At 40.9% G+C, this 72,089-nt stretch overlaps 1 protein-coding gene across 1 annotated transcript; it reads left to right on the top strand.

Annotated features, from left to right (window-relative positions):
• The first annotated feature begins 17,687 nt into the window (after window positions 1–17,687).
• On the top strand, window positions 17,688–70,090 carry LOC106582302 (ras-related protein Ral-B). The gene is made up of 5 exons (XM_014165252.2): window positions 17,688–17,878; window positions 66,830–67,050; window positions 67,418–67,626; window positions 67,965–68,142; window positions 68,337–70,090. The coding sequence occupies exons 2-5, from the start codon at window positions 66,937–66,939 to the stop codon at window positions 68,460–68,462; spliced, it is 627 nt and encodes a 208-aa protein (XP_014020727.1). The 5' UTR covers window positions 17,688–17,878; window positions 66,830–66,936; the 3' UTR covers window positions 68,463–70,090.
• Window positions 70,091–72,089: the final 1,999 nt, after the last annotated feature.

The raw sequence follows: 72,089 nt of genomic DNA, 5'->3' as shown, positions 1-72,089 counted from the left end.
AGACCTCATTTGGCTGGAGTGTGTCAGCAGTTCCTGCAAGAGGAAGGCATTGATGCTATGGACTGGCCCGCCCGTTCCCCAGACCTGAATCCAATTGAGCACATCTGGGACATCATGTCTCGCTTCATCCACCAACGCCACGTTGCACCACAGACTGTCCAGGAGTTGGCAGATGCTTTAGTCCAGGTCTGGGAGGAGATCCCTCAGGAGACCATCCGCCACCTCATCAGGAGCATACCCAGGCATTGTAGGGAGGTCATACAGGCACGTGGAGGCCACACACAGTACTGAGCCTCATTTTGACTTGTTTTAAGGACATTACATCAAAGTTGGATCAGCCTGTAGTGTGGTTTTCCACTTTAATTTTGAGTGTTACTCCAAATCCAGACCTCCATGGGTTGATAAATTGGATTTCCGTTGATTATTTTTGTGTGATTTTGTTGTCAGCACATTCAACTATGTAAAGAAAAAAGTATTTAATAAGATTATTTCATTCATTCTGATCTAGGATGTGTTATTTTAGTGTTCCCTTTATTTTTTTGATCAGTGTGTATATATATATGGATCTATGCCATTCACTTTGAACTGGACTGTGTTTACAGCATGAGTTGTCATGAGTAGATGCTCTTGTTTTGAGATCAAAGCGAGAGCTACATGTAGCCACGTGTGCACATTTGTTCATATTTTATTTTATTTTACATTTATTTAACTAGGCAAGTCAGTTAAGAACACATTATTATTTTCAATGACGGCCTAGGAATAGTGGGTTAATACCTTGTTCAGTGGCAGAACAACAGATTTTTACCTTGTCAGTTTGGGGATTGCGATCTTGCAACCTTTCGGTTACAAGTCCAATGCTCTAAACACTAGGCTACCTGTCGCCCCATTATTTCAGAGTAAGTGAGCTATTAGCCCAGTTATAGGTAATTTCTAGTCAAAGAGCATTTTTTATGTCTTAAATTGTTGTATTTTGAGACAGGTTTGAATAAGCTAAGTAGCCAATAGGCAGAGGGTAGCAAAATTAGTCTGATTCTCAGTAATAATGGTATGGGAATAATAATGAAGTGGTTTCTTGGATCAAACAACACATTTTCAATCACCTTGTCTGAAGGACAAGTGGATAAACATCTTATTGTCAAGCCCTGCATATTTTTTCCGCAGAGTGAAGGAAAAGCAGCCAACAAGTGCTCAACCTATGTGGGAACTCCTTCAAGACTATTGGAAAAGCATTCCAGGTGAAGCTAGTTGAGAGAATGCTAAGAGTGCGCAAAGCTGTCAGCAAGGCAAAGGGTGGCTACTTTGAAGAACCTCAAATACAAAATATATTTTGATTTGTTTAACACTTTCTTGGTTACTACGTGATTCCATATGTGTTATTTCATAGTTTTGATGTCTTCACTATTATTCTACAATGTAGAAAATAGTAAAAATAAAGAAAAACCCTGGAATGAGTAGGTGTCCAAATAATTTGACTGGTACTGTATATATACAGTTCAAGTCGGAAGTTTACATACACTTAGGTTGGAGTCATTAAAACTAGTTTTTCAACAACTCCACAAATTTCTTGTTAACAAACTATAGTTTTGGCAAGTCAATTAGGACCTCTACTTTGTGCATGACACAAGTCATTTTTCCAAAAATCGTTTACAGACAGATTATTTCACTTATAATTCACTGTATCACAATTCCAGTGGGTCAGAAGTTTACATACACTAAGTTGACTGTGCTTTTAAACAGCTTGGAAAATTCCAGAAAATGACGTCATGGCTTTAGATAGGCTAATTAACATCATTTATGTCAATTGGAGGTGTACCTGTGGACGTATTTCAAGGCCTTCCTTCAAACTCAGTGCCTCTTTGCTTGACATCATGGGAAAAATCAAAATCAAAAGAAATCAACCAAGACCTCAGAAAAAAAACTGTAGACCTCCACAAGTCTGGTTCATCCTTGGGAGCAATTTCCAAACGCTTGAAGGTACCACGTTCATCTGTACAAACAATAGTACGCAAGAATAAACAAAATGGGACCACGCAGCCATCATACCGCTCAGGAAGGAGACGCGTTCTGTCTCCTAGAGATGAACGTACTTTGGTGCGAAAAGTGCAAATCAATTCCAGAACAACAAAGGACCTTGTGAAGATGCTGGAGGAAACAGTTACAAAAGTATCTATATCCACAGTAAAACGAGTCCTATATCGACATAACCTGAAAGGCCACTCAGCAAGGAAGAAGCCACTGCTCCAAAACCGCCATAAAAAAGCCAAACTACAGTTTGCAACTGCACTTGGGGACAAAGATCGTACTTTTTGGAGAAATGTTCTCTGGTCTGATGAAACAAAAATAGAACTGTTTGGCCATAATGACCATCATTATGTATGGAGGAAAAAGGGGGAGGTTTGCATGCCAAAGAACACCATCCCAACCGTGAAGCACGGGGGTGACAGTATCATGTTGTGGGGGTGCTTTGCTGCAGGAGGGACTGGTGCACTTCACAAAATAGATGGCATCATGAGGTAGGAATGTTTTGTGGATATATTGAAGCAACATCTCAAGACATCAGTCAGGAAGTTAAAGTTGTGGCAAAATGGCTTAATAAGGACAACAAAGTCAAGGTATTGGAGTGGCCATCACAAAGCCCTGACATCAATCCTATAGAAAATGTGTGGGCAGAACTGATAACGTGTGTGTGAGCTAGGAGGCCTACAAACCTGACTCAGTTACACCATCTCTGTCATGGAGGAATGGGGCAAAATTCACCCAATGTATTGTGGGAAGCTTGATGAAGGCTACCTGAAACGTTTGACCCAAGTTAACCTCTAGGGGACACCTTCAAGATATCAATCCCATTAGCGGGATTCTTTGACAACATCCGGCGAAATGTAACATTAAACATTCTTGAAAATACAAGTGTCTTACACCATTCAAAAGATTAGAATCTTGGTAATCAAACTCCGTTGTCCGATTTAAAATGGCTAATACAGAGAAAAAATGGCATGCTTTTCTTTGAGAAGAGCGATTAACAACAACAAACTTTTCCCGCCATGACAGGTATGACACATTCACATCCGACGGTGAAAATATGACTTACATTCTGAAATCTTGCTCTTATTTCTCATCCTGGGGGTCCCAGTGATCAAATGAAGTGCCGTTTTCTTTGATAAAATCCATTTTGATAGCCTAACACGAAACAGTTTGTAAACCGCTTGTGTCGTGAATTCCGTGTCTATCAACTTTGACGAAGCATTCGATGTAATTACTCACACTAAACATACGTTTATCTAGTCACGGTTGGTTTCATTGCAATCCTCTGGATGTTTGTAACACAGCCAAACTTGATGGTTCTGTTTGTGGGGCATATTGACCGAAAGGAACTGATTTGAAGACAACGAGCAATGACATCATTGCACACCAATAATATTAGTGATGTTTCGTTGATTGACTGTATTTCTGTCCAATGGCCACTGATCTTCTTGAAATCTAGCTTGGTAGATAGCCAATGAGCTGAGGTAAACGCCAGTATGTGATGGTTATGGGTTGGAACACCAGCCCTTGTCAGTAAATGCACGCGTAACGAACTTCATTCGCCATTGAAGATCAGACTTGTTGAAGGCACACGCCATTACGCACAGTTGTATTTTGTGAAGAGTAGTTTCAGGGATTGTATAGAAAACATTATGGCGAATAAATCTGCAAAAGTCGAAGGCTAAGTATACAAATTTGCAAAACATTTTAGAAGAAATAGATAGTGAGACAGAATATTTACTTGACGATGAATCTTTGAGTGACCATAGCTTTGATTCGGAGGCTGAGGAAATGTTGCAAGGAGAGGACATTCTTCTGGACTGGTAAGTGCTAATGCCGTTGTTTGAAATATAAATAATTTGATATTTTTTGGCAAAATATATTTTTTTGTGGAATTTATAAAAATATAATCAGTAATGAAATGTGATGAAATGTGTAACACACTATGTATTGCCAAAGTACACATTGGCAATACATAGTGTGTGTATGACCCATAACCTGTGTGTTTGTTTGGGTGGATGTGTGTATGTATGTATTACATTTTTTCTAAAAATGGAATGGAGTAGAACAGCAAACACACACATTGCCACTGTTGGGGGGAGGGCAGGCAGGCCCACAACAATGGCCGTAGTTGAATGGAACAGCACTTCACCATAGTGACTGTGACATAGTGACTCTGCTTTTATAATACATATCTGTTTATTTTACGTGATGATACAAGGCTCATATATCACAAATATTTTTGGACCAATATTTTTTGCACTTTTTTATTAAAAAATTTTGTTTGTTGGAATTGCATTTTGTTACTTTGTATATAGTTATTTGCACAAAAAATGTACCTTTTTTTGAGAAATATTTTTTGACCAATATTTTTTGCACTTTTTTATCAAAAAATGTGTTTGTTGGAATTGCATTTTGTTACTTTGTATATAGTTATTTGCACTAAAAATGTACCTTTTTTTGACCAATAATTTCTGACCAATATTTTTTGCACTTTTTTATTAAAAAAATGTGTTTGTTGGAATTGCATTTTGTTACTTTGTATATAGTTATTTGCACTAAAAATGTGCCTTTTTTTGACAAATATTTTCTGACAAATATTTTTTGCAATTTTTTATAAAAAAAATGTGTTTGTTGGAATTGCATTTTGTTATGTTTTTATATAGTTATTTGCATAAAAATTTATAAAAAATATAAAAAAAACTGCTGCATTTTTATAAAGTGTTTTTTTTTGTGTTAGAATTACATATTGTTATGTTGTATATAGTTATTGGCATAAAAATGTATCACTTCACCAATTCGGTCACTTGGATACATGTGGGCAACTTGTGTGGGACACCTGGGTGACTTCATGCTAAATGTCATGTAGCTCACTCATTCCTGAAGTTATCAGTCTGAAACTTTTCACAACTACAGTTGCCCTCTTGTGTTCTCCAACTAAATTGTCCCCAGCATCCTATCTGACTGTTTGGCATTTGTTGTACATTGAAAGATGATGCTACAACAATCACAAAACATATGCTATTTCTTTCTCTTTTCTTCTACCAGATCTATTGTGTTATATTCTCCTACATTCAAATTAACATTGCCACAAACTTCAGAATATTTCCATTCAAATGATACCAAGAATATGCATATCCTTGCTTCTGGGCCTGAGCTACAGGCAGTTAGATTAGGGTATGTCTTCAGGCGGAAATTGAGAAGAAGGGGGGGATAGCCTCAAGAGGAATGTGATGAAAGAAATAAAAGCTGAAATAAATAATTTTCTCTACTGTTATTCTGACATTTCACATTCTTAAAATAAAGTGGTGATCCTAACTGACCTAAGACAGGGAATTTTTACTAGGATTAAATGTCAGGAATTGTGAAAACTGAGTTTAACTGTATTTGGCTAAGGTGTATGTAAACTTCCGACTTCAACTGTATATTTGTACGGTTCCCCTTTCCCATTTCGTATCATAAAGTGTAATGGATCTATAGTATTGTTCAGTTGGGGGCGGTAATGCAACATATTAGAAGACAACCGCAGTTGAACCTCACGAAGTAGAAGTTTAATTACAACAAGAAATCTTATGATATATCTCTGACTATCTCTGGATAGTGTCAATACAATACTGAGATATTCACAATGAGGCCAGGGCAATGAAACACAGTACAATACAGTAAATGCTACTATTAAACTGTAAGAAAATGATTTCTACTGTATTTTACTGTAATTACAAGGGATTATACCAAGCAGGTTAGCTGTAGGCATTTGCATATTAATTGATACTAGGTGTTTTATATCACTTGCACTTCTAGAGGCCTAAACAAAGGCTTCCCAACTGGATGTGATTATTTTATTTTTATTGATGCAGTTCACAGCAGCACTGACAGATGTGTTGACATGACAACTGCGTCTGAGTTTTGAACAACCCTTCCCCCCCTTTTGTTCCATGCTGGCTGAAGACCTAGCTAGCCATTAACTAGCTAATACCAGACACAGATGAAAGGGGAAACATATAAGTATGTTTGCCATAGATGAAGTGTAACTTTTAATTACGTTTGCTGACACCCTACAGTCAAATTTTGGCACCAGTAGAGTAGCTATCTAGCTATATAAACTACGACCCCTCTGCAAACATGCCTTCTCTGATGTTGCTTACAAGGCAGTACTTATTTAAGTTAGGTAATATAATATCATGTTACCATTGGTGTATTAAAATAAGAGTTAGTGTGATGTTACCCTATCCCCTTAAAAATCCCACCTTCAGAATCCAAGTGTTTGACATGGGGGACGGGATCAGTAACTTTATGATTAAACTTTATCTGGTTTCATCCAAATATTATCCAATTTCAAGAAAAACATGATTTTGACTGTTCATGATCTTTTGTGAACATCTTCTTCGGCGGTGAAGTTTAACGGCGGTCGTCATACTATATTTATGGTGCCACCATCTGTACAGGGGGGAAAAAGGAAACTCCTTAAGGTAAATAAGGAAATGCCATACAAAAAAATGACTTAACAAACCTATATCACACTCCCTCATTTCTTCAATAGCTCCCTCCCCACGCTCTGGGGCCTGAGAGGGTATCACTGCTCGTGACAGAGCCTCATGTAATCCCTTCCTTAAGAAATATTTTAGCCCCAGGAACCGCTCTGCCGCATCCACAATAATGTCCATCTTCATGGACTTTCCCTCCACTTTAGCATGACATTGATCACCATTACTATAAAAATCACAAAGTCCACCTTCTTTACACGTAACCTCCCTGGATCCTGCTGGTGGGAAGCAAATTCTGCAGCCTGCATTGAAGGCCTTCCCAACACCATGGAGTCCTCAAGAGTACATTTCGTTCCCTCCACCCTTTTGACAGCTTTTGCAAATGAAATGCTCTGGATGGCCCTTCTGCTTCTTCTTCTTTGGTATTATGGCAGTCCGCAAACAAATGTTGTAGGTGCATGCCATCACTTACTGTATTGGCTGTGTATCAACCTACTCTTTTGCCTGGACTGCCCTGACTTTGGCAAACTCTGTTAGGGATCTACTACCACACATCACTTAAAGCTGTAATGTAACTTTTTGGTCAACCTGACCAAACTTACATAGAAATGTGGGTTACAGATCTGTCATTCGCAATGAAAGCAAGTCTAAGAAGTGGCAGATCTGTTTTATGTGTGCTATTTCTATACTTCCCGTTCTAAAGTTTAGTTTTTGTGTAATTTACTTTTGGTTTTCTACACCAGCTTCAAACAGCTGAAAATACAATATATTTCACAGCGGTTTAGACGGTGCAATGATACTCTACAGTATACTTTCTTGTTTTATCATAGATACTGAAATATAATTTTTCCAACCAGGAAATGGTGAAGTGATTTCTGCATAGTGAATCTTTAAATTGGTACACGACTTTCGCTAACGGGTGAAACAAATATAGCCACTTACTAGGCATGCCTTACGATATGTTAATAAGACAGCAATTCTTTCTCCTCCCACAATATTTCTCCACAATGCACCATCATTTACAGTATGCTGCAGTAAATATATAGCAAAACAGAAATACAATAATTTATTGTTGAATTGTATTGAAAATAAAATCAGTAATTGCTAATAGTGAATATTTAATTATATATTACAGTAGCAGTTCCACGGTTGTGGGTTTGATTCCCACGGAGGACCAGTACGAAAAAAGTACAACAATTATTTTATAAAGTCAGACAGTTCCCAATGCGCTGGGCATCGTTCCCACTTAGACCATTACAATAGTCCCCCAGTTCAGTCAATAGCTTCTCTGAGCTACTTAATGTCTCCAGCTCTATAGTGCCCTCTAGCTCTGAGGAGGAAGGGAAGCATTTGTTTTTGAATGGCCATAGATTGCTGTCCAGGCTGTTTCTGATGGTGATGCTGGGAGTCAGGGCAGTGCTGGTGGTGGTGGTCACAACAGGCTGGTAGCTGGGGCCTAGGCCAGCACAGCAGTGGTAGATCCTGTGGGGTGTTGGATTGAAGCTGGGTAGCACGGCTAGCTTTACCCAGGACCGGGTGGTGAAGCTGTACTTGTGGTGAAAAAGCATCTGCTAAATGGCATACATTATATTATTATATCATATATTTAGTATAACTTGCTTCAGCAAGCACACTCTAGATCTTTGTTTCATGAGCTGAAATAAAAGATCCCAGAAATGTTCCATACTCACAAAAAGCTTCTTTCTCTCATATTTTGTGCACAAATTTGTTTACATCCCTGTTAGTGAGCATTTATCTTTTGCCAAGATAATCCATCCACCTGACAGGTGTGGCATATCAGGAAGCTGATTAAAACAGGCCACTCTAAAATGTGTAGTTTTGTCACACAGCACAATGCCACAGATGTTTCAAGTTTTGAGAGATCGTGCAATTGGCATGCAGACTGCAGGAATGGCCACCAGAGCGGTTGCCAGAGAATTGAATGTTAATTTCTCTACCATAAGCCACCTCCTACGTCATTTTAGAGAATTTGGCAGTACTTCAAAATGGCCTCACAACCGCTGAACATGTGTAACCACGCCAGACCAGGACCTCCACATCTGGCTTCTGCACCTGCGGGATCGTCTGAGACCAGCCACCCAGACAGCTGATGAAACTGTGATTTTGCACAAGCAAAGAATTTCTGTACAAACTGTCAGAAACCGTCTCAGGGAAGCTCATCTGCATGGTTGTCGTCCTCACCAGGGTCTTGACCTGACTGCAATTCGGCGTCGTAACCGACTTCAGTGGGCAAATGCTCACCTGCGATTGCCAATGGCATGCTGGAGAAGTGTGCTCTTCATATCAACTGTACTGGCTAGATGGCAGACAGTGTTAGGGGTGTGTACGGGGGCGAAGTCAGGTGCAGAAGATCAGAGTGTAGTAAACAGGCACACTTTAATTCCGGTCCAAAAAACAACAGCACATAAAAACATAAACGTGCCAAAAACACGGAATATAACAAAAGTATGGCGCCTGACAATATCCACATAACAATAAACAATTACACACAAAGACATGGAGTGGAACAGAGGACTAAATACATGCAGTGTGATTATGGAATGAAAACCAGGTGTGAATGGAACAAGACAAAACAAATGGACATATGAGAAATGGAGCAGTGATGGCTTGAAAACCGGTGACGTTGATCGCCGAACGCCGCCCGAACAAGGAGAGGAGCCGACTTCGGCGGAAGTTGTGACAGACAGTGTATATGGTGTCGTGTGGGTGAGAGGTTTGCTGATGTCAACGTTGTAAACAGACTGCCCCATGGTGGTGGTGGAGTTATGGTATGGGCAGGAATAAGCTGAGTGGCCTACCAGCTTAGAGGGGCCTGACTTGTATAACACATCCACAGGACGGACAGAGAGGAAGGAAGGAAAAACAAACAATGGTGTTGTTTACATGGACGATACATTGGAAATAATATAAGACAAGTACTGGAAACAATAGAACACAATGAAAAATCTGGGAAACCAGGCCTGCTATTCATAGCTGACTTTGAAAAGGCCTTTGATAAAGTACGACTGGAGTTTATATATAAATGCCTGGAACATTTCAATTTTGGAGAATCTCATAAAATGGGTTAAAGTCATGTATAGTAACCCTAGGTGTAAAATAGTAAATAATGGCTACTTCTCTTAAAACAAGGTTGTCCACTATCGGCATGTCTATTTATTATGGCCATCGAAATATTAGCTATTAAAATCAGATCCAACAATAATATCAAGGGGTTAGAAATCCATGGCTTAAAAACAGGTGTCATTGTACGGTGATGATTCATGTTTTTTATTAAATCCACAATTTGGATCCCTCCACAGCCTCATAGAGGATCTAGATACTTTTTCTAACCTCTCTGGATTACAACCAAATTATGATATTACGTATTGAATCACAAAAAATACAACTTTTACATTACCGTGTAGTTTACCAATAAAATCATCTGATGATGTGGACATACTCGGTATACATATCCCTAAATAAATAAAATATCTCATTCCAATACATTTTAATAGAAAGTTAGCAAAAATAGATAAGATCTTGCTGCCATGGAAAGGAAAATGCCTTTCTATTTGTGGAAATAACAGCCTGATTAACTCAGATTACACCTAGCAAACAGTTATTTAAATTATATGAGAAAAAACGATTCCATTTTATTTGGAACGGCAAGCTAGACAAAATTCAACGGGCATGTTTATATCATGAATATTAATTCGGGGGGCAAAAATGATTAAATATTTAAGCATTAGACCTCTCTTCAGTCATTCAAAAGTTATACTTAAATCCAAACTGATTCCCTAGCAAATTAATAAGAATCTCGCTCCATGTTCAAGAATGGCCTTTTTCCCTTTATTTAGATTACAACCTTGCACTTTCAGTTATTTGAAAAGGAAATCTCCCAAATATCGCTATTTTTAAAACAAGCCATAGAAAGTTGGTTGCAATTTAATTTAATCCACCAGAAAAAAAACAGAACAAATAATACAACAAATATTGTGGTTAAACTCAAATATACTACATAAAAATAAAATTAAAATAAAAAAAATAAAAAAATGAATAATCTTTGTAAATGATATCATAAATAGAACTGGTGGAGTTATGTCACACATGCAGCTAACAAAAATATGTGGACATTTCTGCTCTACCCAAAATTACAACCAACTAATTGCAGCATTACCGCAAAAATGGAAGAGGAATGTGGAAGGGGGAAAGTAAGGAACTTGTCTGTCGGCCCTGTATTAAAGACCATAATTGGTTAAAGAAAATTGTGATAAATAAAAAAGCACACCAGTTTCATTTAAGGGACAAAAAAATTACAGCTGTGCAATATAGATTGTAAAATAGTTGGGAAGAGATTTTCGACGTACTGATTCCATGGCACATGGTTTATGAACTGATACACAAAATGACGCCTGATTCAGAACATATAATTTTTCATTTTACATGATTATACAAAATTCTTGCAACCAATAGAATGTTATATGGGGGATATAACCTTCCCAGCTCTGCAGATTTTGCAACAAAGAGACAGAATCATTAGATCATTTGTTTTGGTACTGTCCATATGTAGCTTGTTTTTGGTTACAGGTCCAGGAATGGCTGAAGAATTGGAACATTTACCTGGAGCTAACTGCAGATAGCACTACTGGGTGATCTAAAAAGTCATAATCATTCAATCAATAATATAATAGTACTTTTATCAAAAATGTTTGTTCTTAATTTACAATCTGAAATTATGAGAATGGAAAGGTTCAGAACTTTTGTGAAACATCACAGCACAGTTTAAAAATATATGACAAATAGAAATCCAATATGGATGGTGTTAAGTGATATATGGGAGGGGTTGGATGGAGCTGAAGGTTGGGAATAATAACAACTAATAACAACAACATAACTAATGTATAACATACTGTGCCTATAAAACTTATATAGGTTCAGAACTTCTGTGAAAGAAATAGATGGGAGAGGTTGAGGTTAGTGGAGTAAAAACAAACAAAATATAACTATTGTAAAATATTCTGTTCCCGTAAAATGTATATAGTATGTACAGTGAGGGAAAAAAGTATTTGATCCCCTGCTGATTTTGTACGTTTGCCCACTGACAAAGAAATGATCAGTCTATAATTTTAATGGTAGGTTTATTTGAACAGTGAGAGGCATGTCAAAAATGTCGGCTGTCATTGGGCTGTGACTCTCTTTAGGAAAAATGGTCACTGACTGATAACTGGGGATGAAGAAGACACAACGGAAGTTGTGTATCAGCCACTAGCCACTACTGTATGCATGTCATTGCTGACTAATGATGAAAAAGGTACAGCAGTCACACTTCTGTAAGCCATTTATTATGGGGTTCTGATGTCATTTTCAGAGGGGAATGGAAAAGTTCCCTGGATTATGAACGGCTACTCTGTCGTTAGGTGTGATAAATCCGGTGTGAAGAGACACCTGATATCAGAGACACCTGATATCAGAGACAATGCACTGCAGCCCCAAACAACACCATTGGTCAGGACACAAATAGTCGGCCACCCCCACACTCCATTTTGTCGCCAAAGTATGGCAGTCCTACACAGACACAGTTGCCAGGGCAGCATTTGTTGTTGCTGCTGAAGTATGCTTGTGTCCTTTGGGTGCTTACCTTGACAGCACCCAACTCTGAATTGACCATGGAGCACCTGACTGAGTGGGGAAGTCAGTGGGGAAACCCACCCTCTGCAGGCAATTAAAACATATCAAGGTATCATTTATAACTCCTCTCACTCCTCTTGTGACTCCATACGGGCTTGAGCCTAGCTCTGTTTTGTTGTCTTGCCAAGTCGTATGTTATTCTCAGGCCAAACATAGACAGCACAAACAGATCTGGGACCAACTGAAATCAAGTATGTTTCCATAGTTAGCTGCCCAATAAGACCTTTTCAGTGGTAATTTTTTGCCATGTATCATAGACTTATAAGATAAAACGGGCACCAAAGAATAGTTGATTTTCCAAATTACAATGGACAAACCACTTAGGGTGATTCCTCACGAAACTAGAACAAAACAGGACCATGATTTTTGTAATTTTCACTCAATTGAATCCATAGAAGGGTCTTTTGGAGGAAGGATTGTTGACATATTTGACATTTGTACCTTAAAGCAATTGAGAAATAATTCATTGAAGTTGGACATTTTGGCCTTATCCTGTCCTCCTTTAAGACTCCATAATGTTTCATCTGTATGTGCTACAAAGGACAAATTGGTGTCATATGAAGCTTTACTGCTTGCTCTGTAATATGAGTAGTATTTTGATTTCAATACCAATTTTCTTACATTATTATATACATATTGAAAAATATAAACATGAATATTGAAAATATATTTGTATATATTGTTGAAACTAATATACTCTACTGCCATATCAAAGTTCCAGAGTGGGATCTTTGCTAGTTTTTGAGTTATGATCCCATTTGTAAACATTACAAATGCAGTTAATGTAAAAGTGCATTAAAATTGGTCACCCTCTGCTGGTTTATATTTTTCTATATATGTCAGAAGATTGTTATTGAAAGCAAAATACTACTCATATTACCGAGCAAGCAGTAAAGCTTCATATGACATCAATTTTTCCTTGGTAGGACATATGCTGCGTTTAGATGGTACGAGGTAGACGGTAGGCAGCAAACCAGATGTCATTATTTTGAATGAGAGCATCACGGTCATTGTTGCCAACTAATTCTCAGGGGAAGTTGCTAGAGGCAGGTGGATTTGTTGCTAAAAGTTGCTAAATGACGTTGTGATGTCATTGGGTGATGATGTCATTACGTAATAACGTAAAACTGCATCATTACGTAGAATACACAATAACGTTACTCAAATTGACTGGCCATCTCAGCGAAAAATATGATTTGACAATTGTTAGTTTAGATTTGTTTTTTCTATTATCATATATTTTTATTTGGAAAAGTAATATAAACACAACACATTTTATATGATCAGATGTTTTTAAACACAACACATTGAATTATTAAACAATTACACATTATTGAACAATTACATTTTATTTATTTTCTTTTCAACTAGTAAACCTACACATTCTGAACAATTGTAGTTTTAAGCAGTGTATTGGTAGTTAACATGCTACCTAACTGATCAACAATTATAGGTACAAGCTAATAACAAGCTATATATGCTATCTTATTGAACAAGCAACTTAACTCAAATAATGATGTGTGCGCTAGGCATCTCTCTCCAGTTCTCTCCAGGTTGTTGTGCTGCTTGGCTGGCTAGCTGCTCAATGGTTTCCTCCAGATATTGCCACTGTTCTCGCACACAAGGCAGTACACACTGCCACCACCGCACCAGGTGTATGGAGTTGAGAGTGTGCAGTGACATTCTATTTCTTAACTTTGACTTGACCACACTCATTTGGCTGAACAGCCGTTCAACCTCCGCATTTGAGTGTGGCAAGAAGAGTGCCTGTGTGAAGGCCTGCCCTATACAAGAAAGGCTACGGATATTTACACTTAACAAAAATATAAACGCAACATGCAACAATTTCAAAGATGTTACTGAGTTACAGTTTATATAAGGAAATCAGTCAATTTTAATAAACCCATTAGGCCCTAATCTATGGATTTCACATGACTGGGAATACAGATATGCATCTGTTGGTTACAGATACCTTTTTTTATGTAGGGGCGTAAATCAGAAAACCAGTCGGTATCTGATGTGACCACTATTTGCCTTATGCAATGCGACATCTCCTTCACATAGAGTTGATCAGACTGTTGATTTTGGCCTGTGGAATGTTGTCCCACTCCTCTTCAATGGCTGTGTGATGTTGCTGGATATTGGCGGGAACTGGAACAGGCTGTAGTCCAGAGCATCCCAAACATGCTCAATGTTCTTATGGAAGAACTGGGACATTTTCAGCTTCCAGGAATTGTGTACAGATCCTTGCGACATGGGGCTGTGCATTATCATGTTGAAACATGAGGCGATAGCGGTGCATGAATAGAATGATTATCGGCCTCAGGATCTCATCAAGGTATCTCTCTCTGTTCATTAAAATTGCCATCAATAAAATGCAATTGTGTTCGTTCTCCGTAGTTTATGCCTGACCGTACCATTACACCACCACCATGTGGCACTCTGACCAAAAGGACATGGCAAAATGTTCAACCGTTTAAGGTTTAAGACTTGCTGCCACTCCAATCTGTCCAGCTTATATGGTGCACTACAATCACATAGGAGTTAAATTGGTGCAGCATTCTCACTCACGAGTGCAACAAATATAGCCTCTTACAAGGCAGGCCTTAAAATATGTTAATGAGCCAGAAACAACACTACCATGCACACAGTAGTGGTCAAAAGGTTTTTGGTACTCCAACAATATGGTACGGTACTGTATTCTGTGGGTTGGAATTATAGTACAATTTGAAATGTAGCAATTACTTTCCCTGCCCACAACATTTTCACACAATGTACCAGAATTATAGTATGCTGCAGTAAAATGTTTCAGAGTATTTTATAGTTGATAATACCCAAAATGACTGTATAATTTACATGTTTTCCAACACAGTGTACATTTCCCTACTAAATCAGTACTATAACCTAGTCAGTAAAATCTCAAGATGAAGGACAGGCTACTTACTGTACACATCTCCTTTGCCAACAGGCTACTACATTATAGTAAGTGCATTTTACCGAAGTGAAACCCAGAAACTTTTCACAGATCAAGATGAGATCAAGAGATGATTTGCATTGCCTACTCATTACATTGCAATCATTTTTGCTTTATAATGTCGTCATATATTATGATTTTAAAATAGCTTACTAAACAACACAATTTCAATAGCCTAATAAAAACATATTACATTTTATTTTTATTTTAGGCTACATTTTACATAGCCTAGGCTACTGTAACGTCTGCTTCCAACTCACACTCTCAAACACATAGATCCCCTGAACGCAGCTCACTCTCCAGATCCCAATCACCTGAATTCTGATCACCTGTTCACATACCTGTATGTCATTATCACACACTATTTAGTTCAGTTCTTTGCACCCCATTACTGTGAGGCATGGCTTGTTTTGTGGCACACTGCTTTTGGAGTGCTGGGTTTCCCCTGATGTTCTCCTCCCCTGATGTTCTCCTCCCCTGATGTTCTCCTCCCCTGATGTTCTCCTCCCCTGATGTGCTCCTCCCCTGATGTGCTCCTCCCGTGTATGATAGTTTTGGCCTGCCTCACTAACGACACCTATTCCCTGCCTGTACTTTAGCCTATTGGATTTCCAGTTATCTACCTATTGCCTGATATCCGGGACTACGTTACTAGCCTTTTCCCTGCCTGTACTGTTGCCCTTTTGGACCCCCTGTGTATGACCTTCTGCCTGCTCCTGGACCCAGCTACCTGCCTCCTCCTGTGGTCCTTTACAATAAAAACCTGCTGCGCTTGAAACCAGCTCTCTGTCTCCCCTCGTGTTCATTACAGCTACACAGCTCAAGCTGAACCCACTTACTGCATCGTTGAATAACCTATACATTAATACTTTAGTTTTAAGTTAGATAATAGAGAGCATACTTACGGATTTGATACTTGATATCCCATCTGTTCCTCTTCGTTAGGTTTTGCTGCTCTTCTGTGATCATCCAGGCTTTTAGAACATTTCAGAAGAAGGGGCATGTTGTAGTTTGAGCAGGAAGGGTGGGTGTCTCTCAATTGAAAATGAGAAACCATTGCTCAACACTGAAAAGCATGTGATAGCCTACAATTTACAGTTGCATATAGTCAAATGGACATGTTGCCTGTAAGTGTAATTCACTTTATTACTATATAGGCTATAGAAAAATATGTCCATGACATAAAAGGAAAAAGACAACATAGGCTTTTAGCCAATCCATCTGGACTTTAAACACTTTAAACACTTTGAGAAGCGTGATTATTTACGATACTGAAATATTCCATTCATCATCGGCCTTGACCCTATAAAAAGAACTATATGACAATTATGCTACTCTGATTCATCTTCCTTATCAAATCATCAGTCAATCAAATTTCAGTCGAATATCTTCTGTCATTGTAAAACTATCAAAAATAAATATTTCTAAAATAATTTGTGAAATCTTATCTGTCATCTCCATAACTTGAATTCAAATCAAATTTGATTAGTCACATGCGCCGAATACAACAGTGAAATGCATACTTACAAGCCCCTAACCAACAATGCAGTTTATTTTGCCGCTATAATTTGTGTAAATATGCCAATTAGAGACAAAGTGCTGCTTAATGCAATGTTAAATAATTATAACACATTATTTTCTTGGAGTGATAGAGTGTGATAATTATTTTTTATTATTCCCCATAATAGGTCATGGCATTTTTGTCTAATTTCCTTTGACATGTCAGTCTATTCTACTCTAAGATTCTATTCTATTCTAATATTCTATTCTAAGATTCTATTCTAAGATTCGATCCTATTCTATTCTTATCAACAGGTGGCACTATAATACAAATGTATAGGCCTAGGCCAGGGCTCTCCAACTCTCCTTCAAAACCTAAAGGAGGGTAGCTCTCCAGAAACAGGGTTGGAGAGCCCTTGCCTAGGCAATCTCAGCAGATACATCTACACATCTTATTCAATCATCTACCATATGTAATCCATAAAGAAAGACAGACAAAATATAACCGATCATTTTTGAAGACACAAAAATATATGCAGAATTATTTATACACACAAACAAAGATAACTAATATCAATATTCATACAACAGAGTGCTGTGTGACAATTCAAACGCTTTCAAACACAACACTCACTTCCATAAAATAGATAGATTGGTGAAATTACATTTTTAACCCATAGCCTTGACCCATCCATGTCACGCCCGATCAGAGATAACCGTACTACTTCAAGTAATTAGGGAAGGAAGGATGTATCTAACCTATTGAAACGGGCCCATTTGGAGAACGCCAGCGCCTGGGAGCTAGTTTCCAATAATTACCACAGCCACAAAATTGGGTATATCGTAAAAATTCCAGAAAACTAAAAAACAAATGTCTCAATTTAAGGTTAGGGTTAGGCTTAAGTTTAGCAGTGTAGTTAAGGTTAGGGTTAGGTTTAAAATCTAATTTTAAGAAGATAAATTGTGAAAATAGGCGGGGTTTATGACTTTGTGACTGTGGTAACTACTGACGATGATAGGCTCTCGACATCATATCCTGTCGGGTTTCTTCCTCCGTGCACGTCCGGAAGGTGGGGTTTTGTGTTGTAGCGGACAGTTAGTCGTTCTGTGTTAAATCAGTGGTATTTAGCAGCCCTATGCCTCGGTATGCACCATTAACGCGCTTATCAAGATAGCAGCAAGAAAGGAGAGAGGTCAAAATCCTGCTTTGGTAAGCTTTCATAAATATCTCATAAATATAAATTTATTACAGAATATTTATTTAGCTATAGGCTTTGGCTACTTCTCTCTACTTACAGAGTGAGAGGGAAGGAAGGGAGGGAGGGAAGGAAAGAAAGAAGATCTGCCTAGATTGAAATCTGAAAATCTTTTGATTTACAGACTATATAATACATGTCCGTATTTGTGACTGCTCTTTGAAACGAAGAAAATACAATAATTAAAAATAGTGGTAGGGCCTTTCCCAGTTGCACTGATCCAGCTGAAAGCACACTCCCCGAGGCAGGCGGTAACGGATATGTGGCACGAGTATAATAGACGTCCTTTGGAGACAGTCAAAATGTCCTTGTATTTTGATACATTGTTGCAGTCGGCGGTATTATGGACTAAAGCGAACAATATTGCTATAATATTGCTCTTGTAACAAGGCCTAAACAACGATCATTGATGGGTAGGCTACTCTATCACTGCAATATTTTCTTATGTTTATTTTTTTGTCTGGTAGTCAGCTGTTTTAATAACCTCAACTAACAAATTATATTAATCATAGTCTACAAATGTTATGTTGATTGATGCTTTCCCAGTGACGCTCTCAGTGGCCAATACAGCCTTCATCCTGTAGAGGTCACTGATATATTTTCCTTTATATAGCCTACGGTAACAGATGCAGTAGGCCTATTAACTAGGCTACACATTAGATACAGTAACAGTGTGTTTGGCAATTCTATCTCTGATGACTTCCCCAGTTCATTCTTCATCTCTCCTAGGGTCTACCATGGATGATTTTAACTGACCATGCTGTAGGTAAACACTGTTAACACTTATTTAGGAAAATTCTGACTTCATCTACCCGAGAATCTGTAGAAGTGGACACTTCACAGCTTGTTCCTTATTTGCCTTATGCACGTAAATGCTGTGCTGCCGACATGGTTTGTATCATGTATACATTGATATTACCCATGTCTAATGAGGTGGACACACCCAAGGTAGCTCACATGCATGTGTGTTTAGTGAAATCTGACCAGTCAGCAAAACTCCATTTTGCTCGTCTTGTCTGTACGTTAGGACACACCTATTAATCATGGCTTAGTATCTTGGCTCTCTGAAAAGGAATGATGTGTACTGCCTGGTCAAAATATGTCACCAGGTCAACAGAGCAAGGCTACTTAGGCCCTTTAAGTAATGGCATTTTAATTTGGTACTGAAACCGAGGCAGAGTATTTATGGTCCTAATGGTGAATTATGTTAGGTGTTAAAAGTATGTAGGCTAATAATAACACAGATCCTTCCTGGGTATACTCAACAACAATCATGTCATGTAACCTTTAGGAAGTTTAGAAATTACTTCAATATAGCTTTTTTGTTGTGTTTTGATCAGTGCATGCCTGTTATTTTGCAGCTGCTTGTTACTGTTGTTGTTAGGATTACACCTTTACATGTGGCCTTTATCACATGACATGACAGTCTGAGGGACCGTATGGTGTGGAACACCACACCAGGGTGTGAGAGGGGCACACACACACATATATATATATATATATAACACACACACACACACACACACACACACACACACACACACACACACACACACACCATGATATGGTAATATAAGACGCTGAGCTGTGTAATAGTAACATTACCATACGTGGCTCAAGGTGGAGAAAGTCCTAGTTTAATTTGGTCCCTGAAGGAATACAGCCTGGAAAAACCCAGACATTTTTACTAGGTCTGTTCTCTCATGTGCTAGTGCCACATTGGACTCTGGAGCGCAGCAACCTTAAAGGATACTCCACCCCAAAAACTATATATGTATATATATAAAATCAAGTTTTCAAGATATGTAACTTTTAAAATACAGAAATCATCCCCATGTGATGCGTTTTGCTGACACTATTGCATTTTTTTGTGGTGACTCGCGGAACTCTGGAGATCCTCAAGGTACCCCTGGAGTTACTAAAGAAACCATTGCTAAGCTGAGGCATGGCTTTACGATAGATCTTTTTTGGCTGCCCGTTAGAGTTAATGTAATTCCTGTTCATCTGTTCTGTTGTATTGTCATCACATGTTTAAGTTATGAAGATGAGTCTGTGATGGTAGGAGTGCAATTTTTGGAGAAATTGGACCCCTGCCTTTCAGCCAGCTGATCCATTTTTGGTTTCAGGGTTGGAATTCAGTGCAGTGTAATCGGAGAAGGTAACCCGAAATGGTCCTGTGATAATTGTTTGTGTTTCTGCTGGTCAGAGGGAGCTGGCGCTCTGCGCCAAGCGAATGGAGACGGGATGTGACTTGTTTTGCTCTCAAGAAAAGGGCGCCATTTAAAGGAGTGATTACTGGGGTAGTGGTAAATGTGAAAGCGGACCAACTGAAGGGGAAGATTCCCTGTGTTTGTGATGCTCGTCGTTTGGTGCGACGCAGACAGGGTGTCGTGAGTGGTGAAACAGAAGAGTCAATGTCTGTTCTTTTGAGTTTTGATGTTGGTTCTTTGCCTGACAAAGTGATGTTAGGATATTTCAGCTATCCTGTACGAGCTTTTGTGCCGAACACATTGTTGTTACAGGTGTCAAGCTTATGTGCATGTGACAGCAGTCTGTAGGAAGGAGGTTCCTAGATGTGAAAAAATAAATAATAATAAATCAATATTGATCAGTATAAGGGAGTTATACTCCAGTCTAGTTGGTGGTGGTAATGCAACATTTAATATATTGGATGCCAACCGCCGTTAAACCTCATCGAAGAAGAAGAACATCTTAAGGTTGAACACTGACAGTTTTGTAGCTTCAATGAGGCACGAGTTCCTCAAGAGCCTATGCAAATCTCAAATATGGAATATTTACCACTATTACTCTATGTAATCAGCAATATGAATATTATATTAGAATATGTAATATGCATAAATATTCAAGGTACATTTTTAATTAGCAGTGTACAAACTTAACATGATGAACGGGAATTACATTAATGCTAACGGGTGAACAGAAATAACTATCTCAAAGCCACGCCTCAAATAAGCCACACCGCAAATATGAAAGGCTGCCACCTCTACAATATATTATTAAAAAGGTAAAACATTTAATCCTTACAATCACATAAAGGTTCCGGTATGAATCTTTACACAGGCGTTCCTCAAATACCTTTTTCAGAGGGATTCCTCGAGGAACCTTCTCAACTGGAAAGGTTCCGCTGGTGTGGTATTTAAGCTTTGACCAATCCCCAAGGTTTATAAGACCCTGGGTTTAATAATAATTAGGCAAAGACTCATCTTATGCAAAAGGTCCGTACAGTTTATTCAGAGAATGTTCTAAAGTCAAAAAAGGCAAAGACATGTCTTTTTATAACTCTCACCCCCACCTATGCCCACACAGACAAACAAACAGTAGGTGGGATGTATCTTTCCCCACAGTCCACATTCCTTGTTTATCACTACCAGGCTGGCAGTTCTATCCTCCCGAGATTAGAGGGACCTTGACAGGACTCCCTTTCCTGTCGTAAGTTTCTTAGAGTTCCAACCAGGTCAGGTCATGTATAGTTTAATTGTCTTCTGTATTTTCTTAGACACACACACATATTTCTCTCCCTTACTGGTCTCGAACAAACCTTATTGGACTTAAGTTTAACACTCTAATTATTCATTATACATGTTACATAATCTAATAATTACTAATAGTTATGTTTGTCTAATTATTCATAATACATGTAACATAATCTAATAATTACGTTTCAGGGTGGAATTCTTTAGTCATTACCTTAAACATATAAATTCCCTTATCACAACCCAAAAGGTCCTTATAGGCACCTCCTTCGGGCTCCCGAGTAGCGCAGTGGTGTAAGACACTGCATCTCAGTGCAAGAGGTGTCACTGCAGTACCTGGTTCAAATCCAGGCTGCATCACTTCCGGCCGTGATTGGGTGGCACACAATTGGCCCAGCATTGTCCGGGTTTGGCCGGGGTAGACCGTCATTATAAATAACAATTTGTTCTTAACTGACTTGCCTAGAAAAATCCAAAGTAATAGTGTAGGAAATAAAGGAATCACAATGAAATTAATGAAATCAGAATTGTATCTGGCTAGATATTGCATATGTAAACAGGCCTACACTGAACACATATAAACTCAACATTCAACATTTTTGCCAATTGCACGCTCCCTCAAAACTTGAGACATCTGTGGCATTGTGTTGTGTGACAAAATTGCACATTTTAGGGGCCTTTTATTGTCCCCAGCACCTGTCCCCGGCACCTGTGTAATGATCCTGTTTAATCAGCTACTTGATATGCCACACCTGTCAGGTGGATGGATTATCTTGGCAAAGGAGAAATGCTCACTAACTGGGATGTAAACAAATTTGTGCACAACATTTGAGAGAAATAAGCTTTTTATTCATATGGAACATTTCTGGGATCTTTTATGTCAGCTCATGAAACATGGGATCAATACTTTATATGTTGCGTTTTATATTTTTGTTCAGTATATTAGTACAGGTGGTGTCGTCTTGCGCTTTCCCTTCCTTGTGTTCTCTATGTTTCAGAAAGCACTCAAAATAAGGTTGCATTCTGAGCATTCATCTATCTTTGAAGGCGGAGTGTAGAGGCTGCACTATCAGATCCTCATTTAGGTCCTCTTAACAAGATAACACATCTTTTTACAGCAGGTGTCATGTCTAGTCTTAATTCACATCTTTTGGAGTAACTTCAGACAACCAGTCTGACAAGGCATTCACATTCTCATTCCCACAGCTGGTGTGTTCGTGCTAGGTTTGTTTGTCCCTACCTGAATAAACAGTTTTGTTTACGTCCCATTAAAGTTAAAGGATTATGAATGTCTTATGACAAGGATTATGAATTGGTAATGGCCTTGGGTATGCATGGTTGTCAGAAAGGAATTACTTTTTCAGAAGAGAAACTGTCAAGAATTTGGACTTGACATTCTGCTGCTGTTCTGCTGCTGTTCTATCTCAGAGAAGCCGCTTTATTTCACTGACTGCTTGTGAAGGACTGGCTGCATCTCTGTTTTTAAGAGGTGGAGAAAGGTCCTGAGAATGGGACTCGACTGGTCCTGAATTCCTTCTCTCCCCCTGACCCCAAGGCACTAACTCAGTTACTGGATGTTTATTTTCACCATCTCTGAGCTGTCTCTTTCGTTTAGAATGTTACTTTCTAATGTAATCCCTATGGTTACTTTCTGTTAAAGCAGAAAGAATATGAGTATTATCTGATATACAAGTAGCAGGAGAGCCAAAACGATACGTTTCCTCCAGGGTGCTTTCTTTCCAGTTTAACCTAACCATGGTTCAGTTAGCTCCGATTCGAGACCAGGAACCTCATGCCCTTTTAACAATCTTCCTAGAGACCTTAGATGGCTTACTCTGGCCTGTTTTCCAAAAAATAATTCAGAATGTAATGTCATCTGAGTTAGAAGACCATCTGCTAATGGTCTAGGCATTGAAGGTTGGGTTATACTGGCACCGATATACAGGTATTTTATGACATCTTGGGATGAGCTCCATTTTTCAGAGACTGATTCAGAAAGAGACCGTTCATTATGCCATCAATCTACTGCTCTGGTCGGAGGGAATGCTGCATATTCTCTCTGCAGGAGTGTCAGCTCCTATCAGTGACCTGGTGATTAATGCCCTGTTGGCTGCCCCTTGTGCCTACTAGAGAGAGGAGAGATAGGGGTCTTGTGGGTACCATCTACACCTGGGTGCAAATACTATTTGAAATTCAAAATACTTTAGCTGTGCTCGATTGGGCTTGAGCTTGGCGAAATGTAACCAAACCCCGCCCGCCTGGTACTCCAGGTAGACTAAAGCAAATGCTCAGTGTTTTTTAATGATTTCAAATATAAATTGACCCCAGGTCTGGGTCTTAGTTGGTACTAGAGGTCCACCTATTATGATTTTTCAACGCCGATACCGATTATTAGAGGACCAAAAAAAGCTGATACCAATTAATCGGCCGATGATTGATTTAATTTATTTATTTGTAATAATGGCAATTACAACAATACTGAATAAAAACTTTTATTTTAACTTAATATAATACATCAATAAAATGAATTTAGCCTCAAATAAATAATGAATCATGTTCAATTTGGTTTAAACAATGTAAAATCAAAGTGTTGGAGAAGAAAGTAAAAGTGCAATATGTGCCATGTAAAAAAGCTAACGTTTAAGTTCCTTGCTCAGAACATGAGAACATATGAAAGCTGGTGGTTCCTTTTTAACATGAGTCTTCAATATTCCCAGGTAAGAAGTTTTAGGTTGTAGTTATTATAGGACTATTTCTCTCTCAACCATTTGTATTTCATATACCTTTGACTATTGGATGTTCTTATAGGCACTATAGTATTGCCAGTGTAACAGTATAGCTTCCGTTCCTCTCCTCGCTCCTACCTGGGCTCGAACCAGGGACACATCGACAACAGCCACCCTCGAAGCATCGTTACCCATCGTTCCACAAAAGCCGCGGCCCTTGCAGAGAAAGGGGAACAATTACTTCAAGGTCTCAGAGCGAGAGACATCACCGACTGAAACGCTATTAGCGCTCACCCCGCTAACTAGCTAGCAATTTCATATCGGTTACACCAGCCTAATCTCGGGAGTTGATAGGCTTGAAGTCATAAACAGCTCAATGCTTGAAGCACAGCTAAGAGCTGCTGGCAAATGCACGAAAGTGCTGTTTGAATGAATGCTTATGAGCCTGCTGCTGCCTACCACCGCTCAGTCAGACTGCTCTATCAATTATCAAATCATAGACTTAATTATAACATAATAACACACAGAAATACAAGTCTTAGGTCATTAATATGGTCAAATCCGGAAACGATCATTTAGAAAACAAAACGTTTATTCTTTCAGTGAAATATGGAACCGTTAGGTATTTTATCTAACGGGTGGCAACCCTAAGTCTAAATATTGCTGTTTCATTGCACAACCTTCAATGTTATGTCATAATTATGTACAATTCTGGCAAATTAATTACGGTCTTTGTTAGGCAGAAATGGTCTTCACATAGTTCGCAACAAGCCAGGTGGCCCAAACTGCTGCATATACCCTGACTCTGCTTGCACGGAATGCAAGAGAAGTGACACAATTTCCCTAGTTAAAAGAAATCCATGTTAGCAGGCAATATTAACTAAATATGCAGGTTTAAAAATATATACTTGTGTATTGATTTTAAAGAAAGGCATTGATGTTTATGGTTAGGTACACATTGGTGCAACGACAGTGCTTTTTTTGCGAATGCGCTTGTTAAATCACCTGTTTGGTGAAGTAGGATGTGATTCGATTAGAAATTAACAGGCACCGCATCGATTATATGCAACGCAGGACAAGCTAGGTAAACTAGTAATATCATCAACCATGTGTAGTTAACTAATGATGATGTTAAGATAAGTTTAATGCTAGCTAGCAACTTCCCTTGGCTCCTTGCTGCACTCGCGTAACAGGTAGTCAGCCTGCCACGCAGTCTCCTCGTGGAGTGCAATGTTATGAAAACTTGAAGTCAACCCTAATTAATCGGCCATTCCGATTAATCGGTCGACCTCTAGTTGGTACCAGCCCTTCACTCTCTCTGCCGCATAAACATGTCTACTAGCAGAGCCTCTCTAGGGAGGCTGGGCTGAGGCAGACTCTCCTCTCCCCATAATGTACCCCTGTCTGTCACCTAGTCAGCTCCTCCACCTCTCCTCCAGCTCTGCTCAAATTCACCTAGAGCCCAGACCAATCATGGTCGACTGACTTTGATAAGGAAAAAGTAGGCCTACATGAGGAAAAAGGGTTCTTCTAAATTGTCTTTTTGGCCCTGCTTAACTTATCCGCCAGCTACTTTGTAGTTGTTGTATCCATCTTGCCTTCTTTCCCCCTCTCCCTTCTCTCCTTCATTTCATATCTTTCTCTCTCTCTGGGTGAAGCTGAGAATCTCTTTACAAAATGCTTGTTTTCAATTCAATTTCAGTTTTAGGGCTTTATTGGCATGGGAAACGTATGTTTACATTGCCAAAGCAAGTCAAATAGATAAAACAAAAGTGAAATAAATAAACAAACAATTAGCAGTAAACATTACTTACAAAAGTTCCAAAATAATAAAGACATTTCAAATGTCATGTCTGTGTATATATACAGTGTTTTAATGATGTGCATATAGTTAAAGTAAGAAAGGGAAAATAAATAAACAAATATAGGTTGTATTTACAATGGTGTTTGTTCTTCACTGGTTGCCCTTTTCTTGTGGCAACAGTTCTCACATCTTGCTGCTGTGATGGCACACTGTGGTATTTCACCCAATAGATATGGGAGTTTATCAAAATTTGATTTGTTTTCAAATTCTTTGTGGGTCTGTGTAATCTGAGGGAAATATGTGTCTCTAATATGGTCATACATTGGGCAGGAGGTTAGGAAGTGCAGCTCAGTTTCCACCTCATTTTGTGGGCAGTGTGCACATAGCCTGTCTTCTCTTGAGAGCCAGGTCTGCCTTCGGCGGCCTAGATCTTCTGCACAGATTCTGTCAGACCTGGGCCCTGACAGTAAATCTCAGTAAGACAAAAATAATGGTGTTCCAAAAAAGGTCCAGTTCCTAGGACTACGAATACAAATTCCATCTAGACACCGTTGCCCTAGAGCACACAACACTGTGAATGATCTGAGAGACAAGGCAAGAAGGGCCTTCTATGCCAATTAAAGGAACATAAAATTCGACATACCAATTAGGATCTGGCTAAAAATACTTGAATCAGTTATAGAACCCATTGCCCTTTATGGTTGTGAGGTCTGGGGTCCACTCACCAACGTTTGTACAAGGAGGATATTTTTGCAGAATCCTGCATGCAGAGTCTCAATTTGGTGTTTGTCCCATTTTGTGAATTCTTGGTTGGTGAGCGGACCCCAGACCTCACAACCATAAAGGGAAATGGGTTCTATAACTGATTCAAGTATTTTTAGCCAGATCCTAATTGGTATGTCGAATTTTATGTTCCTTTTGATGGCATAGAAGGCTCTTCTTGCCTTGTCTCTCAGATCATTCACAGCGTTGTGTGCTCTAGGGCAACGGTGTCTAGATGGAATTTGTATTCATGGGCCTAGGAACTGGACCTTTTTTGGAACAACATTATTTTTGTCTTACTGAGATTTACTGTCAGGGCCCAGGTCTGACAGAATCTGTGCAGAAGGTCTAGGTGCTGCTGTAGGCCCTCCTTGGTTGGGGACAGAAGCACCAGATCATCATCAAACAGTAGACATTTGACTTCAGATTCTAGTAGGGTGAGGCCGGGTGCTGCAGACTGTTCTAGTGCCCTCACCTATTCATTGATATGTATGTTGAAGAGGGTGGGGCTTAAGCTGCATCCCTGTCTCACCCACCGGCCCCGTGGAAAGAAATGTCTGGGGGGTTATTGCCAATTTTAACCGCACACTTGTTGTTTGTGTACATGGATTTCATAATGTCGTATATTTTTCCCCCAACACCACTTTCCATCAATTTGTATAGAAGGCCCTCGTGCCAAATTGAGTCGAAAGCTTTTTTGAAATCAACAAAGCATGAGAAGACTTTGCCTTTTCTTTGGTTTGTTTGTTTGTTTGTTTGTCGATTAGGGTGTGCAGGGTGAATACGTGGTCTGTTGTACAGTCATTTGGTAAAAAGCCAATTTGACATTTGCTCAGTACATTGTTTTCGCTGAGGAAATGTATGAGTCTGTTGTTAATGATAATACAGAGGATTTTCATAAGGTTGCTGTTGACGCAATTCAATTTCAACACTTTATTGGCATGGGAAACATATGTTTACATTGCCAAAGCAAGTGAAATACATAAACAATAAAAATGGACAGTAAACGCTACACTCACAAAAGTTCCAAAGGAATAGAGACATTTCAAATGTCATATGTCTATATACATATTATGTCTCTCTCTCTCATTTTCTTTCTTTCCTTCCTTCCACGTATATCTCTCTGACTGAAGCCGGGATGTATTCACAAAATGCTTGTTTTCTCACTGCGTGTCCCATCAAGCCCTAGGAGGTGGCTGGTCCCCCTGAGCCAGTGCTCCTAACACAGGACGTTAAGACTAAGCATAGGCTCACTACCATGGGAACAGGGTTCGACAAGAATCAGACGTGTCCTCCTTAGCCCTAAATGGTATGGAATCCAATGTTTGGAGTCTGTTTTTAACCTTTTTTGTGATTATTTTCATTTTAACACCAAGCAAAATTACTAAAAAGCAAACGGGGCTGTATTTTGAAGTAGGTTGTTGCAGAACCGTCGTTGTGAAACAAGGCTAGCTGTAGCTCTACCATGCTACACTCTAATTTCTCAATGAACAACAATGTCCCATGGTCTCAAAGCCTAGGCCCACCTTTACATTTTAGTCATTTAGCATAGGCTGTTATCCAGAGTGACTTACAGTCATGAGTGCATACATTTCCATACTGGTCCACCATGGGAATCGAACCACAACCCTGGTGTTGCAAGCACCATGCTCTACTAAGTGAGCCACACGGGAGCCATGCCTCTGTCCTCTGCCATCAGTCTGTCCCTGACTGTGTGCTTTGTTGAGGTAGGCCTCAATCACATTTGTACAGTGAGGGAAAAAAGTATTTGATCCCCTGCTGATTTTGTAAGTTTTCCCACTGACAAAGAAATGTTCAGTCTATAATTTTAATGGTAGGTTTATTTGGACAGTGAGAGACAGAATAACCACAAAAAAATCCAGAAAAACACATGTCAAAAATGTTATAAATTGATTTGCATTTTAATGAGGGAAATAAATATTTGACTCCCTCTCAATCAGAAAGATTTCTGGCTCCCAGGCGTCTTTTATACAGGTAACGAGCTGAGATTAGGAGCACACTCTTAAAGGGAGTGCTCCTAATCTCAGCTTGTTACCTGTATAAAAGACACCTGTCCACAGAAGCAATCAATCAATCAGATTCCAAACTCTCCACCATGGCCAAGACCAAAGAGCTCTCCAAGGATGTCAGGGACAAGATTGTAGACCTACACAAAGCTGGAATGGGCTACAAGACCATCGCCAAGCAGCTTGGTGAGAAGGTGACAACAGTTTTTGCGATTATTCGCAAATGGAAGAAACACAAAAGAACTGTCAATCTCCCTCGGCCTGGGGCTCCATGCAACATCTCACCTCGTGGAGTTGCAATGATCATGAGAACGGTGAGGAATCAGCCAAGAACTACACGGGAGGATCTTGTCAATGATCTTAAGGCAGCTGGGACCATAGTCACCAAGAAAACAATTGGTAACACACTACGCCGTGAAGGACTGAAATCCTGCAGCGCCTGCAAGGTCCCCCTGCTCAAGAAAGCACATATACATGCCTGTCTGAAGTTTGCCAATGAACATCTGAATGATTCAGAGGACAACTGGGTGAAAGTGTTGTGGTCAGATGAGACCAAAATGGAGCTCTTTGGCATCAACTCAACTCGCTGTGTTTGGAGGAGGAGGAATGCTGCCTATGACCCCCAAGAACACCATACCCACCGTCAAACATGGAGGTGGAAACATTATGCTTTGGGGGTGTTTTTCTGCTAAGGGGACAGGACAACTTCACCGCATCAAAGGGACGATGGACGGGGCCATGTACCGTCAAATCTTGGGTGAGAACCTCCTTCCCTCAGCCAGGGCATTGAAAATGGCTCGTGGATTGATATTCCAGCATGACAATGACCCAAAACACACGGCCAAGGCAACAAAGGAGTAGCTCAAGAAGAAGCACATTAAGGTCCTGGAGTGGCCTAGCCAGTCTCCAGACCTTAATCCCATAGAAAGTCTGTGGAGGGAGCTGAAGGTTCGAGTTGCCAAACGTCAGCCTCGAAACCTTAATGACTTGGAGAAGATCTGCAAAGAGGAGTGGGACAAAATCCCCCCTGAGATGTGTGCAAACCTGGTGGCCAACTACAAGAAAAGTCTGACCTCTGTGATTGCCAACAAGGGTTTTGCCACCAAGTACGAAGTCATGTTTTGCAGAGGGGTCAAATACTTATTTCCCTCATTAAAATGCAAATCAATTTATAACATTTTTTATATGTGTTTTTCTGGATTTTTTTTAATGTTATTCTGTCTCTCACTGTTCAAATGAACCTACCATTAAAATTATAGACTGATCATTTCTTTGTCAGTGGGCAAACATACAAAATCAGCAGGGGATCAAATACTTTTTTTCCCTCACTGTATGTTAGACTGTCTCTCTTTGTGCCTGCTTTGTATGGTAGTGTCTCTGTGCCTGCCTGTGCTCTATTGAGGTAGTTGGCCTGAATCCCATTTGACTGACTCTGGCTGTGTATCAATGTCTCTGTGCCTGCTTGTGCCGGGGGACGCTGCTCGTGTGCCTCTCAGGCTGATTACAGTACATGCCACTGCAGATGTGTGACATTCTCCCGGTCATGTCGAGCGCCAGCAGCCCCTCTCTATCTTGGTAATGGAACAGTGGTTTATGGTGCCAGAGCTGCACTAGCAGCGTGTTATAAAGCAGTAGTGGGAGATAGAGAGACAGGGGTCTGGAGTCTGCTCAGTGCTATGAGAGCCCAGACAGAGAGACAGGGGTCTGGAGTCTGCTCAGTGCTATGAGAGCCCCGGCTGTGTCAGTGGGATGTGGGCCTGATATGTCTGTTTCCATCACCATTGCTCTCACTGGGATAGTTTGATTTTAAGCCACTATGGCCACATAGCATCTGAGTGAGTGGGATGTGTGGGATAGATTTGAGTGTCACAATCAGATGTGGTCAGAGAGAGAACTGGCATTCATAAAAGGATGCTTCCCCTGTAGATCTTGTAGCACCATAAGGAAATGTAACTTTGTATGTCCTCAGACTTCTAGGACCTATGAGATTAGTCATGTATAACTTACACTACTAACGGAATTATTTATATGTTACAGTATTCTTGTAATAAGATTTATATTGGAAAAACATCCAGCGCCTTGAATGTACGTCTTGGAGAGCATAAATTCACTATTAGATGTCAATATATCACCCTTCGCCAGTTGCGAGACACTTTATAGAACAAAATCATTCTATTAATTAATTGCGTTGCATCAGGATCGAAAAAGTTCAACCACCACGTAGAGGAGGTGACTATGACAACAAATTACTCCAAAGAGAAGCCATATGGATATACACTACCATTCAAAAGTTTGCGGTCCCTTAGAAATGTCCTTGTTTTTGAAAGAAATGTCCTTGTTTTTGAAAGAAAAGCAAAAACATTTGTCAATTTTTAAAATAACATCAAATTGATCAGAAATACAGTGTAGACATTGTTAATGTTGTAAATGACTATTGTAGCTGGAAACGGCAGATTTTTATGGAATATCTACATAGGCGTACAGAGGCCCATTATCAGCAACCATCACTCCTGTGTTCCAATTGCACGTTGTGTTAGCTAATCCAAGTTTATCATTTTAAAAGCCTAATTGATCATTAGAAAACCCATTTGCAATAATGTTAGCACAGCTGAAAACTGTTGTCCTGATTAACGAAGCAATACAACTGGCCTTCTTTAGACTAGTTGAGTATCTGGAGCAACAGCATTTGTGGGTTCGATTACAGGCTCAAAATGGCCAGAAACAAAGTACTTTCTTCTGAAACTCATCAGTCTATTCTTGTTCTGAGAAGGCTATTCCATGCGAGAAATCGCCAAGAAACTGAAGATCTCGTACAACGCTGTGTACTATTCCCTTCACAGAACAGTGCAAACTGTCTCTGACCAGAATAGAAAGAGGGGAGGCCCCGGTGCACAACTGAGCAAGAGGACAATTACATTAGTGTCTAGTTTGAGGAACAAATCAAAATCAAATTTATTTATATAGCCCTTCTTACATCAGCTGATATCTCAAAGTGCTGTACAGAAACCCAGCCTAAAACCCCAAACAGCAAGCAATGCAGGTAGAAGCACGGTGGCTAGGAAAAACTCCCTAGAAAGGCCAAAACCTAGGAAGAAACCTAGAGAGGAACCAGGCTATGAAGGGTGGCCAGTCCTCTTCTGGCTGTGCCGGGTGGAGATTATAACAGCACATGGCCTAGATGTTCAAATGTTCATAAATGACCAGCATGGTCAAATAATAATAATCATAGTAGTCGTCAAGGGTGCAACAAGTCAGTAACACAAGAGTAAGTGTCAGTTGGCTTTTTCATAGCCGATCTTTGAAGGTATCTCTACCGCTCCTGCTGTCTCTAGAGAGTTGAAAACAGCAGGTCTGGGACAGGTAGCACGTCCGGTGAATAGGTCAGGGTTCCAGCAGGTCTGGGACAGCAGGTCTGGGACAGGTAGCACGTCCGGTGAATAGGTCAGGGTTCCAGCAGGTCTGGGACAGCAGGTCTGGGACAGGTAGCACGTCCGGTGAATAGGTCAGGGTTCCAGCAGGTCTGGGACAGCAGGTCTGGGACAGGTAGCATGTCCGGTGAACAGGTCAGGGTTCCATAGCTGCAGGCAGAACAGTTGGAACTGGAGCACGGCCAGGTTAACTGGGGACAGCAAGGAGTCATCAAGCCAGGTAGTCCTGAGGCATGGTCCTAGGGCTCAGGTCCTCCGAGAGAGAGAAAGAAAGAAAGAAAGAGAGAAAGAGAGAATTAGAGAGAGCATATTTAAATTCACACAGGACACCGGAAAAGACAAGAAATACTCCAGATGTGACAGACTGACCCTGGCCCCCCGACACATAAACTACTGCAGCATAAATACCGGAGGCTGAGACAGGAGGGGTCAGGAGACACTGTGGCCCCATCCGATGAAACCCCCGGACAGGGCCAAACAGGTAGGATATAACCCCACCCACTTTGCCAAATCACAGCCTCCACACCACTGGAGGGATATCTCCAACCACCAACATACCATCCCGGGACAAGGCCGAGTATAGCCCACAAAGATCTCCGCCACGGCACAGCCCAAGGGGGGCACCAACCCAGACAGGAAGACCACGTCAGTGACTCAACCCACTCAAGTGACGCACCCCTCCCAGGGACGGCATGGAAGAACACCAGCAAGCCAGTGACTCAGCCCCCGTAATAGGGGTAGAGGCAGAGAATCCCAGTGGAAAGAGGGGAAACCGGCCAGGCAGAGACAGCAAGGGCGGTTCGTTGCTCCAGCCTTTCCGTTCACCTTCACACCCCTGGGCCAGACTACACTTAATCATAGGACCTACTGAAGAGATGTGTCTTCAGTAAAGACTTAAAGGTTGAGACTGAGCCTGCGTTTCTCACATGGGTAGGCAGACTATTCCATAAAAATGGAGCTCTATAGGAGAAAGCCCTGCCTCCAGCTGTTTGCTTAGAAATTCTAGGAACAATTAGGAGGCCCGCGTCTTGTGACCGTAGCGTACGTGTAGGTATGTACGGCAGGACCAAATCGGAAAGATAGGTAGGAGCAAGCCCATGTAATGCTTTGTAGGTTAGCAGTAAAACCTTGACGCCTCACAAGTCCTCAACTGGCAGCTTCATTAAATATTACCCTCAAAACACCAGTCTCAATGTCAACAGTGAAGAGGCGACTCCGGGACGCTGGCCTTCTAGGCATAGTTGCAAAGAAAAAGCCATGTCTCAGACTGGCCAATAAAAATAAGAGATTGGTAAAAGAACACAGACACTGGACAGAGGAACTCTGTCTTTTCTTTTTATTGGCCAGTCTGAGATATGGCTTTTTTATTGCAACTCTGCCTAGAAGGCCAGCTTTCCGGAGTCGCCTCTTCACTGTTGACGTTGAGACTGCTTTTTTGCGGGTACTATTAAATTAATAAACTTTCTCCCCAATTTCGTGGTATTCAATTGGTAGTTACAGTCTTGTGTCATCGCTGCAACTCCCTTATGGACTCGGGAGAGGCGAAGGCCGAGAGCCGTGCATCCTCCGAAACACGACCTAGCCAAGCCGCACTGCTTCTTGACACAATGCCCACTTAACCCGGAAGCCAGCCCCACCAATGTGTCGGAGGAAACACTGTACACCTGGCGACCGTGTCAGCGTGCACTGCGCCCGGCCCGCCACAGTAGTCAATAGTGCGCGATGGGACAAGGACATCCCTGCCGGCCAAACCCTCCCCTAACCCGGATGATGCTGGGCCAATTGTGCGCCGCCCCACGGGTCTCCTGGTCGGAGCCTGGACTCAAACTCAGAATCGCTAGTGGCACAGCTAGCACTGCGATGCAGTGCCTTAGACCATTGTGCCACTTGAGAGGCCCCTGTGACCCCAAACCTTTGAACGGTAGTGTATACATTAAATTCTGTATCTCCACAGTGTTTAACCTCTTACATCTAGACGTTCCGCTAGCGGAACACCTGCTCCAATATCCAATGATAGGCGTGGCGCGAATTCCAAATTCCTCAAAAATACAAAAACTTCAATTTTTCAAACATATGACTATTTCACAGCATTTTAACCTGTTGGGGATAGGGGGCAGTATTTGCACGGCTGGATAAAAAACGTACCTGATTTAATCTGGTTACTACTCCTGCCCAGTAACTAGAATATGCATATAATTATTGGCTTTGGATAGAAAACACCCTAAAGTTTCTAAAACTGTTTGAATGGTGTCTGTGAGTATAACAGAACTCCTATGGCAGGCCAAAACCTGAGAAGATTTCAAGCAGGAAGTGGCCTGCCTGAGAAGTAGTGTTTCATCTTGGCTCTTTTTATTGAAGACTCAGGATCTGTGCAATAACGTGACACTTCCTACGTCTTCCATAGGGTCTCAGAGCCCGGGAAAACGTTGAACGATATCGAGGCAGGCTCTGGCTGAAACACTTTATCGCTTTTGGCAAGTGGCCACTCAGAGTACTATGGGCTTAGGCGCGTGCCCGCTTCGACCGAATGGTTTCTTTTCCTTTGTCTGTTTATCTAAACGCAGATTCCCGGTCGGAATATTATCGCTTTTTTATGAGAAAAATGGCATAAAAATTGATTTTAAACAGCGGTTGACATGCTTCGAAGTACGGTAATGGAATATTTAGAATTCTTTTGTCACGAATTGCGCCATGCTCGTCACCCTTATTTAGCCTTTAGGATAGTGTCTAGAACGCACGAACAAAACGCCGCTGTTTGGATATAACAATGGATTATTTTGGACCAAACCAACATTTGTTATTGAAGTAGAAGTCCTGGGAGTGCATTCTGACGAAGACAACAAAGGTAAGAACATTTTTCTTATAGTAAATCTGACTTTGATGAGTGCTAAACCTGCTGGGTGTCTAAATAGCTAGCCCTGTGATGCCGGGCTATCTACTGAGAATATTGCAAAATGTGCTTTCACCGAAAAGCTATTTTAAAATCGGACATATCGAGTGCATAGAGGAGTTCTGTATCTATAATTCTTAAAATAATTGTTTGAAATCGGACAGTGTGGTTAGATAAAGGAGAGTCTTGTCTTTAACCTCTATGGGCTAGGTGGGACGCTTGCGTCCCACCTACTCAACAGCCAGTTGAATCCTGTGGCGCGTTATTCAAATCCTTAGATATGCTATTACTTCAATTTTTCAAAAATATGACTATTTTACACCATTTTAAAGATAAGACTCTCGTTAATCTAACCACACTGTCCGATTTCAAAAAGGCTTTACAACGAAAGCAAAACATTAGATTATGTCAGCAGAGTACCCAGCCAGAAATAATCAGACACCCATTTTTCAAGCTAGCATATAATGTCACATAAACCCAAACCACAGCTAAATGTAGCACTAACCTTTGATGATCTTCATCAGATGACAACCCTAGGACATTATGTTATACAATACATGCATGTTTTGTTCAATCAAGTTCATATTTATATCAAAAACCAGCTTTTTACATTAGCATGTGACTAGCATGTGACTAGCATTCCCACCGAACACTGTCGGTGAATTTACTAAATTACTCACGATAAACGTTCACAAAAAGCATAACAATTATTTTAAGAATTATAGATACAGAACTCCTCTATGCACTCGATATGTCCGATTTTAAAATAGCTTTTCGGTGAAAACACATTTTACAATATTCTAAGTACATAGCCCAGCAATCACGGGCTAGCTATTTAGACACCCGGCAAGTTTAGCCTTCACCAAAATCAGATTTACTATAACAAAAATGTTGTTACCTTTGTTGTCTTCGTCAGAATGCACTCCCAGGACTGCTACTTCAATAACAAATGTTGGTTTGGTCCCAAATAATCCATCGTTATATCCGAATAGCGGCGTTTTGTTCGTGCGTCCCAGACACTATCCGAAATGGTAAATCAGGGTCGTGCGCATGGCACAATTCGTGACAAAAAAATTCTAAATATTCCATTACCGTACTTCGAAGCATGTCAACCGCTGTTTAAAATCAATTTTTATGCAATTTATCTCGTAAAAAAGCGATAATATTCCGACCGGGAATCTCCTTTTCGGCAAACAGAGGAAAAATCACAAAGACGGGGGCGGCCAGGGCACACGCCTAAGCCCACAGTCCCTTGATCGGCCACTTGAGAAAGGCGATAATGTTTTTCAGCCTGGGGCTGGGATGACGACATTCAGGTTTTTCCCGGGCTCTGAGCGCCCATGGAAGACGTAGGAAGTGTCACGTTAGAGCAGAGATCCTTTGTAAAAGATAGAGATGGCAAAGAAGTTCAAGAAATGGTCAGACAGGCCACTTCCTGTAAAGGAATCTCTCAGGTTTTGACCTGCCATTTGAGTTCTGTTATACTCACAGACACCATTCAAACAGTTTTAGAAACTTTGGAGTGTTTTCTATCCAAAGCCAATAATGATATGCATATTCTAGTTACTGGGCAGGAGTAGTAACCAGATTAAATCGGGTACGTTTTTTATCCGGCCGTGAAAATACTGCCCCCTAGCCATAACAGGTTAAATTAAGAATTCGATTTCACCTCCTTCCTATAAGCCACATTTAGAATGTTATACAAGAACACTGTCCATATCAGATTTTGCATATTGTTTATGAGTTGGCCCCACATATGTCTGAACGTCTTAGCCCACCACAAAGGACATCAATTCACATGAATTGATGTGATGTATTTAGGTGAGACACCTGGGGCGATTGATTTGCCCTTCGTGCCCGCTCCCATACCCTATAATTCTATCTTTTTGTGACTAATTTGTATACAGGTAGACCAGAGGGGCCGAGTCCCTGATTGGCAGATGAGTGGCAACCCTGATTAGATGCGCTTTCTGCCCATCTGTTATTCTTTAAAAATGCTGTTTTGAATTCAAGAAAATTGTACTTACACACTGAAGGCTGTAAAGCCAAAATGTCTGTGTACGCTATCCTCAATGCAGTAAAAAATGTCAAACTTTGATTAATGAAGATTTATGCAACATTTGACTGCGAACCCATTACACCTCTTCGTTTGTCAGATATGATTGTTGCCATCACTCTGATTGCTTTGGTTTGTGTGTTGGATTGGGCCTACTGATTGGGCCTATACATTAGTCCTACAACTGTTAACAGATTAGAGCCATGACTGAGTGTTGGCCTCATGAGAACTAGGAGAGTAGGATGCAGATTCTTTGTTGGAAATCATGGAGAGGGAGCTGTAAATGTGTAGAAGAGCTCAAGAAATGTATCCTGGGTCTCTAATGAAAGGAAAGAGAGAGTGCTAATTGAATACATCCGGACAGACATTAGTATTTGAGTGTTCATTTTTGGAGAATAAAAATTGTAGGCCTATTTTAACAATGAAAAAGCTTTGTCTCAATTCAATTGATACTTGTGAAAATTTTACCTACAAAGATATACCAATTCTTAATTTAATTAAAGCAACTTTTGAATGTAGTTTTTATAACGGTGCGTGGAGCTACTGCTGTGCATTAAGCCCTATTGTTTATTCCCCAGTTCAAATAGCAATTACAGAATCAGACTTTTCTTTCGCTGTTACTGTTGGCCAAATTACCAGAGAAAAGCAAGCAGCCTGTCCGATGTTTACCTCTGCCATGTGGATTTGTGTCATTCTGATTAGCCAACAGTTTAAGCACATTTTTTTTGTTGTTGGGGGAAATCTGAAAAAAAAAGTCATATTATTCGAATAGTAAAATAATTTCAAATGCCCATCCCTACTTGGGAGTATGAGTGTGTGACAGTAGTTTGGGATTGGGTGGGGGTGAGTGTTCGGGAATGTAGGAGGGTGTTAGTCATTGGGAGGTTCCTTGTATCCCCTCTATTAGTAACTCCCTTAATCATTTCCAGATGACTCAGAAGAGCCATTTCTCTAATACTGGCCCCCCAGCTGAAAGACTACTCCTCTCTGATGTCATCACATGGTGTTTTTGCTCTATATATTCCAGAACTTTGTGCATTTACTATATCTTCCTCTAAGAAGGAAGATATAGTAAATTGCCCTGCCTCAGCCCCAGCTAACACACCTGACTCCAACAATCACCTAATCATGATCTTCGGTTTAGAATGCAATTTGATTCATCAGATGTGTTTGCTTGGGATGGAGGGAAAGTGTGACACCAATCAGGCCCTCGGACTGGAGTTGCCCACCGCTGCTCTAAGACATATATGTGCAAGTGTGTTAGATCAGCCCTTATCTATGATCTATTCCCTCAATTTAAATACAAGGGAAGGCACTTCACAAGTGAATTTATGAATGAAGCGAATTAGGGGTGTTAAGAATTCGGAAGAGTGAATCTACTACTAAGCGACTAGGGTGGTTGACTCAGGCTTGAAAGAGAGACAGAGTTTAGCATCCTGCTGCCAAAATGAGTCAGAGTCCTTTGTGTGTCCCTCTGCTGGGGATGGTTAGTATGCATTGTGGGGTGTCGGGCGGCTGAGATTGGGGAGCTGCCTTATATCACAAACTAGCTACAGAATCTGTATTTTAACCGAATGGACCTTACGTACTGTTTCAAACATGATCTTTAAGAAAGTAAACATTGACAAATATGCAATTAAAGCAAAACCCTTTTCTCTCCTACATTATTAATACCTACTCCATGATGATAAACAATGGGTGTATCCCAATAATAGTTTATCTTCTCCTTAGGGCTGACCCCATTTAGTCCACTGGTCGATTTGTTTGGTCGATGGGCTGTTGGTCGACCAGTATTTTGCATGAAAGTGAAAAAAATGTCATGCTCTGATCCTGTCAAAACGTCATAAAATTGCCTACCCGATTACTTCTTATCCGTTGCGCAAATAGCCTACAGCTGTGTTTGTCTGTCCGGAAACTGAGATCCAAGAATATTTTACATAATGTTGCAAATTTGCCAGCATGAGCAGGCTGGACCAAGTTAATAATTGATACAATGTTTCAAGTTCCTTGCAGACAGACCATGCATAGCCAATGTGATTTAAAGGATATATATTTTTATCAGGATATTTTCTACCTGTGGGCTGCAATGTTTTTATTTGTTGGCTTTATGTAGGCTATATTTACATATTGGCAATAGAAGTTACTTTTAGATTTGTATCATTTTCATTTAGATATAACTTTTATTAAGCACATGACATTGATTTTGAGATATGAAGACTTTTATAAATGAAACTCAACTTCCACGAAAATATACATCTGAAAATCTTGTCACTCCAAATGGAACAAATGTTGCCGACCACTGGTGTAACCTACTACCGTTAACTTCAGGAGCTTAACAAGGCTAGCAGCAGTGGGGAGGAGGGTCACAGTTTTTTCTTCTTCTTCTGGTTAGGCTATATGATCTCTGGCTCCCTCTTTTTAGTAATTTGTCTTCATTTTTAATTAAGGACACATGGTGTCTATATTTCGAAAAATACTCGTTTTCAAATTCCATCACTCTTGGTCGACCAATATTTTTTTTTCTTCTTTTGGGAGAGCCCTACTTCTCCTGATGTGTGCACTAATCCACTACTTTATGCAAATCTAAAAGCATGGGCATTTCCACCATATTTCTTATACCAGTCATTCCCTTTCAAATCAGGGAAGTGTACACTTTGGAAGGAAGGGGAGATAATTGGGAAAAAGCCAGAGTCTCTCTGTACAGGGTGCTGCTTATGTAACAGATGGAATCCCCTTTCCCCTAAACACCTGCCTTGTGATATCAACTGTAGTCCACTCTGACTACAATCTATGCAACACTAGTCCATAAGCTATCTACGATACTTATTGTAGAGTAAGACTAGAAGGGAACTTCCTGCGTGTACCATTCACTGTGTTGAAATAGGACAAAAGAGAACAAGAAACTCTCTCATCAGTGAGGTATCATGGTTGACAGTCCTGTGCCCCTAGTGCATGGTATAGTGAACAGGTGATGAGGAACTGGCTAGTCCTGGTACTGTTCTGGAATGATGTGAGCTCACCCAGAGCAAATGCATACTGTAGCTTGGAGTGAGAGACAGGGTTTTCAGAAAGGGAAGGGAAGAGAGGCCTCCTAGCTGGGAGATGTTTTCTGGGCCTGTAATTCCCCACTAGATTTTTCAGGAAGTCCCCAACTGGCCTCTTGAGGTGAAGGCAGGGAGAGTCATCTGGTTTCCTGTAGATTCATTACTCATATCTAGAACAGAAATCTCTTTCTCTCTCATATTTATATAACTGGAATCTAGCCTGCCAACTGCATTCTGAACACTTTACCAGAGCTGATGTTGAAATCGAAGAGCAGTTACAGTATGCTAACAAACTGGTCCCATCACGGCACATGTTCTGAAACTCAGCAGGTTTTATAGCTTCAACTCATTTTTATGTTGAAGGAAGGAAGGAAGGAATGACTGACCCAAAATTTGTTGACGACATCGTAGCATGACACACTGAATGATTAAGTGATCTGATGTTGATCACGTTACATCAAATTAAATCAGTTTGTGTCCCAGTACTATACAAGTATATTTCAGTCAGTGTGCTATTGATGAGTCACAGTGTAAAACTTAATTTGTAATTGGCAGGATATATTCTGTATCACATTAATATGTATCACTATTTTATTTAGGGCTTTATTTTTCGGCTGGCGTCAAGCCAGCACAATTGTCAAATGCACGGTAGTTGGCAATTTCGTCATCTCTCAATCAATCAATAACATTTATTTATAAAGCCCTTCTTACATCAGCTGATGTCACAAAGTGCTGTACAGAAACCCAGCATAATACCCCAAACGGCAAGCCATGTAGGTGTAGAAGCACGGTGGCTAGGAAAAACTCCCTAGAAAGGCCAGAACATAGGAAGAAACCTAGAGAAACCAGGCTATGAAGGGTGGCCAGTCCTCTTCTGGCTGTGCCGGGTGGAGATTATAACAGTACATGGCCAAGATGTTCAAATGTTCATAGATGACCAACAGGGTCAAATAATCATAATCACAGTGGTTGTAGAGGGTGCCTACCTTTTACCTCTTAGCTCATGTTGACCAGTAGTGTGTGCCACAGAAAGTATTTGACTCTAGCCACAAAATGAAGGAAATTAGAAGGGGGGAGGATTTCGGCAAGACCATTTTATTGCCCCCCCCCCCTTCTAATTTCTATACAACAAGCTTCACGTCAGGATAGGCAACCAAACTTAATATTGTGTGTGTGTGTGTGTGTGTTATATTAAACATAGGAGGGAGTAAAATGTAGGCAAGCAATAAACACTTCAGAACAACTACTAGTCGAATAAGACATGGGAGAGATTACGAATTTTGGCAAAGAGATTTATTTATAGACTAATACACTTGAAACAAATAGCCAACTGAAAACTGTAGACATTACTAGTGCCTCCCCTGCAATGAAACCGACATAAAAAATGAACTGGGGGGGGATTTTTGGTACAACACCTGTTCTCTTCTATTTTCAAACCCAAGCACCATGATTGGTAATATACCTGTCTTATATGAGCTCGCTTGCGCTGAGGTGGGAGGAGTGGCAATATCTGAGGTGTGTCCTTAAACGTGCTCCAAGGTGCCAATTTCAGTATGCACTGGTGGGGATATTTTAAGACCAACCGAAAACTGGTCTTAATGGTAGTGCATTGGTTATTGCATGGAGTTTTTTCCACGGAAGTGCAGCCTATCCAGCCATGATGCACAAAAAGCACAAGAGATGTGTTTTTTGTGCCCGTAAACCTCGTATTTAGAAACATAAAAAACAAAAATCAATAAAGGGTTTGGCTCCTGAGACTGCTTTGAAAATAAGCTTCATTAAAAGATCAAGTTTGGCAACAGCAAAACAGTGAGCAGACATCACCGTTTTATCTATGTAGGCAATTACATTATTTTAGCCAGCTCCTGTTATTATTTTGGATGTGCGTTTTAAACATTTAAAAAAATAAATACATGAAGGCTATGGAAAGAGAGATTGGATAATCCGGTGATGCTCATATTTAGAAACATTTAAATTATTTTCCTTTAACAATTGCTTGTTTTCTGTTTGTTTGATCAGAAAACAAGCCCTTACAGTAGCCTATAACGATTCAACAGCAATGTGTCTGGTGTCTTTCTTATCCCAGCCATGCATTACCCAAGTATCCTATCCATAAAATATTTCTAAATGGTCTACTCATGAGGCTTTTGCATTATTCCCAATTCACATAGACCTACCTGCAGTACATACTCCATTCAGCTTGTACCCATCCCCATTTCCCAAGAGCGCCTCTTGTCCGGTTAATATTCATTAAAGCCAGTTACACCAATGTTGACTGTCAACACTCCAAACATATATGTAGCAAACACTGGATGTTATTTCATATTTTTTCTTACAGTTGCTATCACTTGTTACTACAGTTTATTAAGTAACATAAAATACTGTACCAGTCCACAATGGACTAGGATGAGAATATTCTGTGCCCCCAGCTGAATTGGAGTTAAATATACAGAACTTGAGACAAACTCGTGCAGTATTAAGCCATGGAATGCCTTGATTGGTTAGTGAGTGTCCAAGCCCTTGTCACACCTAAACCTTGATTATTCATCAAAAACCCACCATTTTGCACCACCACCAGCTATTGTGCTCATAATAACGGCTGTGAAAATAGCTAAAATAATTTCTGACACACCCCCGGACCTATAGTGCTACTGTCAGGTCTTAGATTTACAATTGGGTTAGGTTTGTTAAAATATAGTACTTAATGTTCTATTCGGGTTGACTGGTCCTGTGTGGCTCAGTTGGTAGAGCATGGTGTTTGCAACGCCAGGGTTGTGGGTTTGATTCCCACGGGGGACCAGTACGAAAGAAATGTTTTTATGAAATGTATGCATTCACTACTGTAAGTCGGTCTGGATAAGATCGTCTGCTAAAATGACAAAAAATGTAATAAAAAAAAAAAAAATGACTGCTGTTTAATTTGGATCAAACACCACAGTAGCTTTAGTGTCACTTGCTAGGCTGTACTATGTGTCATGAGTGCAGTAACCAGTAAACCGCATGTTGCCTGACTTTATCCTCACTGATTTAACTTGGCATGTCTCCAGCAGCAGTCACCTGCTCTGCTCCTCCTCTTCCTGCACCCCTCCCCCAGTGTCCTGGGCTGAGCTCCTGTCCTGACATGTGCCTTGATCGGCCCCAGCCCTCCCCCTTATCTCCTGTCTGCTATGGAGAGGGTGTGAGGTCACCCTGGTCAAGCACCTCTCATCCAACCATGCACAGATCCAGAGATAAAGTCAGAACATCTGCCGTCTCAGCCACTGCCTGTCACCAAGGGAGTACCCCAAGGCTCGATCCTAGGCCCCACGCTCTTCTCAATTTACATCAACAACATAGCTCAGGCAGTAGGAAGCTCTCTCATCCATTTATATGCAGAAGATACAGTCTTCTACTCAGCCGGCCCCTCCACAGATTTTGTGTTAAATGCTCTACGACAAAGCTTTCTTAGTGTCCAACAAGCTTTCTCTACCCTTAACCTTGTTCTGAACACCTCAGCACATATCAAAGCTGCAAGCTAAAGTTACATCTAGACTTGGTTTCCTCTATCGTAATCACTCCTCTTTCACCCCAGCTGCCAAACTAACCCTGATTCAGATGACCATCCTACCCATGCTAGATTACGGAGACATAATTTATAGATCGGCAGGTAAGGGTGCTCTCAAGCGGCTAGATGTTGTTTACCATTCAGCCATTAGAAATGCCACCAATGATCCTTATAGGACACATCACTGCACTCTATACTCCTCTGTAAACTGGTCATCTCTGTTTACCCATCGCAAGACCCACTGGTTGATGCTTATTTATAAAATCCTCTTAGGCCTCACTCCCCCCTATCTGAGATATCTACTGCAGCCCTCATCCTCCACATACAACAGCCGTTCTGCCAGTCACATTCTGTTAAATGTCCCCAACGCACACACATCCCTGGGTCGCTCGTCTTTTCAGTTCGCTGCAGCTAGCGACAGGAACGAGCTGCAACAAACACTCAAACTGGACAGTTTTATCTCAATCTCTTCATTCAAAGACTCAATCACGGACACTCTTACTGACACTTGTGGCTGCTTTGCGTGGTGTATTGTTGTCTCTACCTTCTTGCCTTTTGTGCTGTTGACTGTGCCCAACAATGTTTGTACCATGTTTTGTGCTGCTACCATGTTGTGCTGCTACCATGCTGTGTTGTCATGTGTTGCTGCCGTGTTATGTTGTTGTCTTAGGTCTCTCTTTATGTAATGTTGTGTTGTCTCTCTTGTCGTGATGTGTGTTTTGTCCTATATTTATATATTTTTAATCCCAGGGCCGTCTCCGCAGTAGGTCTTTTGCCTTTTCGTAGGCCGCCACTGTAAATAAGAATTTGTTCTTAACTCACTTGCCTAGTTAAATATAGATTAAATAAAAAATAAAAATGGTATACAGTGTAGTACACATGCAAATGAATGCTGACTGAGACATGTTTTATATGCTGATACTACTCTGCATATTACACTAATAAATAGGCCTACAGGGACTGGCTGTGGAAGACTATGGCTAGGCTTGGGATTTTTACATTTTTAACTGATTTATTCACTTTCTGCTTGATTAAAAAGAACTTTGCCTTGGCAGGCTTGATTAATAAGGACTTTCCCCATTGTGAGGTGTGTCGTCAACTGACATGACTGTAAATCCTGTGTACATTAGTGTGCAGGCCCATCTTGTCTCAATATATCAGATTCATTAATCATTACATCACCCTGCTTTGAATGTATGAAACTCCTGTCGCTGTTGAAGAGTGAACATGTGTGTCTCACTGTCTGGTAGGCTATTCCAGCTGTCATGGAGGAAGACAGTGTAGTAGAGAACATGGGCTGCCTGGCTCTTCCATGCTGCTATATGGACTCACTGTGCTATCTGTTGTATGTATGTGATGTGGAAGGGGGAAGGCAGTGGAGAACATTGGGAAGTAACAAAGAGCTCTTATAGGACCAGGGCACTAATAATAATAATAATAATAATAATAATAATAATAATCAATAATTTTGCTCTTTTATTTAGCCATCTTATATATAAAACTTTATTTGTTCATCAAATTGTGAATAACTCACCACAGGTTAATAACCTCTTACATCTAGACGTTCCGCTAGCGGAACACCTGCTCCAATATCCAATGATAGGCGTGGCGCGAATTACAAATTCCTCAAAAATACAAAAACTTCAATTTTTCAAACATATGACTATTTCACAGCATTTTAAAGACAAGACTCTCCTTTATCTAACCACACTGTCCGATTTCAAAAAGGCTTTACAACGAAAGCAAAACATTAGATTATGTCAGCAGAGTACCAAGCCAGAAATAATCAGACACCCATTTTTCAAGCTAGCATATAATGTCACAAAAACCCAGAAGACAGCTAAATGCAGCACTAACCTTTGATGATCTTCATCAGATGACACACCTAGGACATTATGTTATACAATACATGCATGTTTTGTTCAATCAAGTTCATATTTATATCAAAAACCAGCTTTTTACATTAGCATGTGACGTTCAGAACTAGCATACCCCCCGCAAACTTCCGGGGAATTTGCTAACAATTTACTAAATTACTCACGATAAACGTTCACAAAAAGCATAATTATTTTAAGAATTATAGATACAGAACTCCTCTATGCACTCGATATGTCCGATTTTAAAATAGCTTTTTGGTGAAAGCACATTTTGCAATATTCTAAGTACATAGCCCAGGCATCACGGGCTAGCTATTTAGACACCCGGCAAGTTTAGCACTCACCAATATCAGATTTACTATTATAAAAGTTTGATTACCTTTTGTTGTCTTCGTCAGAATGCACTCCCAGGACTGCTACTTCAATAACAAATGTTGGTTTGGTCCAAAATAATCCATCGTTATATCCGAATAGCGGCGTTTTGTTTGTGCGTCCCAAACACTATCCGAATGGTAAAGAAGGGTCGCGCGCATGGCGCAATTCGTGACCAAAAAAATCTAAATATTCCATTACCGTACTTCGAAGCATGTCAACCGCTGTTTAAAATCCATTTTTATGCCATTTTTCTCGTAAAAAAGCGATAATATTCCGACCGGGAATGTCCATTTAGCTAAACAGAGGAAAGAAAACAAAGCTTTCGGTCGACGCGGGCACGAGCCTGAGTCTCACAGTACTGTAACCAGCCACTACCCAAACGCGCTACTTTGTTTCAGCCAGAGCCTGCAAAGCCACGATTCAGCATTTTGCCGCCTTCTGAGAACCTATGGCAGCCGTAGGAAGTGTCACGGGACAGCTAAGATCCTCACTCTTCAATAAACAGAGACAAGAAGAACGACACCTTGTCAGACAGGCCACTTCCTGCATGAAATCTTCTCAGGTTTTTGCCTGCCATATGAGTTCTGTTATACTCACAGACACCATTCAAACAGTTTTAGAAACTTTAGGGTGTTTTCTATCCAAAGCCAATAATTATATGCATATTCTAGTTACTGGGCAGGAGTAGTAACCAGAATAAATCGGGTACGTTTTTTATCCAGCCGTGAAAATACTGCCCCCTAGCCATAACAGGTTAATGAGAAGGGTGTGCTTGAAAGGATGCACATAACTCTGCAGTTTTGGGTTGTATTGGAGAGAGTCTCAGTCTTGAATAATGTTCCACACAGTCTGCCTTTATTTAGTTTTAATGCTAGTGAGGGCCGAGAATCCACTCTCACATAGGTACGTGGTTGCAAAGAGAATCAGTGTCTTAACAGTGCGATTTGCCAAGGCAGCCCAATCCAGAAATCTAGCAGTGGCTTCTGATTAAATTCAATTTTCACAGAACCGCTTGTTGACATTTCGATGAGGCACTCTTGTTCAGATATCGGTAAGTGAACTGGAGACAGGGCATGAAAGGGATAACAAATCCAGTTGTTTGAGTCATCCGTTTCGGGAAAGTACCTGCGTAATTGTGCATCCAACTCACTCAGGTGCTTCGCTATATCACATTTGACATTGTCCGTAAGCTTGTTCATTTGCACACACAAAAATCATACAATGATGGAAAGACCTGTGTGTTGTCCTTGTTAATGCAGACAGAGAAGAGCTCGAACTTCTTAATCATAGCCTCAATTTTGTCCCGCACATTGAATATAGTTGCGGAGAGTCCCTGTAATCCTAGATTCAGATCACCCAGATAGGCCAGTCATGTGAGAAACTTGTCATCATGCAAGCAGTCAGACAAGTGAAACCCATAGAATTCACTGGCTTGTATGCGAAGCAGTAATTGTTTGAAAACATCTCCTGCCATGCCACTGATGCATCGTGAAACAGTGTTGTTTGATGAAGGCGTTGTCTGTATAGTTTTTGGGGCCTTTTCCCCCAGCCATATCCGGCAGCTGGAAAAATTAAGTCCTCCCCAATAGTATGGGGTTTGCCTGTCCTAGACACTCGGTAGCTTACCATATAAGACTCTTCTAGCCCCTTCTTATTAATGGTATCTGTTGCTTTTATACATGTCTTACTACTCGAAAGTTGTCTTCATTATCGCTCCAAAAACTCCCGTGGCTTATTTTTCAAATTGGCATGTTTCGTTTCTAAATTCCTGCGCAAGAGTGAAGGTTTCATCGAGTTGTGAGATAGTACTTTTGCACAGACAGTGGTTGCTTCTTTAAAAGTTGCGTCATGCTGCAGCACACCTTGCGGGCTGCTGCAGCATTCTGTGGCAGCCATAATTGTCAGCCATTCTGTTCATGCGAGTTAGAGCTAGTTTGACCACCAGAGGGCATCTTTGAGAAGCATTTGATAGTCTTCTATATTGGCATTACAAGAGAATTTAAAACCTTTTTTGTAATAACATAGTGTATGGGATTGATTTTAAGAAATTTGGCTTGATTAATATTATGGTGTTTCTATTCCGAGAAAAATGAAACCCTCAGGGTTTCTGTTAGGATGGAATGGAAAATATGACGCTGTACAGTGTGACGGTCGGGAGTAGGCTACAGCATAAGAGGATTGGGGGATTCTAAATTGTTTGCCTTCATTAGACAACTTTGTTCCAATATTTCTGTAAATCAGTGATACTTATTACCATAGTAATTTGCTATGGATCCATGACTAAATCAACATCTGCATTTTGAAAAAGTATTCAGTACTGTGCAGTATATGCTTTTACATTTGGATAATAAAGCATTTTGAAGATAAATAAATAAATAAATATTTTACCAGGTAAGTTGACTGAGAACACATTCTCATTTACAGCAATGACCTGGGGAATAGTTTCAGCGGAATGAATGAGCCAATTGTAAGCTGGGGATGATTAGGTGGCTGTGATGGTATGAGGGCCAGATTGGGAATTTAGCCAGGACACCAGGGTTAACACCCCTACTTTTACAATAAGTGCAATGGGATCTTTTAATGACCTCAGAGTGTCAGGACAACCATTTAACGTCCCATCCAAAAGGCTGCACCCTACACAGGGTAGTGTCCCCAATCACTGCCCTGGGGCATTGGGATATGTTTTAGAGCAGAGGAAAGAGTGCCTCCTACTGGCCCTCCAACACCACTTCCAGCAGCATCTGGTCTCCCATCCAGGGACTGACCAAGACCAACCCTGCTTAGCTTCAGAAGCAAGCCAGCAGTGGGATGCAGGGTGGTATGCTGCTGGCTTTTGCCACCTGCATTTGTTTATTAGGCTACTGTGCAGTCTGACAAGTAAACAGCCTACAATACATACTGTAGTAAACATGGGAAAGTGCCTAATTCCTTACATAAGGGAGAGCAGGCCATGTCTGTACTACAAAATGCAGGCACGTGGGAGACTGGGGTTCAATTCCCTGACGTGGAGGAAGGAGTAGGCTGTCCTTGTAAATAATAAACTGTTCTTAACTGCTTTCATAGTTGTGATGTCGTCACTATTATTCTACAATGTAGAAAATAGTAAAAATAAAGAAAAATCCTGGAATGAGTCGGTGTGTCCAAACTTTTGACTGGTACTTGCTTAATTCATTTGATTAATATTATGGTGTTTCTATTCCATGAAAAACCCTCTGGGTTTCTGTTAGGATGGAACGGAAAATATGGCGCTGTACAACGTGACGGTCGGCAGTGCAGTACTGGGCTATTTTGCTAAAGAATCCCTGTGTCGTGCGGGCAGGGCACGCGGGAAGACCGGGATTCAATTCCCCGACGGGGAGGAAGGAGTAGGCTGTCCTTGTAAATAAGAATATGTTCTTAACTGACTTGCCTAGTTAAATTCAATCTGGAGTGCCTGCGCTCATAAATTCAGAGCATTGTCAGTTTGTAAATTCAGACCGTTTCACTCTCGGAGTGCACACTGGACGTTCGGTCGAGGAGTAGTGTTGATTTGAGCATTCTGGCCTTACAACTGCAGTCAAGCACCCAAGCTAACGTTGGCTAGCTTGCTAGCTACTTCCAGACACAAATGAGACCACTCTGACCATTTTACTCGCCCTAGCACAGCTGGTTAGGCAGTTTTCGTGTTAACCAGAACGTTTGTGACGTTTACTGACACCGGCCATATTCAACGGGTGTTGAGCACTCATAAATTCATTATTCTGCACTCTGGTACACTGAGACGAGAGTGCTCTGAAATTGGAGTAGATAGCCAGAGCGAATTTACAAAAGCACCCAAATGTCCATTGAGAACGCACAAAGACTATACCATTTAGCTAAACTAAGAATGACGGGAATAATCAAGTCAATAAACGTTGGCTAGTTAGCCTATAGTTAATATACTGTCAAGTTTGATGCATAACTACTAACGTTAGGTAGATAGCTAACATACCAGTACATACTGCTGTAATGATATGCTATGTGGTTTGTAAGGACAGCGTAGCTAACATTGTCAGCCAACATAACATGTAAGGTAACTTGTTTCAAAAGTCATTACTTTATTACATTGAGTAGCAAGCTACCGTGAGGACGCGCTCTATCAACTCTGCGGCTTGAGCATGCTTTTGGTGCACAGTCGATAGCGTGCTGACTTCGGGCAAGAAAGTTGAGGGTTCGAAACCTGCTCCCTGTGTCACAGTATCCAACGAAGGTGGCGCCCCTCCTCGGTCGGGCGGCGCTCGGCGATCGTCGTCGCCGGCCTATTAGCTGCCACCGATTTATGTTTCTGTGTCTTTTGGTTTTGTCTGTGTATCCCGCACCTGTTTCGTGTCTGTCATTAGTGGGGGGTTATTTAGTGTGTATTTTCAGTTTGGGTTCTCGTGCGGGATTGTTTTATGTCAACTCTGGACAGTTGTGAGTGCTGCGCTCGTTGCTAATTATATTTACCGGGCTGCGCCCCGTGCGTCTTTTGTTTTGGGAACGTGTTTTCCCGAGTTGAATTTATGTGCGCCCTGTGCCTTTCGGCTTCTTGTGTTGTTCCCGTATTTTCTATTAAAACCCACTATTACTCCGGACCTCTGTCTCCTACACCTGACTCTGCCTCTCTACTGATCCTGGTAATCGTGACACCCTGCTTGTTTCATTTGAAGTCATGCACAGTTATCAGTTTATTATTTGGTTTATATTTCCCATTAATTGTCAGTTAGAGACACAGTAGTGCATTGGGACCCAAAAGCATAATCAGCGCTCTAACTCCTCCTCGGTCGTTAGGGCAAATCTGGTCTGTGATAGGAGAGGGGTTTTTCACAACTAGCTCGGCTATTTAGACTATTCTTTAGTAAGGTTGAATAGTCTATTGTTCAGGTATTAGCGCCCCTCCCCAACTTGCAACAAATTGTTGTTTCTCCCATCTTGTCCTTGCCCTCTTCCACGCGTCATTCTCCACCTGAGTAGCTCGCTTGTGCCTGTGCTGGCAGGATATGGCAGCATCTTCGGTTGTGCGTCAAGAATTCTTCATAGCAAGTTTGTATGAAGGTCTGGTTATTCACGGGAAAATTGTTATATGCTATGTAAGTACATTTGTGTCTTTTTTTCGAGAGCAAAACATTTTTATTTTCAATCAAAAATAATTGTTCTGAAAGGAAAAACGAGGCTTCAAAGTAAAAAAAATATATATTGCAATCAAATATTTTGTAATAGAGTGCAAAATGTTATGCATTTTATTCCCCAAAATTTTTTGGAGAACCAAAAATGTATTTGAAAACTAAACTCAAATTAATTTTGCTATCAACCACTTTCCATTTTGGCAATTTTTTGCGTGTCGGTTTGGCTACAACCAATACTGTTGAGCCTTTCTTACCAACACAAAGGAAGTCATAGCGGACACCTATGAAGAACTGTGTGATGATGGCATCTCAGGTAAGCAGCACTGGGCATTCTTCCGTACAACTTCTACATAGCTAGTAGTTAGCTCTTACGATTCAGTGTCGGTTCATAACATTCTACTATATTACTTACATACATACCGTAGAATGATAAATCATGCAATTAATATTCTCAAGCTAACCTAAAACATTTTAGCTACGAATGTCTGTTCTCACCATTTTCAGTTGAATTCATCCAACTTTCTTGCAACTCATAAGCAGGCCATGTCCTATTTGTTTCATAGTCGATATATAATCCTATTTCATGACAGTGTGACGGTTAGCTTTTTTTACAGAAGGATGAGAGCACACAATATGTCTGTCAGGGAATGCTATTCTGATATGTCAGATATAGAGTTAGACCAGAAAGTCAGAGCCATTAAGGCAAAGATGCCCCATGCAGGCTTTAGAATGGTCAAATGAGGTATCCAAGCCATGGGCCATTGTGTACAATGGCGAAGAGTTAGGGAGTCTTTGCAGCGTGTAGATGGTGCAGGTATCATTGCCAGAATGATCCAGCTTCGTTGCATTGCTCGGCAAAAATACTCTGTTCCTGCTCCCCTGCCTCTCGTCCACATTGATACAAGGTACTAAGATGTATAATGTCTCCATAAAATCTAAGTTATTTAAACTTTTTTATTTGTACTTATTCGTAGACAAATTTTCAATGATGTATTGGAGTTGATCTTCATCAACTGGTAATACAGAAATAATGAAGCAGGTTAATAGGTTAAACATTTCACTTTTAATTCCAATGCTTTTTTTCAAGATACAACGTTGTCATCTTTGGTGGTATAGATAGATTTTCAAGGAAGGTAAGTATATCATTTTGTATGCATATTGTATATTTCCCATCACCTAATGAACAACCACAATACCAGGCTGGTGTTAAGCGTAGGCTAACTCTTGTATAGATGTTCCATCTGGACACTGCGGCCAATAACAAAGCAGCAACTGCTTTTGGATACTTTATGGATGGAGTCAGCAGCAATGGATGGCCTTCAAGGTAAATATTGATATAGTAGAATTATAAAAATAATTACTTGTATTATGCATATTGTAACATCTTGTGAGGAGTTACTTTCTGTATAAAAACTACAAATACCTAGGTGTCTGGTTAGACTGTAAACTCTCCTTCCAGACTCATATTAAGCATCTCCAATCCAAAATTAAATCTAGAATCAGCTTCCTATTTTGCAATAAAGCATCCTTCACTCGTGCTGCCAAACATGCCCTCGTAAAACTGACTATCCTACTGATCCTTGACTTCGGCAATGTCATTTACAAAATAGTCTCCAACATTCTACTCAGCAAAATGGATGCAGTCTATCACAGTGCCATCCGTTTTTTCACCAAAGCCCCATATACTACCCACCACTGTGACCTGTATGCTCTCGTTGGCCCTGCCCTCGCTTCATATTCGTCGCCAAACCCACTGGCTCCAGGTCATCTATAAGTCTTTGCTAGGTAAAGCCCCGCCTTATCTCAGCTCACTGGTCACCATAGCAGCACCTACCCATAGCACACGCTCCAGCAGGTATATTTCACTGGTGACCCCCAAAGCCAATTCCGCCTTTCCTTCCAGTTCTCTGCTGCCAATGACTGGAACGAATTGCAAAAATCACTGAAGCTGGAGACTCATATCTCCCTCACTTAACTTTAAGCATCAGCTATCAGAGCAGCTTACAGATCATTGCACCTGTACATAGCCCATCTGTAAATAGCCCATCCAACTACCTCATCCCCAGTATCTCTACTTGCACATTCATTTGCTGCACATCTATCACTCCAGTGTTTATTTGCTAAATTTTTATTATTTTGCCACTACTGCCTATTTATTGCCTTACCTCCCTAATCTTACTTAATTTGCTAACGCTGTATATAGACTTTTCTATTGTATTATTGACTGTACGTTTGTTTATTCCATGTGTAACTCTGTTGTTGTTTGTGTTTCACTGCTTTGCTTTATCTTGACCAGGTCACAGTTGTAATTGAGAACTTGTTCTCTAATGGCTTACCTGGTTAAATAAAAGTTAAATAAAAAAATACAAAATAAAAAAACATTGAAATACAGATAGAGATGTAGTAGTCCCAGAGTTAATGATCCAAGGTCAGTTTTTGCATTTCACCTCCTGATGATTATGATGACTGACCGTGTTTAGAATAAAAAAAACAAAGCTTAATCATGCGCTCTATCTCTATCCATCTGTCTCTCGTCTACAGGTGTGTTTTGATATGAGAGAGGAAGCCAGTCCCGTCATAGCCACCTCACCCATAAGATTCGGGACGACTGGGAGCCCAAGGCTGATTAGGAGACACCGCTAGAGACACTATGGAATTGTGATGAACTGAGAGAATATTAGGGTAGCACTGTAATTCATTAATCATATGCTGTCTTCCCTGCTCCTCTGTTTTACCTCTTTCCTTTTCTGTCTTCTACACTCTCCCCACCTCTTTCTTCCTCTTTTTTTATAATGCACATCATATGTGCATTGAAGTACAGATTGAACTTGTATTTAGAATATTACAATTATAATATTTATAATGTATGTATTTATAACACCTGGATAATGAACTTTCAATAAAGCTTTTCACATTCTCCACTGGTTGAAATTAAGTATCTCATTGGAATACTACACCTATCCTGTGTCCTCAGATAAATGCAGATGAAGGGAGGTAGGTATGCATAGGTGTAGTGTACATTTTGTTTTACAAATCAGCCTTTACTTAAATCATGTTTCTAGTCTATTGCATAGTTACAATGTGGAATCATTGATTCCCAGGAGCAGGAGTGGTGAACAATGTTGAAGTGTATAATTGTAATACATACATGCAGACACAGCATCATTCAAAGAATGGAGTTTGATACACCTGGTTAAGGAGGACTGAAAAAGAATGTCTCAGAGATTCATACCTGAACAGCACCTTTTATTTGCCAAAGAAAAGTACATGATCAGTGAATATATTCAATGTACAGGCTACAATGTGGGCATCTCATTCGTGGTAATAACTACAGTACATGTATATAGGACTTGCATACTTGGCACAATAAAGTTATTGTATTCTACTCTATCCATAGGCTTCATTAATGCCATTTCAGATTTGAAGTCGATACAACAACTATGATAGCTGAGGTTCATCGATAGGTTCTGAACTAATATTCATACCAACATTTTTAGGGTCCATACACAGATCAGCTACATACTGTAGCTAGCTACACATCCATAGGCATACAGTTATTCTTATTCTCCACTACACAATAAGCAAATAAATAGTTAGCTAGCTATGTTACTTCAGCTGCATTGCATGGCAAAAATAAGCAAGGCATGCTAACACAACTGTACATTCAATTTGCAGTAAATGCTTTAGCTAGCTAGATTCTTTTCATCCACTGTTTCACAAGACGACAGCCTGGTTTGCTGGTTTTCTCAGGAATTAAACAACACGAATTACAAATTCATACTCATGTCATAACACTAGCTGGCTAATGTTAGCTAGTCAGCTAACTTGCTAAATAGTGATTTTCGTAAATTAACTTTATGACAAAAACATATGCACAATCGTTTGTCCCTACATTAACTAACACATTCCTCTCAATTGTAAATGTTTTGCTTGACTCATTATGACGTTATAACTACTTACATTTGCTCCCACCGTAATGTTTTGTCAGCCATCTTTGCTGAAGAATGTCACCAGGGACTGGTGGCCCGCGTCAAATTAGTCAGTGGAACCACTCGATATGATTGGTCATATAAAAACCTTGGGACCCAAATGCATAATGAGTGCTCTAACTCCCCCTTGAGGTGGTCTGGAGCAATGAAGCTGTGACGCTGGTTACCTCTAAGTCCCGCGGTGTAAGCTTGCAACTTTTAAAGGAGGGACCACTGTATAACACACTGGCTGAGGAACAGCACTACTCCCAATATAAGTGAACCCCAAATCAATGTAGTTCTCATCATATTTGCGCCTCTTCGATGGTCCAATGTCCCTGTCTGTTATCCGGTGCTTTCCCGGGTAAGGGGGCAGTAGCTCTTCGGCTGCATCAGATCCACAACTGTCAGTGTCCATGCTAGGTGGGCTAACAACAAATGTAGAATTACTGATGCTATCATTGGATGTGCTCGTGGAAGCAGAACAACTTGTGTCGTTGACAGGTGCCAGTGTAGTACTGCTGGTAGTAGCAGCTGGACGCGGCCCTTACTTTTTTTTAACCATTTATACATTTTCAAACAAACGGAATGAGCAGCAGCTACGTTTGGCTACATACGAACCGTTAGTGGAATTCCCGTGAGAGAATAACGGTTAATGTGATTTAGATGTTCATTTTTTGACTAGGCTACCTGTATTTGACATTGAGTTGTTATTTTGCTGAACACTAGATGGTTTGGTTTTATTTTTGGCAGTTAAATGAGGATACTCATTTTTTAAAAATGTTTATCACATTTTTATTTGGTGTATCCCTGACGGCATTACGCGTACCCCTGGGGGTATTTGCGCAGCCTCAAGCTGTCAGACACAGATGGACCAGTCAGATAGGCCTAGTACATCCTTACAGCCCTGTACTGTACTAGGCTGTATATATAGGTCAGGTAGAAGGCAGTGATTCCTGCTGGGGCCTGGCACGAGGGACCGACCTCCATTTAAACTTAGCTGAGACTTTCACTGACTGGCCGTGAAGTTAGAGGAAATGAAGAAGGGATCCCATGACTCGGACTCATTCACAAGCGAATCAGGGTTTGTTCTACAATGACATTATCCGTAATGATACTGTTAAAGTACTGTAATGTAGTGTAGATTAGGCAGTAGCATTGTATTGGTACAACATTTTAAACTGAGACCTAACTGAAAGTGAATGTGTGACAAACTAGGTTGAGTTGTAGTGTAACAGTTCCGCTTCTCTTGCCCTGTCTCATTGTGTGTTGGATGGAAGTTAGTAACACATGTACCTCCTGTTTAAAAGTGCTGAGTTCTGCAGTCAGCCAGAAGGGCCTGATGACTGCTGCCAGCCGGTGTGTCCTTCCTGTCAGTTCAGGGCTGCCTTTGTCAGTTGGCCTCCACGTTGCCATGGTTACTAGAAACAAAGACAAGAAGATACACTGGCGTAAAATATGTTACATCCCGTAAATGTAATAATGGCACTGGAGGAGATGGCTGCCGCTTTACAGTCTCCTAACCAATTGTGCTATTGTGTGTTTTTTTGCATTATTTGTAACTTATTTTGTACATGTTTCTGCCACCGTCTCTTAAGACCGAAAAGAGCTTCTAGATATCAGGACAGCGATTACTCACCTCATACTGGAAGAATATTTTTTCTTTAACGAGTCGGGGGTGAAGGATTTACTTCAGACACCCGACAAGGCCCAAATCCCTGTGAATCAGATGACATGGAGATATCGGGGACATACATCGGCGTGCCTTGTAAGGATCTGATGGCGAGTGGGTAATCTGCCTCTACCATCTGTACTATTAGCCAATGTACAATCATTGGATAACAAAATAGACAAACTACAATCACAAATATCCTACCAATGGGACATTAAAAACTGTAATATATGTTTCACAGAGTCGTGGCTGAACGACGACATGAATAACATACAGCTGGCGGGTTTTACGCTGCATCGGCAGGATAGAACAGCCGCCTCCGGTAAGGCAAGGGGTGGTGGTCTGTGTATGTTTATAAACAGCTGGTGCATGAAATCTAATAGTAAGGAAGTCTCAAGGTTTTGCTCGCCTGAGATAGAGTATCTAATGATAAACTGTAGGCCACACTATTTACCAAGCAAGTTGTCTATATTCTTCGTAGCTGTCTATTTACCACCACAAACCGATGCTGGCACTGAGACCGCACTCAATGAGCTGTATACGGCTATAAGCAAACAGAAAAATGCTCATCCAGAGGCTGCGCTCATAGTGGCCGGGGACTTTAATGCAGGGAAACTCATCCGTTTTACCTAATTTCTACCAGCATGTTAAATGTGCAACCAGAGGGAAAAAAACTCTAGACCACCTTTACTCCACACACAGAAACGTGTACAAAGCTCTCCCTCGCTCTCCATTTGGCAAATCTGACCATAATTCTATCCTGATTCCTGCTTACAAGCAAAAAAAACTCAAGCAGGAAGCACCAGTGACACGGTCAGATGACACAGATGCTAAGCTACAGGACTGTTTTGCTAGCACAGACTGGAATATGTTACGGGATTCTTCCGATGGCATTGAGGAGTACACCACATCAGTCACTGGCATCATCAATAAGTGCATTGATGACGTCGTCCCCACAGTGACTGTACGCACATACCCCAACCAGACAAATAACATTTTATTTGAAAATAACTCTACTTCTGCCCTAGCCCCCGAGTCAGTGGAGTTTTATCTTGACATTAGGCCGACATGTCCCAGCAGTATAGCCTAGGCCCAGCTGACCGTAGCCCGTAGCTGACTGTGACGCCCCACAGCAATACATCTGCTATAATCTATTTATTATGGAGCCTGTGTGTGTCAGTATTTCTCATGTATCACTTTGGTAATAATCAACTAACCTAATGAAGTTATTAGTTTTCCTCTGTAGATAAATTATTACTTAACTGTGGCCAAGTGTGCATTAAAACACTTGAGTGTCCAGATGCATGTTAATCAATATACGCAACAGTAATGAAACATTTGTTTTGTGTCATTTTCACCATTTGGATTTAAAATTCTCTATCCCGGATCCCATTCATTTGACTGGCAGCTAGTCAAACAGTAATATGCACAGTTTAGTGAAATAGTGTTTTGTGTTTGTTTATGTTACGCTGACATGTTTGCTGGAGACATTCACATGAAGCTGGGAAAGTTGTGACTGAAGTCCCCCGAGGCAGGACAGAAAAGAGAGGGAAAGTCAGAAAAGAGAGGGAAAGAGAGGGGGATGGGGAGGGGTAAAGATATGTCAAAGTGGGTTGGGTGACATGCAGAGGCTTCGGAAATAGACTTAAGACTGGCTTACTGCTCTGCCTTAACAGTGAACAGCTGTTTCTTATCTTTGTGTGCTGACTGTATGATAAATTGATTCCTGTTGATCTTTTCTTCTGTCTGTCATGTGCGTGTAGTGTGCTCAGTTTTTGAATGGAAATGTCTGTCTTCAGGGCTCAGACACACCAATAGCATTTGCTGGCCGAGAGTATTTAGCACCTCTGAACATAATTTGCTAACCGAGTGGGCACCGATTTTACATGTAGAATCATGTTTGGCAGTCAGAAGTCTGCAGCGGGTGGTCCCTAAAACACAGAGCGCTGAACAATCGGCAGAAGAACACTAGATCCACATTCGGTGCGATGTGTGTGAGCCTTTACTCAGAAACCAAGCCGAAGTAGCAAAGTGTCATGACATGCCTCCACATTACCCATAAGCACTCAATTATGTTGCGCCGGATGTCATGTATTTCAATGGGGATGTCCACAACCGAGTGGAATCTCCATGCCCCCTTGCGTTTGAAGGATCCATTGCGAGACGGACTCCATATATATTCTAAATTTTTTTTGACTTTACGTTGTCTTCAGACCAGCAAGAGTCTGTTACCAAACCACAGAAGAAGATGTTTTCGGTGAAGGCTTAATGGGATAGCTAGCAACTTGTTAACAATTACCCATTGCTATAAGTGAGTACTATATTAATAGTAATATTAAATAATACACTTTGGCTGCTATGCCAATTATATTATAACTGTTGCCTCACTTTTTTTTCTCCCTAATATCCAATTGGTAGTTACAGTCTTGTCCCATCACTGCAACTCCTGTACGGACTCATTAGAGGCTAAGGTTGAGAGCCTTGTGTCCTCCGAAACACGACCATGCCAAGCTGCACTGCTTCTTGACACACTGCTCGCTTAACCCAGAAGCCAGCCGCACCAATGTGTCAGAGGAAACGGCGTACAACTGGCGACCGAAGTCAGCTTGCAGGCGCCCAGCCCGCTACAAGGAGTCGTTAGAGCGCGATGGGACAAGGACATCCAGGCCGGCCAAACCTTCCCCTAACCTGGACGACACTGGGCCAATTGTGCACTGCCTCATGGGTCTCCCGGTCATGGCTGGCTGTGACACAGCCTGGGATCGAACCCAGGGCTGTATTGATGCCTCAAGCACTGTGATGCAGTGCCTTAGACCTCTGCGCCACTCAGGAGGCCGTGATGTTAGTTTTTGATGATAATTATTAGATATAGGTCGTTAGCTACAGTGGTATCTTCAACCTAGGCTAGCTTTTAGGTAGCTAGCTGCTCTGCAGTGCAAGCTAGCTTGACTTGCTGTAAAGTTAGAGAAACAAGTTGAGGAAAAATTAACAAAACATGTTTTATTATCACCTGAAACAATCTATTATATATCATGTCTTGAATAAAAAGATCATATTTTGCAATCTCCCAAAATAAATGCGATCTCTGACGAGAGATGGGCTCACCTCCATCTTGCGTACGGCCTAATGAAATACGTCACAATGTAAACCGGGCATCAATTTTACAGCAGTTATAGTTCATGTGTTTACCTGTACACCCAGAACAATTTGTTTTGTATAATTGTGTCAGATGCTCGATTAAATTCTTCGGGAAGATGTGTTAGAAAATGTACTAATGAGACTAGTGAAGTCTCCACCCCTCTAAACGGAAACATTTCTGCCAGTTTGGGGCAAGTCTATTGCAAATCAATGGGCTAAATGTCCCCTTGAAATGATCAGTGACAAAATCAGCGTACTGGAACCAAGTTCCTCATTAGTCATTGCATCCCACAGTCTGTCGACAGATGCTACAACCATTTATGTTATGTGTATGTGTCAACAAGACATTACCTGTACTGGGGTGGGGTGGAGGTTGTCATGTTAACCAGCTAAGCTTGGCTGTGGCCATGCCCCTAAGGGAGGGAGGGGTAGAGTGGAGAGAGAAAGTGGTGTGTCAGTAGGCTATCCTACACAGAAGCAGGACGGACAGGGCTTGGTCCCTTCCTTGACAAAGCCTTCACAACAGTGTGAAGGGAGTTGTTACAGTATATTACAGGATGCAGTTAATTTTCCAGCTCCAATTTATCATCATTACAGTGACTCTGTATATAGCCGCGGGAAGAAGTTTTGGGGTGGGGGGTGGGGGTGCTGTGTTTGTTTTGCTCTAAAATGCTATTTGGAGAACAGCAAAAACACAACCAAAAAATGTCCCCCAGACAGTATCACAGCAGTATTAGGTTTACAGTATATTAGGTTTAAAGGTCTGTGGAATGGTGTGTACAATATACTACTCAACCTCGTCATACATAGGCTACATTGACTCATTTAGCCTGCTTGTGGAACAGTGCATACAGTGCAACATGAAATAGATGCATAATACTCTCTATCAAGGCCGACTTCAAATACCGACGTCAATGTAAAAGTAACCAGAGCATAAAACAGCTGACTGCAAATGCAAACTATGCCAGATAAATCCTACACATGCATTGAAATAAGGCATACATCAAAAGAATTGACTAAGGCCTACAATTGACAACGACAAGACAAATGAACTCGACCAAGGAATGAAGACAATTCTACACGTTAAGGCCGCACCCGTGATTCAGTACCGCTGAATGGACAGCACCTCGGTACAGGTAGGCATAGTGGAGCTCCGTGGAATGTGGCTGAATGGACAGTGTCTCTGTCTAGTAGCCAGCTAGAATTAGGCTATTCAGTTTGTGGGCAATTAGACATTTTATGGGCACAGTTTAGTAGCCTACAATGCTTTATATGAAAATCCTAACTGCACACATATCTTTAGAAATTGTAGGATCAATTGTAAGTTGCAGACCCCCTGCTATATGAAGTCACCCTTGTGGAACGGTGCATACAGTGTAATTGTCTCGTGCGCTTCCCACCAAAATTGTTGCTCTGCATTGAGAGATGTTCATTATAATGTGTGCATCCAGTTCATTTTTGTATTTTCCTGTCTGCATTATTCACTAGAAAATGGAAACATTCTGCGAATATTGAAGCATTGTATCAACAAGGTGTTTCTGAGAATATTGAAACATTGTATAAAGGAGCAAGGCGGCTCAGAGAACATTGAAACGTTTGTATCAACAAGACCACTCCAAGAATATTAATATTGCAACATAGTAGCCAACGCAGAGGCAGCTTGTCTCTTTCTGATATTATTGTGTTGCCTACACAGCATCTGGGTGCTCACTATATACAAAAAACAGCCCTACATCCACACTCTAGCTAAATTATGTTTAATTACGTTTTGCCAGCAAGATTGATCTGTTAGAATCTCATTTTAATTCAGGAAGATGGACAAGCGAGACTAAGAGGTGGAAATGCATTATACCAGATGCAGGTATACTACAGTGGCTAGAAAAAGTATGTGAACCTTTTGAAATACCTGGAATTCTGCATAAATTAGTCATAAAATCTGATCTTCATCTAGGTCACACCAATGGACAAACAGTCTGCTTAAACTAATAACACAGAAACAATTATACGTTTTCATGTCTTTATTGAACACACCGTGTAAACATTCACAGTACAGGGTGGATAAAGTATGTGAAACCTTGGATTTATAACTGGTTGACCCTCCTTTGGCAACAATTACCTCAACAAAACGTTTTCTGTAGTTGGGGATCAGACCTGCACAACAGTCAGTTTGGACCATTCCTCTTTACAAAACTGTTTCAGTTTCAGTTCAGCAATATTCTTGGGATTTCTGGTGTGAACTGCTCTCTTGAGGTCATGCCACAGCATCTCAATCGGGTTGAGGTCAGGACTCTGACTGGGCCACTTAGGAAGGCGTATTTTCTTCTGTTGTTGATTTACTTCTGTGTTTGGGGTGGTTGTCCTGTTGCGCTTCAAAAAGCAGACAGATAGCCCAACATTCTCCTGCAAAATGACTTGATAAACTTGGGAATTCATTTTTCCGTTGATGGTAGCAAGCTGTCCAGGACCTGAGGCAGCAAAGCAGCCCCAAACCAAGATTCTCCCTACACCATACTTTACAGTTGGGATAAGGTTTTGATGTTGGCGTATTGTGCCTTTTTCTCTCCACATGTTCCACAGTGTTGTGTGTTCCTTCCAAACAACTCAACTGTAGTTTCATCTGTCTACTGAATATTTGGCAGTAGCGCTGTGGAACATCCAGGTGCACTTTTGCAAACTTCAGACGTGCAGCAATGTTTTCTTTTAGACAGCAGTGGCTTCTTCCGTGGTGTCCTCCCATGAACACCATTCTTGTTTCATGTTTTACGTATCGTAGACTCGTCAACAGAGATGTTAGCGTGTTCCAGAGATTTCTGTAAGTCTTTAGCTGACACTCTAGGATTCTTCTTAACTTCATTGAGCATTCTGCGCTGTGCTCTTGCAGCCATAATTGCAGGACGGACACTCCTAGGGAGAGTAGCAACAGTGCCGATCTTTCTCCATTTACAGACTATTTTTCTTACCGTGGACTGATGAGCATCAAGGCTTTTAGAGATACTTTTGTAACCCTTTCCAGCTTTATGCAAGTCAACAATTCTTAATCTTAGGTCTTTTGAGATCTTTTTTGTTCTAGGCATGGTTCACATCAGGCAATGCTTCTTGTGAATAGCAAACTCAAATTTTGTGAGAGTTCTTTATAGGGCAAGGCAGCTCTAACCAACATCTCCAATCTCGTCTCATTGATTGGACTCCTGGTTAGCTGACTCCAATTAGCTTTTGGAGAAGTCATTAGCCTAGGGGTTCACATACTTTTTCCAACCTACACTGTGAATGTTTAAATGATGTATTCAATATAGACAAGAAAAATACAATAATGTGTGTTATTAGTTTAAGCAAACTGTTTGTCTATTGTTGTGACTTAGATGAAGATCAGGTCAGATGACCAATTTATGCAGAAATCAAATAAAATTGTATTAGTCACATGCGCCGAATACAACAGGTGTAGAGCTTACAGTGAAATGCTTACTTAGGAGCCCCTAACCAACAATGCAGTTTCAAAAAAATAAAAGTAACAAATAATTAAAGAGCAGCAGTAAACTAACAATAGCGAGACTATATACAGGGGGGTACCAATACAGAGTCAATGTGCGGGGGCACCAGTTAGTTGAGGAAGTATGTACATGTAGGTAGAGTTAAAGTGACAATGCATAGATGACAACAGAGAGTAGCAGTGTTTTAAAGAGGGGGTGAGGGGGGCACTGCAAATAGTCTGGGTAGCCAGTTGACTAGATGTTCAGGAGTCTTATGGCTTGGGGTAGAAGCTGTTTAGAAGTATCTTGGACCTAGACTTGGCGCTCCAGTACCACTTGCCGTGAGGTAGCAGAGAGTACAGTCTATGACTAGGGTGGCTGGAGTCTGTCAATTTTAGGGCCTTCCTCTGACACCGCCTGGTATAGAGGTCCTGGATGGCAAGAAGCTTGGCCCCAGTGATGTACTGGGCCATACGCACTATCCTCTATTGTGCCTTGCGGTCGGATGCCGAGCAGTTGCCATACCAGGCAGTGATGCAACCAGTCAGGATGCTCTCAATGGTGCAGCTGTAGAACCTTTTGAGGATCTGAGGACCCATGCCAAATCTTTTCAGTCTCTTGAGGTGGAATAGATTTTGTTGTGCCCTCTTCACGACTGTCTTGGTGTGCTTGGACCATGTGAGTTTGTTGGTGATGTGGACACGAAGGAACTTGAAGCTCTCAACCTGCTCCACTGCAGCCCCGTCAATGAGAATGGGGGCGTGCTCGGTCCTCTTTTTCCTGTAGTCCACAATCATCTCCTTTGTCTTGATCACGTTGAGGGAGAGGTTGTTGTTCTGGCACCACATGTTCAGGTCTCTGACCACCTCCCTATAGGCTGTCTCTTCATTGTCGGTGATCAGGGCAACCACTGTTGTGTCATCGGCAAATGTATTGATGGTGTTGGAGTCGTGGGTGACCGTGCATTCATGAGTGAACAGGGAGTACAGGAGGGGACTGAGCACATACCCCTGGGGGCCCCTGTGTTGAGGATCAGCGTGGCGGATGTGTTGTTACCTACCCTTACCACCTGGGGGCGGCCCCTCAGGAAGTCCAGGATCCAGTTGCAGGGGGAGGTGTTTAGTCCCAGGTTCCTTAGCTTATTGATGAGCTTTGAGGGCACTATGGTGTTGAACGCTGAGCTGTAGTCAATGAATTGCATTCTCACATAGGTGTTCCTTTTGTCAAGGTGGGAAAGGGCAGTGTGGAGTGCAATAGAGATGGCATCATCTGTGGATCTGTTGGGGCTGTATGCAAATCCAGGTAATTCCAAAGGGTTCACACTTGCCACTGTACATGTAGGGATGCTGACGTAGGCCTACAGAAAGAAGTTAAAAATATTAGGTAATCATTCATTATTTGCATTCTCAATTATCATTCTGTCACTGCATGGGAATACACATTTGTTATAGCCTAAAATTGTTATTGTCTTTGAAGCCAAAAACAAGACATGTATTTTGAGGAAATGTTCTAAATAGCAAGTTGTTCAGTTTATTTTCATACCGATAGGCTTAGGTGAAACCAAAATTGCAGTAGCCCATTGGGTGAATAAATTAAAATAACAATTAGGCTCACAGCTATCACAACCTATATTTTAATAGCAAATTAAAGGCGTGTGGTTTTGAATGGCCACCAAAAAGGTGGGCTCCCCACTTCCCAATTAAATTAACCCCTGGCTATCAGATTACAACAAGGTTTACTAGGCCAAGTTCAAATGCTGACATCAAATTCAAAGCAATTGTCACACTGCCTAAACCTCTGACCAGCAAATCAAATGGCACTGTCTCTGCCCTCTAAAAGTGACAGAAAAGGGGCACAGGCTGGCAGCAATGCTCAACATGGTCCTAAAGTCAGCCAATACGGTAAACAGCCATTGAATTTTAATCGTGATTGAAAAAAATGTTGTCTACTTTTTGTTGTTGTTGCCTACCCACATAATGCCCCTACTGGGGGAGGAGGGTGGGGGAGCTGAGAAAATGTGTTGTTGGGGGGGTGGGGCTATGATGCTGTATGAGGGTAGTTGTTGAAACATTTGGAGATTACTTCACTTGTGCTTGGTCAATGTGTGTTGGAGAGTTGCCTAAAAAAAAGTTAAATCTACTGTTTCCATGACTCTTTCTATTGATAACTCCCAGTTTGACACTGCTATAAGAATTTCTGGAACTGTTCTCACTGAAGCTCAAAGGCCATGATTGTTAAAATATATGGCAGACGATATGTTATTAAACAGCCTTGTCAAGGGATATCAAGTTGGCCAGAGCATATTATAATTTCACCCACTGAACTAGTTTGACATAATGTCTCTTGGCACTAAAAGTCACCTGACAGCAACTGCACAGTGTTCTGTGTATGCAAAGCTATTTCCCTGCCCTGAACGTGTCTGTCTCTTTCTGAGGTTTTCTATGAGTTAGGCTGTCCTTAAGAGGGATTTATCGTATTTCAAAATGACACCCAACAGTAGTAGGCATGATGGCTTGATATCATCATACAGATTTTCATATCATCATATTGTCTTTCATCCCGGGATTTACAGTATTACCAGCATAGCACACAAGGGGGTGCTAAAAAGGCAAGAAATGCCCATTGGGCCTAGATTACCAGAATGCTAACACAATTAGAACAAACTAATAGCGAAATCACAAATGCTAACGAGCAAAAGCGAAATAAACTAAATTGCAAAGACAGGCAAATCCAGCTTATAAAGTTATACAAGCATAGCCAGTAGCTACCGTCATTTTTGGATAGTGTGGACATTTACAAGTGAAAGTGAATGAGCGAAATTGTGCAAATGAACAAAGTTGTGATGCAAGCTTTTCTGAAGGAAGAGCAACATGTGCAGAGGGGAGAAGAATGGCGGAGAATAAAACACTAGTAGGAAGCACAGGGGAAAAATTGCAACTGTACATATAACTCATCTAGAGCTCCTTCACTTCTGCCAGAAAGCCATTCTAATATTTCTAATGGCAAACATTTAGTAGGAAATTGCATAAAAGTGTAACTTCATCACCTCATGTGCACTGCACAACAGAGACACGCCGATAGATATAGAAGGTTATGGACTCACCGGCTCCCGCTTTCTCTTGTTGTGCTATTTACAAACACGTGACTGGCTCAACTGTTCTACGGAACTACAGTAAGCTTCATAATGTAAAATAATGTGACAGGTGAAATGAAGAACGTAATCTACTTTCTCTGTTAACGTATTGCACCAGTTGACTGCGGGTATTAACTTAAAAAGTAGCTACGAATATTTCCATTTATTGGAGAACTTCAGAGAAATAGTTTTGATGGTATTGAAAAACCGTCCTGTGTCTTTTTCCAGATTCCACAGTATACGGAATATACAATATACCGCCCAAGCCTTGTAGACTGTTGACTGGGCCTTGTGTGTAGTACTGTGTGTAATATCAATATTGTTTGTTTTTATGTGTTTTACTCACTGTCTAACTGTTGTGCCCTCTGTGTCCACAGGTGGTGTCAGTGAGTGTTTTGAGCATAGTGACGGTGTGTGTGTGTGTGTGTGTGTGTGACGGTGTGTGTGTGTGTGAGACGGTGTGTGTGTGAGACAGAGACCAGCGATGGCTGCCAGTAAGAATAAGACCCAGAGTTCTCTGGCCCTGCACAAGGTCATCATGGTGGGCAGTGGTGGTGTGGGCAAGTCTGCACTCACACTGCAGTTCATGTACGACGAGGTGAGAACATGCGCACACACACACTTAGCTCAACTCATTGCATAGCTACAGCAGTATTGACACGGTTCATGCTCACACAAACTGAGCATTCCATGTTTGCTAGCCTGTCACACATCATTGTTACATTGTGTTGAACCCTGTTATCTAACTTGACAAGAATTAAATAAAAGTTCACATTACCCAAAGTTCAACTGTTTCCCGTTAAGTTCTGTGACACAATGACTGTGTGGTTGAGGTGTTCGTCTTGGTCCTCTGTCCAGTTTGTGGAGGACTACGAGACACCAAGGCAGACGGCTACATACTATCTGCCTAACGTAGTCTTGTCTGCTGGAGACATTATGACGGTTCTGTGGTTTCCTCCTCCTAGTTCGTAGAGGACTACGAGCCCACTAAGGCAGACAGCTACAGGAAGAAGGTAGTGCTGGATGGAGAGGAGGTCCAGATCGATATCCTGGACACGGCTGGACAGGAGGACTATGCTGCTATCAGAGACAACTACTTCAGGAGTGGAGAGGGCTTCCTGCTAGTCTTCTCCATCACAGAACACGAGTCTTTCACAGCCACTGCAGAGTTCAGGTTGGTGATCCTTCATTAGTTAGCATGTATGGCAGTGATGACAGTCATATGGCGGTGAGTCAGATTGGAGAGTCACAATGACAGTAACGATAGAAGACCCAAGCCGTGATTAGTGTGTGTGTGTGTGTGTGTGTGTGTGTGTGTACGTGTGTGTGTGTGTGTGTGTGTGTGTGTGGCTGTGTGTGGCTGTGTGTGTGTGTGTGTGTGTGTGGCTGTGTGTGTGTTTCTATGATTTCCTGCTTGCAAGAAGAGGTGCATGCATCTAGGACCTGTGTACCTTAAATGCTTGTTTGTGGATGTACAATCCTAATAAGTCTTTATAATGTGTGTTTTTTTAGAGAGCAGATCCTGCGTGTGAAAGCGGAAGAGGATAAGATTCCTCTGTTGGTGGTGGGGAACAAGTCTGACTTGGAGGACCGCAGACAGGTGTCTGTAGACGAGGCCCGAGCCAAGGCAGAGGAGTGGGGGGTGCAGTACGTGGAGACATCAGCCAAGACGCGAGCCAACGTCGACAAGGTACAGTCACTGTGTGTGTTTGTGTGTATGGGTGGGTGGGTGGGTGTGTTTATAATTACATATTGCAGACAATTCTCTTCTATATGTCATTTTCAAGGTGGTCAAGTGATTCAGAAATAGTGGTGGACTATCACTTGAGTAATTGTCTGTTTAGGTAAGTGTGTGTGGTAACATGGTTCCTTTTCATTCTCAAGGTATTCTTTGACCTGATGCGGGAGGTGCGGGGAAAGAAGATGTCGGAAAACAAGGACAAAAACAGCAAGGGGAAGCACAAGAATAAGAACAAGAAGAGTTTCAAAGAGCGATGCTGTTTACTCTGAATGCAACATGGACCTTTACAACACAAAACACCACGATCTATCGTTACGCTGAGGAACCAACTTGATCAGAATCACAGAGCATCCATCCTCGCGTTGAGTTGAAATATGTGTCTGTTAGTTTTGAATCTGGCCACATTAGTGTTGTTTAGCAGGTGTGGGGTCAGTTCTATTTAAACTGTCAATTCCAGAAGTTAACTAATATTCCAATTGCAATTTTGCTCATTGCTTTTCAATACAGAAAATTGGAATTTCAGTTTACTTGTTGAAGTGAAATGGACATTCTTTCCAACCCAGGGGTTTACCACATTCTCAACCACTGTTTTTGCATCTAAAACTTAAGCTTTGATAGATATTCTGACTGTTTATTGTTTTTAATGGAAGGTGACCACTGTTCTACGACTTGGACTGCAATGCTTGACGTCTCCCCTGATAACAACAACCCAATTACCAAACTGCCCCAAACATTATTTTAGTCTAGAACGTGCATGGGGATTTTAATCCAGAATGGGAATGGATCTGTGAATAGGTTCAGTCAAGGACAGAAATGTAGCGAAACTCTATTCAATACTTTTCATTGATGTCTGTATATGTGGTATGAACATCAGACTAAGCTTTGTTTGTTAATTAACAAAACAATGATATTTACTAGTTAGTAAGAGTTGGGGACTAGGACTGAACATGTCATTGTTTCCTCTACAATAGGATAAAGCAATTGTCAATCAAGAAGGCTCATCGTCTTAGGATTCAAAGCACATGTGATATTATTAGGGCCAGTCAGTTTACATTGTCAGGAAAAACTCCTGTCCCTGATCTAAGTATGATGGATTTTGAAGTGTGAAGTTGTAAGAGTTTACTAACCAGAGGTCCTGTGGTAATGAACAGGCAGTGTTTCTGGAGCCCCCTGCTGGCATTCCTTGGTAAATAAAGGAACTGAAAATGGAACTGCCGCCACATCCATTAGTCCTTTAGATATGGGTCAGTTGGCACCATAACCATCAGCCAGTCACCTTCTGCTTTGGGTTATTAATATTTGTACTTATTTGGGGTTTTATTCAAATGCTTTTTTGTAGAAAGTGCACTACATTGTTTCCAATACCTTAAAAAAAATAACTGTTCAGAGTTCCCATGCTAGAGAATGCAAAAGCAGTTTGTGCCATCAACATAAGGATAACATGATATCGCCTACCAACTAATCACTACTCTCTATATAGATAATGTTTGTTAATTAACTGAGTGAATGTATGTGCATCAGACAACAGTTGATACTTCTGGTTCCTTTGTGTCCGTGTGAATGAACCCTGGGTCATGTTATTTGGCACCAAATGGAAGAAAATTGACTGAAACAGGAAGGGACTTTTTTGTTGTTGCTGAAAAACATTGTGCCCTAATGAACGCCACTCTGGTGAGGGACACAGTTTGTTTGCTGTTATTGTTGGATCAGTCACTGTTCTGCCCTACAACAGTAAAGTAATATTTCCAACAACTGTCCTAACTGTTCTGCTCTTTTATAAAAATGTGTGTCCTCTTCTGTTGTTTTAAAGCTAGTCTACTATTGCTAGGTTTTTCACTGTCTTCTGAACAAAAAAAGACTTCAAAATGTTGCCAAATAAATGCTTTTTTCTTTGTAATATTGGTGTGGTCTTCTTAAAGTAAAATTGTCAATACAGTGTGTAAAATGTATTTCATTCAACCAAATGGGAGTAGACAATATTTCCTTTTGATGTACTTTTTTTTAATGTATATTTGGAAATGCATACTAGTATTCCAGTACTTGATAAACCTCTCAACTGTGTTTCTGATTGCATACATGTGCCGTTATTTCGATGGATACATGTCACGTGTTATGATGATGCAAAAAACAGGGCTCTACAACCCTGTTCCTATGGACCTGCAGTCCTGTAAGATTTCACTCCAACCCTAATCTAGCAGACTTGATTCGAATAATTAGCTGGTTGATAAACTGAATCTGGTTAGTTACAACTGGGATTGGATTGAAAACCTACAGGAGGGTAGCGCTCCAGGAACGGGGGCCAGAGAGCCCTGGCATGCTCCGGTACTTTGGTGACTAAGAAAGTATTTTTTTTTTTACTTCCACTTTGGGCTGGATGTGTCAATGTGCAGTTCATACTTGCTTAATTTATGAGCAGAATTACTGTTGTACCTCAATTGGCCATGAAATCCTTACTTTAAAAGTGACTGTTTTCTTAAAGCTGTGCCGTGCCATTTTCCCTACATTCCCTCCCAAGCCAACAAGCTTGAGCCAATGAGCTTCTTCTTCGCATTTGAGTGACAGCTTTTTTAAGCCCAGTGTTACCCAATGAAGTTGTAGGGCGGGCTCAACGGCTCAGTGGACAAAGCAGAGAGCCCATTGACATGGTGGACATTTCTGCACATATGTGACGTAGGACGCAATTGTCGGGGACCACTTTTATCTCGTGAGTGCTACTTTCATAACTACTGGCTAAAAAGTATACAAGAGTACCAAATAATCTCTTTAATGGCTGAAAATATTATAGCCATTAAGCATTTATGTTATAATGTTAGTATATACTTGCTTGTTTCATTACAGTCATAAAGCATACAGATGTTACTAAGATATTGCCCAGGAGTGTAGAGAAAGAGTTATTAGGTCCCTTGGCTTGACAGCTCAATACCCCTAAGACTGCAAGCCACTCATTGCCTTACAGCTCTATATCAATAGACTTGCGTGGACTATCAAGCTAGCTATCTAGATTTTGATGGTTATATTGTTAAGATTTTCAGGTGAATTTTTTTATTAACTAATACTTATATTTATTTGGATTTAGCTGGCTTTAGACTGGCATGGGTTGTCTTGCTAGCTAGCTTGCATATAGATATCAATTTTAATGATCATGTTGGTAAATAAAAGTGCATTCTTTTCGGGAGACGTTTTAACAAACATTTAATCAGATACGGTATCTTCTCAATTTTACCAATATTTCGGGAGCGGGTGGATCTTTTTTCTTTCTCTTTCCGGCTAGTTAGCTCGCTCCCTGATAAACTCCGTTCTGGTTTTGGGCATATTCGAACATGTGAAGGAGGAGAGGATTGGGGAAAATAGCGGGTGCTTGGGCTGCTCGGATGATCTGTTAACAGGATATTTCATCTCAACCTCACATGTAAGCCATGCACATGTGGATAATATTGTAACAACTGAGCATATTTCCATGAAACGTTGAACACCAGAAGGTTAACTGGTTAGGCGTTATACCGCTCCTTCTTGCCTTCCACGTTCACATTGCCGACTCAAAAAAGTGACCGGACGGGGTAACAACTCGTGGACTAGCTAGCTGGTTTGAAAACATGAGTTTTGCTAGCTACATCCGGAATTTCAAACATAATAAATACTGGACTTTGAACCCCAAAACTTCTTAGCTAGACTTTGGTAATTTTCCTAAACATATCATGAGAATAAAATTGCAACGTACACAGATTTATTGTTAGTAAGAGAGGAAGAGGTGGTTATATACACACTGAGTATACAAAACATTAAGAACACCTGCTCTTTCCATGACAAAGACTGACCAGGTGAAAGCTTTGATCTTTATTGATGTCTACTACCATTTTTAAGCCTTGAGACAACTGAGACATGGATTGTGTTTGTGT

This window comes from Salmo salar, chromosome 21 (genome assembly GCF_965601325.2).
Source record: "Salmo salar chromosome 21, fSalSal1, whole genome shotgun sequence".
Lineage (NCBI taxonomy): Eukaryota > Metazoa > Chordata > Actinopteri > Salmoniformes > Salmonidae > Salmo > Salmo salar.
The sequence above is the reverse complement of the archived record's forward strand: the minus strand, read 5'-3'. Positions and strand labels throughout refer to the sequence as shown.

Coding starts and splice junctions, on each gene's coding strand:
- LOC106582302 (XM_014165252.2), top strand. CDS start 66,937: ATGGCTGCCAGTAAGAATAAGACCCAGAGTTCTCTGGCCCTGCACAAG. Junction 67,051..67,417: donor TGCAGTTCATGTACGACGAG/GTGAGAACATGC, acceptor TCCTCCTCCTAG/TTCGTAGAGGACTACGAGCC. Junction 68,143..68,336: donor CGCGAGCCAACGTCGACAAG/GTACAGTCACTG, acceptor TTCATTCTCAAG/GTATTCTTTGACCTGATGCG.